This window comes from Muntiacus reevesi, chromosome 7 (genome assembly GCF_963930625.1).
Source record: "Muntiacus reevesi chromosome 7, mMunRee1.1, whole genome shotgun sequence".
In the NCBI taxonomy this organism is placed as follows: Eukaryota; Metazoa; Chordata; class Mammalia; order Artiodactyla; family Cervidae; genus Muntiacus; species Muntiacus reevesi.
The window spans coordinates 43,498,747-43,570,835 of record NC_089255.1 but is presented as its reverse complement, the minus strand read 5'-3'; the positions used below and the strand labels follow the sequence as shown (position 1 = coordinate 43,570,835).

General features: G+C 42.6%; 1 protein-coding gene and 2 pseudogenes across 1 annotated transcript; 1 reads left to right on the top strand and 2 right to left on the bottom strand.

Moving 5' to 3' along the window:
- Window positions 1-22,651: 22,651 nt before the first annotated feature.
- PTGDR (prostaglandin D2 receptor) lies at window positions 22,652-29,992 on the bottom strand. Its single transcript, XM_065940881.1, has 2 exons — window positions 29,131-29,992; window positions 22,652-24,787 (listed from the first exon to the last, which is right to left on the bottom strand). The coding sequence occupies exons 1-2, from the start codon at window positions 29,974-29,976 to the stop codon at window positions 24,548-24,550; spliced, it is 1,086 nt and encodes a 361-aa protein (XP_065796953.1). The 5' UTR covers window positions 29,977-29,992; the 3' UTR covers window positions 22,652-24,547.
- A 32,082-nt stretch (window positions 29,993-62,074) lies between these two features.
- LOC136172458 (NADH dehydrogenase [ubiquinone] 1 beta subcomplex subunit 8, mitochondrial pseudogene) lies at window positions 62,075-62,533 on the top strand (annotated as a pseudogene).
- A 4,519-nt stretch (window positions 62,534-67,052) lies between these two features.
- Window positions 67,053-67,849, bottom strand: LOC136172619 (TLE family member 5 pseudogene; annotated as a pseudogene).
- Between the last annotated feature and the right edge of the window lie 4,240 nt (window positions 67,850-72,089).

Below are 72,089 nucleotides of genomic sequence, written 5' to 3'. Positions count from 1 at the left end.
TGATCCCTCATCCGGGAAGATCCCACATACCTCAGGGCAGTTAAGCCCCTGAGACACAACTACTGACACAGCCAAAAGTAAATAGATAAAATAAAATAAAAATCCCTGGCCAGAATGTGGGAGCACTGAAGGCTGGGGAGGCCTCCTAGTGGAAGCCCATAGAACCTTCTGAGTTTACTTGGAAGCACCAGATAGGTGTGGCCTGCCCTGGGCTAGGGTGGCTAGTCTGGAGGGAAGGGCCAGGCTTCTGTCCGTCACCCAAGGGTTTCTCTAAAGCTGACTCATGGTCACTTGGGTCCCACCTCCAGTTTCCCTGGGGGAATTGTGGAGACACAGACTGTCTCCTGGCAGCAGTGGCTGCAGGAAGAAGGTGATAGCCACTTCACTCTTCTGGTTCAAGGGCATGTACTTCAAGGATGGCAGCTGGGCAGCTGTGCCAGCTGACTGCTCCTTGGTATCTCTGCATCCATCTGGGAGGCCAGGGTTTGGACAGTGACCAACCACCAGCTGTCTGTAGCTTTGACTCCATCAAGGGTCCTGTTTACCACCAGATCCTCATGCTGTGCTTCTTAAATTAGACCAGCTGGGTTAGAACCCTGGCTCCACCACTTACCTTGTGAGGTAGGGAGAGTTATTTATCCTCTCTGTTCTTCACTTCCTCCCCCATAATCAGGTGGTAATAATGTCCATTTCATAGGATGGGTTGGGGGACAATAGGAGATAATCTACATAGTCTTTTTTTTTTTAATTTACTTTATTGAAGTATAGTTGAAGAATATGTTAATTTCTGCTGTGCAGCAAACTGTTGAATCATACCTTTAAATACGTTCTTTTTCATTTTCTTTTCTATTATGGTTTACCACAGGATACTGAATATAGTTCCCTGCACTATACAGTAGGACCTTGCTGTTTATCCATTCTATATATAAGAGTATTTGTCTGCTAACCCCAAACTTCCAATCCATTCCCCTTCCATCCCCCACCCCCTTGGTAACCACGAATCTCATCTCTATGCCTGAGTCTATTTCTGTTTCATAGATAAGGTCATTTGTGTTGTATTTTAGATTCCACATATAAGTGATTTGTATTTATTTTTCTGACTTATAGATACTTCACTTAGTGTGATAATGTTTATGTCCATCCATGTTTCTGCAAATGGCATTATTTCATCTTTTTTAAAATGGCTAAATAGTATTCCACTGTATATATTGATATGTTGTTGTTCAGTTGTTAAGTCATGTCTGACTCTTTTGCAACCCATGAACTGTAGCACACCAGGCTCCTCTGTCCATAGGATTCCTCAGTCTAGAATACTGGAGTGGTTTGCCATTTCCTTCTCCAGGGGATCCACACAGTCTTTACTGTGGGGCTCATTAATTGCTAGCTCTTCTCATTATATTATTTTTCAAAGTCCATTTCAAGTACTTCCTTCTCCAGGAAGCCTTTCTGAACTACACGAATGACTGAAAGATATTTGTCCTCCTCTGATCCCAGAAGAAATAGTAATGACTACTTGCCTTGGGGAAAAGATGCCTGGGACCCCACTATCCCCAAATCTAAAGAAGCTGTAAATGCCTATAAGGCAACAAAGAGGAGACATCAACACCCCCCAGGGTCTCAAGTACAACCCATTCTGTTGAGTTTAACGAGTATGTTTTTGTTTGTACTGTATGTATCTTTGCAAATCTGTGTTGTTTTGTGCACGATAACTTTTACTGGTATCGTGTTTTAGGTCTCATTTAGTCGGTTTACTTTTACTGCTCAGCATTTGGTGTTTCAATCCATGTTGGTGTAAACACACCGGGTCCCTTTCATCTGTAGTTGCATAGTGTTTTGCATTCTCAGTGGTGTCTGATTCTTTGAAACCTAACGGACTGTATGTAGCCGTCCATACATCTCCTCTGTCCATGGGATTTTTCAGGCAAGAATATTGGAGTAGGTTGCCTTTTCCTGCTCCAGGGGATCTCCCCCATCCAGGGATCAAACCCAAGTCTCCTGCATTGGCAGGAGGATTCTTTCCCACTGAGCTACCTGGGAAGCCACCTAGCATGGTAACACATTTTACTCACCCATCTACTTTCCCAATGTGGACACTTGGGTTGCCTCCAGCTCCCAGCAACCACAAAACAACAATCCAGCAATAAACATTATCTAACATGTTCCCTTATGAGCCTGTAACAGAAGGAGCCTGATTTCAGGGTCACGGTTCACTGTGTTTAGTTTCCCTCATTATTGCCAAGATTCTTGATGAGAATGGCTGCCCCAGGCTACCCCCACCAGCCCTGCACCTTGTCAGAACACCCCTCAGTCCCCACCACCATTTGACATTATCCAGTTTTTCTAATTTTTGCCAGCCTAATTGGTGTAAGTGGTATCTCACTGTCATTTTAATTTGTATTTTTTCTGGTCATAAACAAATCTGATCATCTCTTGAAGTGCCTTCAGGCTTGCAGAGGTTTCTGTTCTGAAAATGCCCATTCAAGCGCTTGGGGTGTGAATTTCAACGCCTGGGGGCGCCAGACAGGTTCCCAGGGCCCTGGGGAGGTCGTACATCCAGGCCAAGAAGGCTGGGGGAAAAGCACCGGGGGATCTGCCGAGTCCCGAGTGGCTCCCACCCACCTGGCCGTGGCCTGGTCGAGGGAGCCCGAAGAGGGACCCTCAGCCTGGCCTGGGAATAGGGGGCGAGCGGGAGGCCGCCGCAGCTGCCTCCATATCATACCTAAGGTCTGCGGAGAGGCGAGGGTTCTGGAGGACTGTTGCCTGCACCCGGACGCTCCCGCTCCCGGGAGCCTCGTCCTCACCCTGAACTCAGCTCGCCCTCCCTCCGCTCATCCGGTCCAAGCCCGCGGACCGGGACAAGCGGCTCGCGCCCAGGCACGATGCAGAGGGGCTCCGAAGCGGAGGCGCGGAGCAGGAGCCGGCGTGGGAGGCCCACGGCCGAGAGTCCGCGGGGAGGGGGCCGCGGCAGGGCGGGCAGAGGCCGAGAGGATACCCCTCACCCCCGCGGGGGAGACCAAGGCTGCGATGGTCCTGATTGGCCACCTGCGTCATGGGCTTCTTTGTGGCGCGAGGGGAACGGGCACCACCTGGCGGAGGATATGGGCTGCTCGTCTGGGACTCGGAGGAGTTCCCCACCCTGGAGCGGAGAGCTTGGATGGAGGAGACATTAGCTAGCAGATGGCAACACGGTCCTTTATTGAGTACATCGTGTGCCAGACTGAACCCGGGCAGGCAGGTCCTACCTCCAGGTAGGACCCAACGTTACCTCCATTTTGCAGAAGAGAATGCTGAGGCACAGAGTGATTAAACACGGAGCCCAAGATCACACAGCCTTCCAGTGGTAGACATGATGAAGGCCTCTGCTCCCTCGGCGTGTCCTGCAGGATGGGGAGTGAAGACGGTGTGGTGTGCTGCAGGGGCGCCTCAGCGCCCGCCTCCAGGAATGTGCTTGCTGCTCGGACCTCTAGACTGGGCAGTGGCATCCCTGTGGACTTCAGCCAGCTTGGGGGCTTTGGCTGCACTGCCTGGGTGGGGGGAGAGGACTGCGCCATTGCCCTCACTGGGGGTGGGGATGGGAGTGCAGGCTCTGTCGGTGCCTTTCCAAGGGTACAGAGTTGTGCCTGAGGCAGACATCACTTGTTCAGTCACTCAGTTGTGTCGGACTCTTCCTGACCCCATGAACTGCACACGAGGCTACCTTGTCCTTCACCATCTCCCTGAGTTTGCTCAGAGACAGGGACAAGGAAGCCTGATGTGCTGCAGTCCACCAGCTCATGAAGAGTCGGACACAACTGAACACACACACAAAAGAGAAAGAGCTCATGGAAGCAGTCAAGAATATCTAGTTTTAATTAACTATAATTTTTAATTTAAAAGTAACAATTCCCGATAATCATACCACTTTAATATGATTCCTGTTTCTTTCTTTCTTTTTTTGATTCCTGTTTCTAATTTGAAATATGTCCTTCCAGTTTAGTCTGCTGTTCAATACTACATAGGACTTCCCAGGTGGGGCTGGGGTAAAGAACCCGCCAGCCCACGACATAAGAGACGTGGGTTCGATCCCTGGGTCAGAAAGATCCCCTGGAGGAGGGCATGGCAACTCACTCCAGTGATCTTGCCAGGAGAATTCCCATGGACAGAGGAGGCTGGTGGGCTACTGTCCATGGGGTCACAAAGAGTCAGTATGACTGAAGCAACTGAGTACGCATGCACAACACTACACAGATGATGTTGTATCCTGCCCTCTTCTTATTGTATTTTCCATGTAGTATCATCAGAGCTGCAGTTCAGTTGAGTTTAGTTCAGTTCAGTCGCTCAGTCATGTCTGACTCTTTGCAACCCCATGGACTGTAGCATGCCAGGCCTCCCTGTCCATCACCAACACCCGTGGTTTACTCAAACCCATGTCCATAGAGTCAGTGATGCCATCTAACCATCTCATCCTCTGTTGTTCCCTTCTCCTCCCACCTCCAATCTTTCCCAGCATCAGGGTCTTTTCCAATGAGTCAGTTCTTTGCATCAGGTGGCCAAAGTATTGGAGTTTCAGCTTCAACATCAGTCCTTCCAATGAATATTCAGGACTGATTTCCTTTGGGATGAACTGGTTGGATCTCCTTGCAGTCCAGGGGACTCTCAAGAGTCTTCTCCAACACCACAGTTCAAAAACATCAATTTTTTGGCGCTCAGCTTTCTTTATAGTCCAACTCCCACATCCATACGTGACTACTGGAAAAACCATAGCCTTGACTATATGGACCTTTGTTGGCAAAGTAATGTCTCTGCTTTTTAATATGCAATCTAGGTTGGTCATGACTTTTCTTCCAAGAAATAAGCATCTTTTAATTTCATGGCTGCAGTCACCATCTGCAGTGATTTTGGAGCCCCCCAAAATAAAGTCTGCCACTGTTTCCCCATCTATTTGCCATGAAGTGATGGGACTGGATGCCATGAGCTTAGTTTTCTGAATGTTGAGCTTTAAGCCAACTTTTTCACTCTCCTCTTTCACTTTCATCAAGAGGCTCTTTAGTTCTTCTTCACTTTCTGCCATGAGGGTGGTGTCATCTGCATATCTGAGGTTATTGATATTTCCCCCAGCAATCTTGATTCCAGCTTGTGCTTCATCCAGCCCAGCGTTTCTCATGGGCTACTCTGCATATAAGTTAAATAAGCAGGGTGACAATATACAGCCTAGATGTACTCATTTCCCGAATTGGAACCAGTCTGTTGTTCCATGTCCAGTTCTAACTGTTGCTTCCTGACTTGCATACAGGTTTCTCAAGAGGCAGGTCAGGTGGTCTGGTATTCCCATCTCTTTCAGAATTTTCCACAGTTTATTGTGATCCACACAGTCAAAGACTTTGACATAGTCAATAAAGCAGAAGTAGATGTTTTCCTGGAACTCTCTTGCTTTTTGGATAATCCAGTGGATGTTGGCAGTTTAATCTCTGGTCCCTCTGCCTTTTCTAAATCCAGCTTGAACATCTGGAAATTTATGGTTCACGTACTGTTGAAGACTGGCTTGGAGAATTTTGAGCATTACTTTACTAGTGTGTGAGATGAATGCAATTGTGTGGTAGTTGGAGCATTCTTTGGCATTGTCTTTCTTTGGGATTGGAATGAAAACTGACCTTTTCCAGTCCTGTGGCCACTGCTGAGTTTTACAAATTTGCTGGCATATTGAGTTCAGCACTTTCACAGCATCATCTTTCAGGATTTGAAATAGCTCAACTGGAATTCCATCACCTCCACTAGCTTTGTTCGTAGTGATGCTTCCTAAGGCCCACTTGACTTCACATTCCAGGATGTCTGGCTATAGGTGAGTGATCATACCATCGTAATTATCTGGGTCATGAAGATCTTTTTTGTATAGTTCTTCTGTGTATTCTTGCCACCTCTTCTTTATATCTTCTGCTTCTGTTAGGTCCATACCATTTCTGCCCTTTATTGAGAAAGCTGAGTGCAGAAGAATTGATGCTTTTGAACTATGGTATTGGAGAAGACCCTTGAGAGTCCCTTGGACTGCAAGGCAATCCAACTAGTCCATCCTAAAGGAAATCAGTCATGGGTGTTCATTGGAAGAACTGATGTTGAAGCTGAAACTCCAATACTTTGGCCACCTGATGCAAAGAGCTGACTCATTGGAAAAGACCCTGATGCTGGGAAAGATTGAGGGCAGGAGGAGAAGGGGACGACAGAGGATGAGATGGTTGGATGGCATCACCGATTCGATGGACATGGGTTTGGGTGGACTCTGGGAGTTGGTGATGGACAGGGAGGCTTGGTGTGCTGTGGTTCATGGGGTCGCAAAGAGTTGGACACGACTGAGCGACAGAACTGAACTGAAATTGCATGAAATGTTCCCTTGGTATCTCTAGTTTTCTTGAAGAGATGTTTAGTCTTTCCCATTCTATTGTTTTCCTCTATTTCTTTGCACTGATCACTGAGGAAGGCTTTTTTAATATCTCCTTGCTATTCTTTGGAACTTTGCATTCAAATGGGTATATCTTTCCTTTTCTCCTTTGCTTTTCACTTCTCTTCTTTTCACAGCTATTTGTAAGGCCTCCTCAGACAGCCATTTTGCTTTTTTGCATTTCTTTTTCTTGGGGATGGTCTTGATCCCTGTCTCCTGTACAGTGTCAGGAACCTCCTGTATGGTCAGGAACCATAGTTCATCAGGCACTCTTTCTATCAGATCTAATCCCTTGAATCTGTTTCTCACTTCCACTGTATAATCGTAAGGGGTTTGATTTAGGTCATACCTTAATGGTCTAATGATTTTCCCTACTTTCTTCAATTTAAATCTGAATTTGGACCATGGAATATTACTCAGCCGTTAAAAAGAATTCATTTGAATCAGTTCTAATGAGATGGATGAAACTGGAGCCCATTATACAGAGTGAGGTGAGCCAGAAAGATAAAGAACATTACAGTATACTAACACATATATACGGAATTTAGAAAGATGGTAACGATGGCCCTATATGCAGGGCAGAAGAAGAGACGCAGAAGTACAGAACAGACTTTTGAACTCTGTGGGAGAAGGGGAGGGTGGGATGTTTCAAAAGAATAGCATGTATATTATCTGTGGTGAAACAGACCACCAGCCCAGGTGGGAGGCATGAGTCAAGTGCTCGGGCCTGTTGGGCTGGGAAGATCCAGAGGAATCGGGTGGAGAGGGAGGTGGGATGGGGAATGGGGAATTCGTGTGGGATGGGGAATTCGTGTAACTCTATGGCTGATTCACATCAATGTATGACAAAACCCACTGAAAAATAAAAAAAAAATAAAAAATAAAAAAAAAAAGAAATGTTGGTAACATTAAAAACAGTCATATATATGATGATTAATATAATAATAAAGATTATAATCATTTAAAAAAAATAAATCTGAATTTGGCAATAAGGAGTTCATGTTCTGAGCCACTCAGCTCCCAGTCTTGTTTTCATTGACTGTATATAGAGCTTCTCCATCTTTGGCTGCAAAGAATATAATCAGTCTGATTTCGGTGTTGGCCATCTGGTGATGTCTGTGTGTAGAGTCTTCTCTTGTGTTGTTGGGAGAGGGTGTTGCTATGACCAGTGTGTTCTCTTGGCACAACTCTATTAGCCTGTGCCCTGCTTCAGCCAAATTTGCGTTACTTCAGGTGTTTCTTGACTTCCTACTTTTGCATTCCAGCCCCCTATAATGAAAAGAACATCTTTTTTGGGTGTTAGTGCTAGAAGGTCTTCATAGAACCGTTCAACTTCAGCTTCTTCAGCATTACTGGTCGGGGCATAGACTTGGATTACCGTGATATTGAATGGTTTGCATTGGAAATGAACAGAAATCATTCTGATGTTTTTAAGAGTGCATCCAAGTACTGCATTTCAGATTCTTTTGTTGACTGTGATGGCTACTCCATTTCTTCTAAGGGATTCTTGCACACAGTAGTAGATATAATGGTTATATGAGTTAAACTCACCCATTCCAGTCCATTTTAGTTCACTGATTCCTAAAATGTCGATATTCTCTCTTGCCATCTCCTGTTTGACCACTTTCAATTTGCCTTGATTCATGGACATAACATTCCAGGTTGCTGTGGAATATTGCTCTTTATAGATTTGGACTTTGCTTCTATCACCAGTCCCATCCACAACTGGGTGTTGTTTTTGCTTTGGCTCTGTCTCTTCATTCTTTCTGGAGTTATTTCTCCACTGATCTCCAGTAGCATATTGGGCACCTACCGACCTGGGGAGTTCATCTTTCAGTATCCTATCTTTTTGTCTTTTCATACTGTTCATATCTTTTCATACTTTTCGTATCTGCAGAGTAAATCCTAATTATTCTTCTAACTGCTGGACAGCTAGGTTGTTTCCAGTTATTCAATAACAACTACATTTTACATTTTTATTCATACAGTATTTCCATGTTTGGGGGTCTGTTCTTAGGACTGAATCTCAGCTGTGAAATTACTGTATCAAAGAATATGATCTTTTTTGAAATGACAGTATATGTTTCCATATCTCTTCCTAAGAGGGTTGTACCAATTTACATATTATTGGTAATGTATGAAAATACCCCTTTCAGCACACCCTCCTGGCACTGAATAGCTACTGTTTTAAAAAATATTCTGATAATTTAGTAGATAAAAAAAAAAAATACCATCTCGTTTTGATTTGCATTTCTTTGGCTTTTGGTGAGAGTGAAACTTTTTTCAAGTTTATGAGTTTTATTTCTTCTTTTTGAGCATTCTCTGCTCATGTTCTTTTTAAAATTATTTTTGGCCATACCACATGACTTGCGGGATCTTAATTCCCATACCACATGACTTGTGGGATCTTAATTCCCTGGCTAGGGATTGGACCCAGGCCACTTAAGTATAAGTGCCAAATCTTAGCCACTGGACCACCAATTCCCTCTGTTCATGTTCTTTATATATTTATTTTGAGGGACTTAACACTTTCTTACTAAGTGAGCATTACTACCACAACCACTACCACCACCTCTGTGTAGTGATACTGACACTTAATACTGGCCCTCATTTGTTGAGCAACCATAATATGTCAAATATTGCACTAAGATCTTTACATATATTTTAAATCCTCACCACAATCCCACATGGAGAAGGGAGACGGAGTCTCAGAGAGGCTAAACAATTTACCCAAGTTCACATGGTCTTGGATGGTTACTTTCTGTTACAACCTCAGCCTCGGATAAAGATATGTTGTTGTTGTTCAGTTGCCAAGTCATGTCTGACTCTTCGTGACCCCATGGACCATGCGTGGCACACCAGGCCTTCCTGTGTCTCACCGTTTCTCGGAGGTTGCCCAAGTTCATGTCCATTGCATCGGTGATGCCATCCAAACAGCTCATCCTCTGTCACCCTCTTCTCCTTCTGCCTTCAATCTTTCCCAGCATCAGGATCTTTTCCAAAGAGTCAGCTGCTTGCATCAGGTGGCCAAAGTATTGGAGCTTCAGTGTCAGCATCAGTCCTTGCAATAAGTATTCAGTGTTGATTTCTTTCAAGATTGATTTGTTTGATCTCCTTGCTGTCCAAGGGACTCTCAAGAGTCCTCCAGCACTTCAGTTCAAAAGCAGTAATTCTTTGGTGCCCTGCTTTCTTTATGGTCCAGCTCTCACAACCATACGTGACTACTAGAAAGACCATAGCCTTGACTATATGGACCTTTGTCGTCAAATGATGCCTGCTTTTTAACACACTGTCTAGGTTTTTCATAGCTTTCTTACCAGGAAGCAATTGTCTTCTAATTTCATGGCTGCAGTCACCATCTGCAGTGATTTTAGAACCCAAGAAGAGGAAATCTGTCACTGCTTCCACCTTTTCCCCAGCTATTTTCCATGAAGTGATGGGACCAGATGCTATGATCTTAGTTTTTTTAATATTTAGTTTTAAGATGACTTTCTCACTCTCTTCCTTCACCCTTATCAAGAGGTTCTTTAGTTCCTCTTCACTTTCTTCCATTAGAGTGGTATCATCCACATATCTGAGGTTGTTGATATTTCTCCTGGCAATCTTGATCAAGCTTGTAACTCAACCAGCCTGGCATTTCTCATGATGTGCTCTGTGTATAAGTTAAATAAACAGGGTGACAATAAACAGTCTTGTCATATTTCTTTCTCAATCCTGAGCCAGTCAGTTGTTCCGTACTGATATGTCTTAACTGGCATACAGATTTCTCAGGAGACAGGTAAGATGGTCTGATATTCCCATCTCTTCAAGAGTTTTCCACAGTTTGTTATAATCCACACAGTCAGATTGACTTTAACATAGTCAGTGAAACAGAGGTAGATGTTTTTCTGGAATTCCCTGCTACTCTATGATCCAGCGATTGTTGGCAATTTGATCTCTGGTTCCTCTGCCTTTTCTAAACCCAGCTTGGACATCTGGAAGTTCTCAGTTCACATAATGCTGAAGCCTAGTATGCAGGATTTTGAGCATAACCTCACTAGCATGGGAAATGAGTGCAACTGTCTGGTGGTTTGAATATTCTTTAGTACTGCCCTTATTGGGAATTGGGATGAGGATTGACATTTTCCAGTCCTATGCCCACTGCTGGGTTTTCCAAATATGCTGACATATTGAGTGCAGCACTTTGATAGCATCATCTTTTAGGATTTTTAAATAGCTCTGCTGGAATTCCATCCCTGCCACTAGCTTTATAGACAGCAGTGCTTCCTAAAGCCCACTTGACTTCACACTCCAGAATGTCTGGCTCTGAGTGAGTGACCACACCATCGTGGTTATCTGGGTCATTAAAATCTTTTTTGTACAGTTCTTCTGTGTATTCTTTCCATCTCTTTTTGATCTGCTTATACTAGGTCTTTACCTTTTCTGTCCCTTATTGTGCTCATCTTTGGATGAAATATTCCCTTGATATTTCTAGTTTTCTTTAAGAGATCCTTAGTCTTTCCCCTTCTGTTGTTTTCCTCTTTCTTTGCATTGTTCATTGAAGAAGGCCTACTTATCTCTCCTTGTTATTCTTTGGAACTCTGAATTTAGTTGGCTGTACCTTTCCCTTTTTTCCTTGCATTTCAGTTCTCTTCTTTCTTCAGCTATTTGTAAAGCCTCCTCAGACAACCACTTTGCCTTCTTGCCTTTTTCTTTGGGATGGTTTTGTTTGCTGCCTGCTGTGCAGTATCATGGACCTCTGTCCATAGTTCTTCAGGCACTCTGTTTACTAGATATACTCCCTTGAATCTATTCATCGCTCCTGTATAATCACAGGGGATTTGATTTAGGTCAAACCTGGCTGGCCTAGTGGTTTCCCCCACTTTCTTTAGTTTAAACCTGAATTTTGCTATGAGAAGCTGATGATCTGAGCCACAGTCAGCTCCAGGTCTTGTTTTTGCTGACTGTATACAGCTTCTCCATCTTTGTCTACAAAGAATATAATCAATCTGATTTTGGTATTGACTATTTGGTGATGTCCATGTGCAAAGTCGTCTCTTGTTGTTGAAAAAGGGTGTTTGCTATGACTGGTATGTTCTCTTGGCAGAATTCTGTTAGCCTTTGCCCTACGTCATTTTGTATTCCAAGGCCAAACTTGCCTCTTACTCCAGGTATCTCTTGTCTTCCTACTTTTGCATTCCAATCCCCTATGATGAATAGGAGATTTTTTTTGGTGTTATTTCTAGGAGGTCTTCTAGGTCATCATAGAACTGATCAACTTCAGCTTTTTTGGTATCAGTGGTTCGGACATAGACTTGAATTACTGTGATGTTGAAAGATTTGCCTTGGAAATGAACTGAGATCATTCTGTCATTTTTGAGGTTGTACCTAAGTACTGCATTTTGCACTCTTTTGTTGATTATGAGTGCTTCTCCATTTCTTCTATGGGATTCTTGCCCACAGGAGTAGATATAATGGTCACCTGAATCAAATTCACCCATTCCTGTCCATTTTAGTTCACTGATTCCTAAGATGTCGATGTTTCCTCTTGCCATCTCCTGTTTGACCATGTCCAGTTTACCTTGATTCGTGAACCTAACAGCCCAGGTTCCTATGCAATACTGTTCTTTACAGCATTGAATTTTACTTTCATCACCAGAGACATCCATGAGTGTCATTTCTGCTTTGGCCCAGCTGCTTCATTCTTTCTGGAGCTATTAGTAGGTGTTCGTTCTTTGCTCTTCCCCAGTGGCATACTGGACACCTCCTGACCTGGGGGGCTCCTCTTTCAGCATCATGTCTTTTGACTTTTTTAATGCAGTTCATGGGGTTCTCACGGAAAGTATACTGGGGTGGTTTGCCACTCACTCTTCCAGTGGATCACATTTTGTCAGAACTCTCCACTATGACCTGTATATCTTGGGTGGCTCTGCACAGCATGGCTCATAGATTTATTGAGTTATGCAAGCCTCTTTGCCTTAACAAGGCATTGATCCATGAAGGGGATGCAGAGATACTGTAGCTTTATTGATATAACAAAGATATTAACCCTTTGAGATTTTTTCCCAGGCTTGTCTGCCCTTATACTTTAGCTATTTTTTTTTTTTTTGACATAGAGAAGCAGCATATAAACTGTAACTGTAAATACTTTTCAAAGCAAAACATGTCTTGGCTTTAATTAGATGTCACATAATGGCCATTGAAGATAATAAAAAGACAAGACATGCTTGATTTTCTCTACAGACAAATTAGGCCCTAGATTAATGTGTTTCAAATCATCAAACAATTACTCCTATATCCTATATTTACTAATCTTTCTCTTCCTCATTGATGTGAGTTGCATTCTTTGTCATGTATATAGTAAGATCTATATTTGGACTTGTCTTTATAAATCTGGCCTTTTCTTTGTACATTCATTACATTATTTTAATTACCATATTTTTATATGATTAAAACAGAATAGGGCTGACCTCTCACAACTAATTTTTGTTCAGTACTTTCTTCCCTTTTTATTCTCCAAGTAAACTTCAGGATCATTTTGTCAATAAGGGCAAAAATTACTCTTCTTTAAAAGAAGTAATTCAGAGGAGTAGACATTTTGATTGGTATTGTATTAAACTTGTAAATTAGTTATTTTCATATGCAGTCTTCCTAACTAGGAATATAACTAAGAATAAATAACTGGTTACTTTTCCAAGTCTTACTTTACATTTTTATTATAATATGCATTTTTTCCTTTATAACATCACAACATAATATCTTGTTAACACTATTCCCAAGCAATATGTATGTTTTATTTCTTATTATAAACAGGACCCTTTTTTGTTTGGTTTTTGTATAGCTTCTAGTACTTAAAAATGTTATTGATTTTATATATTTTATATTAAACTGTATTTATAAACTTTTATTCATTTTAATAGTTTATCAGATGATTCCTTTATATTTCCTAGATATACAATTTCAGTTTAGAATGATGTTTTTCTTTCTTCTTAGAAAATTCTGTGTGTATAAAAGAGCTAACAAAGCAAGCCTGAGAGTGCTATCATTAGCCAGACCTGCTTGCATAGTTGGCCCTTGGCTGGCTTCTGGGAACTTGAACTTTGGGAGGGTTTCCATCATTCTCTAAGTGATAAGGGTGGTTTAATATTTTTAGACTGTGCAAAAATATGGCTTTCCACTTTCCTTCTAAAATTTGAAATTTTGTCATGTGCCAGGCAGACACTGCTTATATGACCAACTCCAACAAAAACTTTGGGCACTGCGTCCCTAATGAGCATCCCTGTGGACAACGCATCACAGGTGTCATCACAACTCATTGCTGGAGGAATTAAGCACATCTGTGTGACTCCACTAGCAAGGACTCTACGAAGTTTGTGCCTGGTTTTTTCTGCACTTCACCCCACGTGCTTCTTCCCATTGCTGACTGTACTTTGTAGCCTCCTATTATAATATACCATAGCCACAAGTACAACTATGTGTGAATCTTGTGAGTTCTTCTAGAGAATCCTTGAAATTGGTATAATTTGTATCTCTTCTGTGTGGTGCTTTTTGTCAAGTCTAGGTATCGATATAAATGAATCTGCTCTGGGTGACTTCGATGGAGAAAGGTTTGGATCCCCTGTATGCCTGTGTGCTAAGCCGCTTCAGTCATGTCTGACTCTGCAACCCTATGGACTGTAGCCCTCCAGGCTCCTCTGTGCAATGGGATTCTCCAGGCAAGAATACTGAAGTGGGTTGCCATGCCCTCTTCTAGGGGATCTTCCTGACCTAGGGATCGAACCCACGTTTCTTACATCTCCGGCATTGGCAGGTGGGTTCTTTACCACTAGCGCCACCTGGAAGCCCCTTTAGGCCCCCTACTGATCTGGTTTCCTGCCGGCTCCTCTCCTGTGCCCGCCTTTCCTGGGGCTCTGGAAAGTGGACTATGAAAATTACTGGTGCCTAGTATCTTCCTACAACTGCAAATTTTTATCAGTGTCATATCTCTGTGATCTTTAATTTTGTTTTGTGTTATTTTCCCAGTTATTTTAATTTGTCTTTCTTACCTCTCCTTCTTCCCCAAAGAATCAGCTTTTGGTTCACTTATATTTTTTCTCCTTCTTTCATTTGTTTGTCTTTATCATTTAAAATCCTACTTTGCTTAGAAACTGTGTTCTTTTTTTTAATTAAATTGTAAATAATGTTATCTTTTTTTTCATATTAAAAATACTTGGGCCGACAGAGGATGAGATGGTTGGATGGCATCACTGACTCAATGGACATGAGTTTGAGCAAACTCTGGGAGATGATGAAAGACAGGGAAGCCTGGCGTGCTGCAGTCCATGGGGTTGCAGAGTTGGACACGAGTGAGTGACTGAACAACAACAATGGCTTCCCTCTAAAATACAGGATCCTATACTTTTTTTTTTTACATTCATCAGTTTTAATTATTTACTAAAAGAGTTTTAGTTATTTCATTAAAGAGATTCCCTCCCTGTTCCCATGGTTGTTCAATAGTCTGAAAACTTAAAAGAAGTCATACTTTGAGTAATGTAGCAGGCTACACTATTTAGACTAATCCCCCGGATAAAAACAACTAAAAAATGTTGCGCAAAGATTTTAAAAACCTGAAAAGCATAATAAAGACAAGATGGTAGGGATTTATGAGGCCAAAATCTGAATGAAAATGGGGATCTGGAGGGAAAGTAGAACACTGAGGTTGCTTTTGCCTTTGATGACACCTGCCAACTAAGGAAACTTGGCTGTTATTTTTTTAAGTCTTCTGAGGACCCATGAATTTAGAAATTAAAGACTTAGTTGTGCAAAGATGGAGAGCCTAAGAGGAAACCTTCCCCTACAAGGCCAGGATCCTAAAGGGTTATTATTTCCTCAGGTTAAGAGTGAACCAGAAGTAAACCTGCTCACACCCGAATTCTCATTCCAAAGAGACACATGAAAAATGAAATCCTTTGATACTGAACAGTGCAGAGGGAGTAAAGAAAAGAAAAACCCTACCCCAGGGAAGTTAAAACCACATGCTGGCAGAGACTGTGAGTATGTAACCTGATTCACCTTTCCTGGTTGGTCCAAAAAAGTCATGCTGTGAACTGATCTAAAGAAGTTATGGGTTGACTCTAGGTGCCCGGTCCAAATACAGATCCTCTCTGGAGGAAGGCACCATCATCCTAGGCCTCAGAGAATCTCAGAAATATGAGCAGTTAGCATACGAACAAGCTCATCAGGAAATAAGACACCAGAAGCCAGATTTAGCAGAAATACACCTACAGTGGCTTCAGGTATCCTTCATTATCTACATTCTTATTTTGAATTCCAGAAAAACCAAATAGATTGAATTTACTAGAATTCCCACTCTGTACAAAAGTTAGCCACATACTGCCCAGATTCAAGAACCTAATAGATTTGGATGATGAGATGGTAAAAATCAATATGCAAATGACAGACAATATTCTGTAAATGGGGAAAAGACTTTAACAGATCTTCACAGACAGGGATATCTAAATGCCAATAAACACATGAAAAAGTGCATACAGGAATATGCAAATTAATACCACAGTATTATACCACTATACAGTCCCAGAATAGCTAAATCGAAATAGAAAGATGATATGTAAGGTATTGATGAATATGTGGATTGACTAGAAATTTCATACAGTTCTGTGAAAGTAGAACCTAATAAAGTCCATTTTGAAAGACTGCTTGCAGTATGGACCAAAGACAAAACCTATGACCTAGCAATTGCATTCATAGTTGTTTCCTTAACAGAAATGTATGCTTATGCTCCCAAAAGATGTGAACAAGAATGTCTATTACTATCTGTAATGGCCCCAATTAGAATATCTTGAATGTATATCTTCAATGGAGTGGATTAATCTATTGTGATAAATTCATACTGTGGAAGACTACACCCTATGACAATGAAAATGAATAAAATATAGCTATCTGAACAACATGGATGCATTTCATAAGCATAAAGCTGAATGAAAAAAAAGCCAAGTACACACTGTGTGACTTTTCCCTATGTAAATAAAGTTCAAAAGCAAACAAAATAAATATAAAATATTAAAAGTCAAAAAAGTGGCTATCCTTTGTAAGTGAAGTTGGTAGGTAAAAGGGGATTTTTAGAGACATGGGATTCTGGTGATATTCTGTGTCTTAATTTGGGTGCTGGTTAGTTATCATGCTTAATTTGTCTACTTATAATTTCTAGACTTTTCTGTACATATAAGTTAATAAAACCCCCAAATTTTAAAAGAGACATTGAAGAAGACATAAGTAAATTGGGAGATACACCAAATTGATAAATGTATCAATAGATCAGGTGAAATCCCAGTAAAAATCCCAGCAGGTTTTTTGTTTGTTTTTGGTGTAACTTGGCAAACTTATTTTAAAGTTTCTGCAGAAACACAAAGCATTAAGATTAGTAAGTTCCTTGAAATTCTTGAAAAAGAATTAAAAGAAAAAGATGGATTTAGTGTACCAGGTACTGTAAAACTACAATAACTAAGACAACAAGCTAATCGAATAGTATAGAGAGACTGAAAACAGAATACATATTTAGAAACCTGATATATGACAAGATAATATTTAATATCAGTGAGGAAAGGATGGATTTTTTGATAAAAGTTCAGTTGGAGACAACTGGTTATTTATACGGTAAAAATACAGAATCGAATATCTATATCACACCATACACAAAATAAATTATAGGTGGGATAAAACCTAGGAGTGAAGGCAAAACTATAAAGCCTTTATAAAATAATGTGGAAAAATATTTCATAATTCCAGGTGAGGAAAAAAATTTCTCAAGCAGGACATGAAAAGCTTAACCATAAAAGAAAAGCTTAATAAATTAGATTCCAATAAATAAAACTTCTATTCATTAAAAGTCACCGTAAAGAGACTTTCTGAAAAAGATTACAGAATGGGAAAATATTTTTGTAACACACGTAACTAAGAGAGTAACAACATATAGTGAAGTGAAAGTTGCTCAGTCATATCCGACTCTTTGTGACCCCATGGACTATACAGCCCATGGAATTCTCCAGGCCAGAATACTGGAGTGGGTAGCCTTTCCTTCTCCAGGGGATCTTCCCAACCCAGGGATCAAACCCACAAGACTCCTACATAATAGGTGCTATTCTAACAAGGCTAACAACATATAGGAAATCTACAAATCAGTAAGAAAAGAGACAAAGACAGACATTACATGACAAACCTAGGCAAAAGACTTGAACAAAAATTTTATAAAAAGAGAATTTCCAAACTGCCAATAAATATATAGAAAGGTATACAGCAGCATTAATAACAAAACACATTAAAACCTCAATGAGATACCATTACAAAGTTATGAGAATGGCTAAAATAAAAAGTCCAAAATTACAAGTGGAGCAATGTGAGCTACCAAATAGTGCTGGTAGTAGTGTAAATTGGAAAACAATTTTTATAATAAAAAAGAAGATGTACATACCCTACAATCCTATAATTCCACTCCTAGGCATATGCTTTAGATATAACCTTTTGCATGTCTGACATTATACAGTACATGATAAAATAGTCAAAGTAGCATCATTTGTAATAAACCCCAATGTTCATTGGCAGCATATGATATATTCATACAATAGAACATTATTCAGCATAGATATCATATGAACTGCAGCTATACAGTGAGGTGAATCGCAAACATAATATGTAGTGGAAGCTGCCCAATTTCCCTTTCCAGGACAGGGCACCCACCCCTCAGCTCCTGTATTTGCTGACAATGGTTCACAGGTGGCCCCTGCTCTGGAAAATTGCCCTCTTTTAAAAAGAAAATTATTTATTTATGGCTGTGCTGGGTCTTTGTTGCTACGGGGTCTTTTCTCTACTCGTGGTGAGTGGGCTACTTTCTACTTGCGGCTTCCTACTGCAGTGACTTCTCTTGTTGCAGAACACCGGCTCTAGGGCATGTGGACTCGGTAGTTGCAACTCCCTGACTCTAGAGCAAAGGCTTAATAGGTGTGGTGCACGGGCTTAGTTGCCCTGCGGCATGTGGGATCTTCTCAGATTAGGGGCTGAACCCCCATCTCCTGCATTGGCAGGCGAATTCTCTACCACTGAGCCACCAGGGAAGCTCCTGGAAAATTGCACTTGACCTGAAGGCCACCCCCAGTGCACCTTTGCCAAAGACTGCTTATGACCTGTGGGTCCAGCACTGTGGTGTTTTTGCTCCGGGTGTAGGCTGCAGCTGAGACTTCATCTTTGCTTAGTGCTTGTAGCTGCCCTGTCCCAGCTTCCTTCACTGCCTTTCTCCTGAGAAGACGAACTCCACAGATCACACACACCTGAAGCCCTGTCTTGTGTCTGCGTGGGAGAAATCTGATCTGAGACACAGTACTAAGCTAGGGAGAAAGATATAAAAGAGTACATATTTTATGATGCACACCCAGGTGGTAAAGTAACGAAAAGTGAAGACATGGTCATCCTAATGTCAGGATAATGTTCACCTCTGGTTCTGTTTCTTGACCTGCATGGCATTTACTTGAATGTTCACTTTATTATTTAAACAATATATGCACGTTTTATGCACCATTTTAGTATGTAATCAATTTCCTAATGAAAGCTTCCCTTTAGACATAATCTCTGGTAATGTTATTCTGTAAATGAATGCCCTTTGCTTAGTTTTATTTCACAACGAAACAACTGTTAGGCTTAGACCCAATAGGCATCTGCACGAGGATGAAGAAGCAGCTCCTCTGGAGGAGCATCTTTCTGTCATGGGCCAAAGGCTCCTCACTGCCATTAATACTATGAGCATGTGAAGTAATGAGTTGTGATGACTGCCTGAACAGAAGTATTATAACAGAAGTATTATAGATAACATGCTTTGGGGAGTTAGGTGCCAGTGATTACAACTGAAAAGATCTGAGAATCAGAGGTCAGAGAAACATTATGAATGGAGTCTTTTTTGCATATTTTTTGGTCATTTGGCCAGTATTTTCTTCTTCTTTTTTTTTTTGGTGGAGCAGTGGTTCTTGAACTTGAACATGCATGAGAATCACCTTAAAGCAGACTGCTGGGCCCAGCCCCAGAGATTCTGATTCTACTGTTGTTGGGGTGGGGCTGGGGAATGCATGTTTCTAACAAGTTTCAGGTGATGCTGAGGCTGCTGGGCCAGTATCAGGCTTTGAGAAGTGCCGGCCTAGAACACAGAAATCTTCAGTTAAATGAGCAAGAAGGCTGTGTGGCTAGTGAGTGTCTAGGACCAGCATACTGCTTTTATTCGTGGGATCCCTTCTCTCCCCAAAAGCTTCAGGAGTACCTGGCCCAGTCAGCCTTTGATGGACTTTTGGAGCTAAGTTAATGGTCTTAATCACTGGCCCTTTATTAACATGGCTGGGTGGTTGTTATCATTGTTCAGTCGTGTCCAACTCTTTGCGAGCTGGGTAATATATAAGTAAAATCCACAATTGACCCAGAAGCTTCATTAGCATCGTAACAGCGATCTTCTATCCAGGTATACTGGCAATGTCAGGAAAAAAAGAAACAGACTTTTTTCAGAATTCTTTCCTCTCCTAACTTGTTCCTGAGTATATTGAAAGAAGAATAAAGGCACAGCTGAGTCATGAGTTGGAATCCTCCCTATCAGTTTTACCTATTAAAAAGCTGCACAACTCACCTTTCCCTGGTGTGGCCTGAATTCAGTTCCTCCTCTCCTCTAACCCTCTCTGGTGGCCTGGTGCTCCTGGGCTTGCATATTTGGCATTTTTGTGCTTCCTCCCAGGAGAAAGATTATCAAAGGGGGCCCTTTCTTCTGAGCTGGTGCACTCCACATACAGGCAAGCAACCAAGCAAGTGAGTCCTTGTCTGCATGCTCAGTTGTGTCTGACTCTTTGCAACCCCTTCACTGTAGCCTGCCAGGCTCCTCTGTCCATGAAATTTTCCAGGCAAGAATACTGGAGTGGGTTTCCTTATTCAGAGGATCTTCCTGACCCAGGGATTGAACCAGTGTCTCTTGCATCTCCTGCACTGCAGGCAGATTCTTTACCACTGTGCCATCTGGGAAGCCCAAGCAGGTCCTACTCACTTCCTTAACCAGCATGATGGTCTAGTGCATGGACTGTACAACCTCATCAGGCCCCCATCTGCCCATCTTCAGTCCATGCCACCAGCATGACCTCCCTCAAACTCCATTCTAGCTGCATCCTGGCTTTAAAGTCTGCAGTGAGAATATGTGCCCCACAAGAGCTCCAGCCCTTCTCCCTGGACTCAACAACCTTGACAGTGTGAAAACTGCATCTCTTTTCAGCTTCTTTTCCTGCCACCTCTGCTCATAATTCCCAAGTTACTGCCAAATGGAGTTACTAAGCCTGGACACGCCATACTCCTTTATTCCTGCATAGCTTTGCACATATTGGTCCTTTAACTTGAAAGCTTGTCCTGTATGCCTTTCCCCCTTGTTTTCTCAGCCCATTTCTATTCATTATTTTAAAAAAGAACTTCACATGAAAGAAAAATTTACTTATTATCTTAAAATTTGGAAAATATGAAGAATTATGGGGGAAAATGTCCATAAAAAAGATAACTGTGGCCCACACTTTGATTCTCTGGTTTATTTTTCCAAGGTCTTATACACACACACATACACACACACATATACTTTAATTATGGATCATACCTTAAAATAGTTTGTATCAGGCTTGTTCCACCTCATATGACACTGTAAGCTTTCTTCTCAATTTTTATAAATTATTTGAAAACATCTTGTTATATGGCTGCATTATTTTCATATATATGTGTATGTGTGTATATATATGTATATAATACATGAAGAGTTTCTCTAACCCTTGTTTCAGTCATTTAGATGGTTTCCTTTTCATTTATTTGCTATTTTAAACAATGCTACAAGGAAGAGTTTTGCACATACATAATTGTGACAACCCCTCTGATTATTTTCTGGAAGAGAATGCTAGAGTGGAGTCACTGGAATGGTAGAAAAAAAACACTTTTAGGCTCGTGATATGCACCGTCAGGTTGCTATTGAGAAAATGTGAGCAGGGCTTCCCTGGTGGCTCAGTGGCAAAGAATCTGCCTGCAGTGCTGACCTGGGAAGATCCGACACCCTGTGAAGCAGCTGAGCTGGTGCACCACAGCTGCTGAGCCTGTGCTCGAGAGCTCAGGAACCGCAACTACTGGGCCCACGTGCAACAGCTACTGAAGCCCAAGTGCCCCAGAGCTCATGCTGCATAAGAGAAGCCACTTCAATGAGAAGCTCGTGCGCTGCAAGTAGAAAGTAGCCCCCACTCGCCACAACTAAAGAAAAGCCGGAACAGCAATGAAGACTCAGCACAGCCCTTGCTAGGTAGATACATAAATAAATAATTTTTAAAAAAAGAAAGAAAAGGTGGACAAATTTATAAACTCACCAGGGGAGCACCAGTGTTCTTTTTATTTAATAAGAGCCTTTCTGTTATTGACAGTCATAATTATTTTTGTGTGTGGTCCTTGATAATTTGATTTTAATTTAGCATTTCTTTGGTTAGACAGGAATTCTTTTTTTACATTTATTAACCATACATATTTCCTCTTATGTGGACTATTTTAGTCCTTTCTTTAGTTTTCAACTGGAGTCAAAATTCCTACTCATCTTCAATACTTGACTTCAGTATCTTCTCACTGTGCAGTTCTGACAACCCTACAGAACTAACCCGAGTTAGGGTTAGTGACAACCCTACCCTATGTAACCCCGAGTTCAGATTTCCTCTTCTAATGGGACTCTGCATGCACATTTATTACTGGGATTTCCATACTCTGTTGTAACCTGTTTACATGCTTGTCTCTCCCACTGGACAATGAGCAACTTATGGGCCAGAACTAAGTCTTATGTATTTTTTTCCTTAGCATCTAATTGCCTGGCACAAGGTATGTGTCAATTAAAACTTATTTAATAATATAATGAATAAATCAATGAAGATCATTGAAAAGTTGACTTTTGACTTAACAAGGACTTCATACAGATGGTGTATCTACATTGTGTTAGACAGAAAGGACCACTAATTCCTTGGATAAACCTATGCAAAATTGTTTAAAGTAACGTATTTGCTAATAGGACAGTCTATAAAAATCCATTCTATTAAACTGCTAGAGAATGAAAGGCTGCTGGTAAACTTTTACTCAAAACAATGAAACAAACCAAAACATGAAGTTCTTTTCTTTCATTTGAAGAAAAGTAATTTTCTTTGCAAAATATTATAAAATTATGTTTATTGATTCATCTGGGAACTTTTCAAATGATCTTGACAATGATCATAACACTTTCCAAAAGAAGAGCATAAAAAACAAACTTCCTCTGACAATAAAACACACAGGCAGTTACACATTAAGTACACAAGCAAGAGTTAAAGTTGAAAACGAGTGTATTTTGCATCACATCACGCTTTCAGATTATAATTTGTGTATCCCTGTATTTGACCATTTCACAGTTTTGGTACACACAAAAAATACACATATACTTCCAGGTTAATACCACCTCTGAGATAAACCAGAGGTAAAAATGGGGCTGCTGCTAAACTGGAAATAAGGCAAATACTCTGGTCTTTGGAAGCGATGACTAAATGGGGGTCTCAGGCTATTCAAACGTAGCTGGTTCTCCAGCTCAGAGTCTGTTGGGTACAAAGGGACCCACAGATGCCAAAAGCCCTCTGAATCCCCCGTGTATTCTTCTACCCAAGGTGAAAGTTCTTCCCTGCAAGCTGGGTCTACAGTCTCTTGTTTGATTTAACAGCTGCAGCTGTATTTTCCCCACTTTTCCCTTTTGGTCATAGTGTTGCTAACATTTGTAAACATGATGTACAATTAAATGTACAGTTAAAGTGCTTGGTTGTGCTCCATCTGAGCCATATCCTGCTCCAGCTTGAAACTGTATTTCTCAGGAACCTCCATAAGATCTTACCATCTCCCCCAAGGGCAGAATATGGCTTTAACAGGTAGGTGTTAAGGTCATCGCCACCATGCTCAGCTGAGGCTGACTGAGTTCCGGTGAGCTTGTTGCTGTGCTGAATGCCCAGCTCTGTTATAGCCATGTGTAGTAAACCTGCTTTCTGGGAAATTATACATCCCAGTCTTTCAAAGAACAATAAATTCCTCCCCACCAAAGAATCCATCAATATGATAAACCTACAAAATGGAGGTTCCAAAAAACTCAAACATTTTGTAACCCACTCCCAAATTTTTATGCTTACTGACACCCTCCAGATAAGAAATTGGACTTAAAGGATAAATGGAATTTTTTTCTTCTTTGGATTGTAGACCACAGTCACACCTTGCCTCGCATTTACTTATTTATAGCTTTGGCTCTTCACACAAGGCAGTGAGCCTTCTCTCAGGGATTGGCCGGAGAAGGATGCTCCAAATGCCTGATCTAGTTACATTTTGCACTTCCCTTTTAGGAGGGGCATCTCTAATTCAGACTGTAGTTGCATCAGGTGGCAAAGAAAATGTTTAAATAGGAGCAATTGTGACACATAATAAACAAATCAAGTTTCACTAGAAATAAGAATAAGAAAATTTAAGAACAACCTATTACATAATTGTAAACAGTGGTGTTTCTTCTGGATTTAAATAAGGACCCAGAGGCCCAAGATCTCCTTAAAAAATTAGGGACAACAAGTACGAACATTAAAACAATCACTATAATTGCTTTAAGACTTTAAACATTGTTTGGGTTAGTTGATAAATTGCATCCGACTCTTGCGACTCTCTTGTAGCCCATCAGGCTCCTCTGTCCGTGGGATTTCCCAGGCAAGAACAGTGGAGTGGGTTGCTATTTCTTTCTCCAGCGGATCTTTCCAATGCAGGGATTGAACCCAGTTCCCAACCCAGAGAATGAATCTGGGTCTCCTGCTTTGCAGGCAGATTCTTTAGCAACTGAGCTACCAGTTTACAATATATGGAAGTGTAGTTGCTATTATAACTCAAAATGAAAAACTCCACTGAACTGATTCATGAATACAAAGGGACAACACATTATTAAGAATGAACAAAACAGTTTTGAAAATACATTTAGATATTTTGTTATGGAACATACCTTTTAAGGACATAAATTATAAGATTTTTTTGTGGCTCATGGTTCTTTGCAGAAGATGTGATATATTCTTGAGTTTATGAGAGAGGGTAACATAGTTATAGACTGGATTCCATGTTAGTTTGGCAAGAATTGCTGTGCCAATTTCTATATATAAGAGGCCTTATGAAAATCTTGTGAAAAAACATTCGAAACACCGATGTTCTGAAAATGATGAAAATCCAAGGGTCCACAATTGAGATCACAGAGAGAAAGCGCAAGGCTCGGAGGTCTTCAATTTCTTCAGCGGTTCCATTTTGCTCAGGAACAGCTTTAAATGCTCCATAGTAAGCACGATACTGTTTTAAAGAAAAACATTAGATTAGGATAGCAAAAGGTCTATGGCCATGATAAATTCCTTTACTTCACTTATGAAACATTATTTTTCCATAAGACTATGGCAGCTTGCCTTGTGATATTCATTTTGGCCACTGTCATGAATGGGTGCAAGTGAGGAGCCGGGATGGTGCAGGTCCTCCTGGAAGCCCCAGGCTAATCCCTGGAGCCAGCCTGCCGGCAGTCAGAGCTTAGGGCTAGCATTACCTGGCGGTGCAGAGGAAGAGCTGAAGTGGGACAGATCCAGTCCACTGAATTGTTTACAAACAGGGTCACCAGACTCCCAAACATACTAAATTTCTTCCCTTCTTTCTTCTGCCTCCTTCCTGTTCTTGATTCTTAGCACAGAAATAAGTCACACATGAAATGTCGCATGTGTGGAGGCACCAATGAACAGAAACTTCCCTTTCTCTGAACTTTTTTTATTGAAGTGTAACTGATTTACAATGTTTCAGGTGTATAGCATATACATATATATACACAAACATATATGCATATATATACACATATACATCTATGTATGTACGTGTATATATATATACACACATGTGTGTGTATGTGTGTGTGTATATATATATCCTTTTTCAGATTCTTTTCCATTATAGGTTGCTATAAGATATTGAATATAGCTTTCGCTACTATACTATAGGCCCTTTATCTATTTTATATATAGTAGTATGTATCTGTTAATCCCAAATCCCTTATTTATCCCTCCCCCCAATTTCTCCTTTGATAACCATAGTTTGTTTTCTATGTCTGTGAATCCATTTGAAACAGAAACTTTTAATCAATGTGCAAAGACAGGAAATATTCCAGCGGAGGGGCTTCCTAGGTGGCACTAGTGGTAAAGAACCCTCCTGCCAATATGGCAGGTGTAAGAGACGTGGGTTTGATCCCTGGATGAGGAAGATGCCCTGGAGGAGGGCATGGCAACCCACTCCAGTATTCTTGCCTGGAGAATACTGGACAAAGGAGCCTGGCAGGCTGCAGTCCATAGGGTCACACAGCATCAGACAAGACTGAAGCGACTTGCATGCATGCATTCCAGTGGAAAGACAGGGGACAACTCATGTAAATTAGTTATTCTAGCACAGATGCTTATCTTTCTGTGGTTGGCATCCTCTTTTCAGACTAGGAAGAAACCTGCAACGTTCCAGGCACTGTAATTCAGGGACGGAAAGATAAGCCTACATACCTGTGCCCAGCCACTCCTATTGTCTTGCTCTTCCCTGAGGTCTCTGGTCTCTGGGTAGCCCTGCAAACTGCTTCATCCCTTTCCTGCCATTCAGTCAACACTGCTGTTTTGACCAGCACTGCTTTTTCTCAATACCCTTACTTCCCCCAAGCCCACTGAGATTTTTAAATTCATAATGGGACAAAATGGACGCTAATGGACCAGAAAATCTGCAAACTCAACATTAATGGGAGGGGTTACAAATAAGTGCACAGACCAAACCCACTCAAGGCAGTCAGGGATATGAGAAGATGTGTGTTCCCATAATTGTTTCCTTACCTTTTTATTCTCTTTTCGGTAGATCGTTTCAGCAGGCTCAGATACTCCCATCTAGTGCACTTAGGAAGACAGAGGTTATCTGGAAGCCCTCCCCCATTATAACTGTTCAATAACACAAAGAGTAATAATAATGGCTAATGCCCATACAGAGTTTCATATTCCTAGGCACCATTCTAAGCATTTTACTTTAAAAAGTTTATTTCATACTCACAAAAATCCTGTTAAATATGTTCATTATCTCCATTTTACAGATATGGAAATTGATCATGTGCCCAACTTCTACTTTTTTTCCAGGCCAACCCAAAGTATTACCCCCATTTAGAAGCCTCTTTGAAGTGATGGTTAAGCTCATCAGCTTTAGAGTCTGACTATCCAGGTTAGATAGAATCCTCTCACTGGCTATGACATTTCAGGAAAGTTACTCTGTTTCTTCATCTATACAATGGGGACAATTGAACCTATTTTCCCGCATCGTTACAAAATTCGAATGAGATAGTATGAGTAAAACCTTGAGAACAGGTCCTTGCATATAATAATAATTAATTAGCTAGTATTACTATTTTATCAATTAGGAGTTAATCCTTTCCTTTTCTAAACTCTTTTCTAGCCCTACTCACTCCCTCTCACCCCCAGGATTATAGCTCTGGGGGCAGATGTGAGGTTTTTCTCATTTTAATTCCCTGCAAGGAATTACAGTGCCTGGAATGTTGTAGGTTCCAGATCTGAGATGAATGAATAAATGGATGGCAACAGGCTACACACTTGAGTTGATTGAAAAAGAAAACACTTCATATGACTTAAATCTTTATATTTGCTCCTTTCTCCTCAAAGTGGAGTCCAGAAAGATATAATTCTTACCATTTGAGAATGCTTGATTAGTTGGCATCTGGGTAACTGAATGATGTTTAAATTATGAAGACAAATCATTTCATTTCTATGCAGTATACATCAATATCAATTTTCCTGCATATTAAGTTATTTTAATTGATACTTTCAAGTCAATTGATTTGTATTAGAAATGTAATATTTATTCTATGAATGGCCTTTTAATTTTATTTATTTTGGGGGTTTACTGAAATTATGACAAATTTATTCACTTCTGAGAGTGATCAAAATACATACTCTATTCAAGATATCTGTTTGAACACAATCTAAACTTTCAAAAAATCTCTGATGATCAGTAGTATTCTTTAGAAGATACTTTATAAAACTGCTCCTATAAGAGAGGTTTGACTAAGAAACACACTCAGAATAAACAACGGGCTTGTTTAGAGAATGCAGTCCATTACAGGGAAAATCCGATGGGAAGAGCGCCCTCTGCGGAAACTAGGGATCCACGAAAAAATGTTGCTGTTGCCAGCTCTCCGGATAGCTAGCTCTAATTTGTTAACTCCTGCTTCAGAGTGTGGCTCTTCAAATGTGATCTCCACATCAGCAGGTGAGGTGGAGGATGCTGAATTCTTCAAAAATGTCTGAATCAGCAACTCTGGAGGATAGGGCCAGCTATGTTTTTAAAAGCGGTGCTGATGAGTCTGAGTGCGATAAAGTTTGAAAACCATTGCTAAATATCTCCGCCTATATCTTTATCTCTTTGTTTATATAACTATATATTTATTTATTTTGGGGAGTTCCGATCCTAATCCTGACAACTATTGGCAACTATTGGCCCAATACTAAGACCTTCATTTAAGGGAAAAATCACATTATATGTCACTTTCATCCACTCTTGAAAGTAATGTCCAAAACTGCTACACTGCCATAAGAAACTTAACTTTCCTATTCACATAAGTCTCGGGGCTCCAAAAACATGGACTTGACAATGAATTTATTTAAACGTTGTTCATGTTGAACAAGTACACTGTGGAGTCAGGAGAGAAAGAGGAGCAATACTTCTAGCCTCAGCCACTTCTAGAAGTCTTGGCAGGGCTCACAGGAGGAAATAACCTTCAAAACGACGAAGTAACTCAATCTGCACCACCACCTGCATCAGTAAATTGAAACCCAAAGATAATGGCTCTCATGTCACCTCGCTTGCCAAGACAGAAGAAACAACACCGGTGGAGACAGGTTATCAGAGTGACACAAGTTGAAACCTTCCTCCACACCTGCTAGTCCAAACAGCCTTTCCGCCTCTGCAGACACCATCCCCTGCAGCGGCAGTACGGGAAAGGGCGCCCTCGACTCCTCAAAGTTTACACACCAGTGAAAAAAAACAAGACTAAACTAAACCTACGCTTTTAGTCACTCGCGTCTGCAAATTACTTTGGCAGGATTACACCTTCCCTTATTCCCTTGTCATGCCAACACAGGGGGCGGCGGGTGGGGTGGAAAGAACGCCCTGATGTCATTTGCGCATTTCTGATGCCACTAAAATCATGGGCAGGTGTAACGAAATAAAACCTCGCTTAGCCATCGGAAAGTGGAAAAGGACTCTTACTGCCGAGGAGAAACCACGTTCCGCTTCTCAAAGTTCTGAGGTGCAAAAATGGTCCTGAGGCCTTCTCAGAGGAAAGCAGACAGCACTTGGGAGGTTCTGCCGGGCTAAGGGGACACAGTCCGGCTCCTGCTTTCCCTAAATTTCTGTGGCTTTACCTCTTTTCGCTCAACAAATTAGATTCTATCTCCTGAGGACTGCGGAGGGAACGGAACCTGATCCGCGGAAGGCGGGAACAAACCCTCGCGTCTCTGGGCGCAGCTTCTCTTGCACCGCGCCCAACATGCCCCACTCGTCCCTCCCCTCTCCTGCGGCCCACCGCGCGCCAGTCTCCTGCAGCTTTAGCGCGGCCAACTCACAATTAAAGGCAGGGAGCACATGGTGAAGAGCACGGTCATGAGGGCTAGCAGCAGGAGGTGATCCAGCTCCTCCAGGTGCAGCGGGGTCGCCTCCCTCTCGCCGGCGCCCGGCTCGGCGCGTTCCCTGGGGCCAGGGCGCAGGAGTCGCCGCAGCCGCCGGTGCATGGCGTAGAGGTTGCGCATGGCGCTCAGGTTGCAGAGCACGATGGCGAGGACCAGCAGCAGCATGAGGCTGGCGTAGAGCACCGAGTAGCTCAGCACGGACAGCGAGCGCTCCTCGTGGACCATCTGGAAGAAGCACCAGGTGCCAGGGCAGTACTGCACGAACTTCCCGAAGCCCACGAAGGGCAGCGCGCAGAAAGCGAGGCAGAAGGCGCCCACCACCGGCGCCACCATTGCGCCCCGGCGCGGGGTGAGGTGCCGTCGATAGAAGAAGGGGTGCCCCAGGGAAAGCCAGCACTCCAGGGCCATGGCCAGCAGCTGGAGCGTCGAGGCGAGCCCGAAGAAGGACATGAAGAAGGCGAAGGCTTGGCACAGAGAGCTGTCGGATCCGGGCAGCAGCCCCCGCAGGCTCCGGTTCTGCGCGTAGGCGGACAGCACGAAGGGGCTCACGAGGCACTTGCCCAGGAGGTCTGTGATCGTCAGGCCGAACACCAGCACGTAGAAGACGGAGGGCGGCGGGCGCGGCGAGCGCGGCGGGCACGACCCCAGACCGGAGCGCGCCAGCAGTCCCAGGGCCAGCAGGTTGCCCACGAGGCCGGTGCTGAAGAGCACCCAGCCCATCGTCGCCGAATTGCCCTTCTCCACCGACGTGGTGTTGTGGCAGCGGTAAAACAGCGGCCTCATGACCGGCGGCGCGGCGAGCCGGAGCGGAGGCTGCGGGAGGACCGAGGCCACGGGGGTCCGGGTGCAGAAAAGCCTCCCGGCCGCTCCGCGCGCGTCTCGGCCGGAGAGGTCGCGCCGCCGAGGAAGCTCCGCGGGCGGCGGGGTGTTTCCCACGGCAAGCGCCTCCTATCCAAACTCTCTGGTCACACCCCGCCCCTCGGGGCGGGACGCGCGGCGGCGTGCGCAGCCGACACTGGCTTTGCAGGACGCGCTGGGTCCTGATAGACCCTCAAGCCCAGCGTCGGGGGACAAAAAGAAGTAGGTAGACTCTCAGGGTCCAAGGCCAGTCCTTCTTGCGGGGCAAGAGAACGTACTGAAATGGAGGGGAAATTAAGCGGCAGCCACGAGGGTGGAGAGGGGTGAGAGGAAGTGGTGGTGGAAGGACTCTGAAGTCGAGCGCCACGGGGGCGCTCAGAAAGCCCGACACTAGTTTTCATCTTAGTGCTTTGAGGAGGGGAAAAGGTAACCAACCTTCACGTTAACACCTGTACCCTGAAACAGGGTCTTCTAGATCCTGAGATAGGAACAATGAGCTTCATCCCCTAGGTGAGGAAACACACCTTGGAAGGTCGAGTTACCTCTTAGGGTGACAGAGCTAGTAGGTAGAGCTGTACCTGAAACCCGAATCTGCTATTGAAAGAGTCTGTCTGTCTTGCTTCCATGGTTCTCCTCTCAAGATTTTAGGGAAGTGGCTCCAGGGAAAACCAATAGGAGATGTTGGGTGGCATGAATCACTGTGGTTATGTAGACACGGTGAGAAGAGGATGGTTAAGAACGCTGATGATATCAGACCTGGGTTTAAGTCCTGGTTCTACTGCTCACTGCCCGTGTGACCCTGAGAGACTTGCTTAAGCTCGTGAGAAGTAACAATCTAAAAGCTTGTTTGCCTCTTGGGAAACATAGGGATAATGTGTGTAAAGTGCAGACACATAGGAAGTGTTGAGTATAGTACATTTATCAGAATTCTCCTGTGTTTTAGGGAGGCTGTTTTAGTAGCTAATGTTTAGCTGCAATCTTGAGCATGGATTTTGAAACTAGAAAATAGGAGACTTAGTTAGAAGCTTTTTCACTCTGGTTTGTGACTACTAGAAAACATTTCTTCTCTTCTGGCCTTTGACCTGGTTGCATCGGAGAGGCAAAGGAGTTAAATTGTGGTAAGTGTGGTAATATCTTTAATTAACACTTGATACCCTGTGAGGGTGGAGGAGGAAATGGCAACCCACTCCAGTATTCTTGCCTGGAAAATCCCATGAACGAAAGAGCCTGGAGGGCTACAGTCCGTGGGGTTACAAAGAGTCCAACATGACTGAGCAACTAACACACACTGTGTGAGAGAAACTGGCTTGAGTGTATAAATTTGAGTGGGATGACCAGGGCCCTATTACATAAACAAGTAAATTATGCCTTGGCTTGAAGAAACTAATTTTTAGGCTCAGTGCCTATTCTGATGGACAGACTCAGAGAGAAAGACTATTGGACTTAAGATGTAAAAGCCTTAAGGGTAGCAGGAAAGGCTGCTTTCAGACTGAAAGCCTGGCCAGTAATTCAGGTCATGGGGTGGAGATGAAGAGTCCAAGCTTTGGAGTTAGATAGTTCTGAACTCCATCATTAGCCGTGTAACCTGGGAGTAATTTTACTCAGTCTCTCTTGAGTCTCATAAATAGGACATGGGACTTATGCTGACCTTTTAGGGTTATTGTGAAGCTGGGAAAGCATAGGGCATTTGTCATAGAGTAATAAAAATACTAAGCGCTAAGATTTATAGGCCCTTGTTGATATATGCAGAACCCTCTGTAATCCTTTCACATTTTTCACTCAATTAATAGGTCTTCCAGGGCTTAGTTACTTTCTCTCTCTCCTTCCTACCCCCTCTCATGCCCACTTCCAGCCCCTAAAGAATAATGATGGATTTAGAAGAGCTCCATTTGCATTGATAAAGTGGAAGAAGTAGCAGTCTCAATAGCCAAAGGGCATAAGAATCTGATGAATCTGAGGTCTGCTCTCTAGACAGAAACACACACACAGGCGCAATTTACACCCATTTCAGTGTTTTCAGTTTTGTAAAGTTTCACTGTGCTGCCCAGAGGAAGCCCAGTGGACTCTAGCTTAAGAATCTTCCTCTAATGATATTGTATAGGGATGTTCTCTGAGGTGTATCTATTCTTTTTTTTTTCTTTTTGCAGTCTTATTTTTCTCTTCCAGCTGCCTTGACCTCTACAGCTCTTCTGATAATGTAAACACCCTTTTAGAAACAACTCTAAAGTGGGACTAAAGGAGCACTGTGGATCCTTGACATGATCTCTGTATGTCATGCTTCAGAGGTTGATGGCTTTGACGGATATAATTCAGGAAACCACATGCTTCCTCCTGACCAATGTAGCTGGCCTTTACCATGGGGTTTCCGGCCTGTTCTGCCTGTTCCCTCTGGTTCATCCTGCCCCGTTTTCAGGCTGTCTCCTGTCCCTCCTCCTAAGGAATCTTACAGCTTCACTCTTCAGCCCAGAGAAGAATCATCTGTTCATTCAAGTATTTTTTTGAACCTTTACTTTGTGCCAGGCACGGGGGCGGGGGGGGGGGGTGAGTTGTGTGGGCTTTGAGGAACATACAGCAAAGAGAGAAGGCCAGTGACTGTCATATGATTTTTACATGGTTACATTGATACATTTTTGTATCAGTTTTCAGATTAACTAGGCTAAGTCATCTCCCCCCACCCCCACAAGCAAAAGGGAAGCTTCTAATGAAAATATCTTGGGTCCAGTTACATAGAAAGGTATCTTCATTATCTGCAGAGCTTTACCACGCTGCTTATTTGGGTTATAAGACAAATCTACTGGAAAAGTATATATGGTATAATGTAAGCAGACACATCTAAATATATAATGTATGATGATTTTGTAAATATAAAGACTGCATATGCTCGTGGACAAGAACTAGAAGTTGACATAGGCACATAAAACATGAACTTAAACTTGAGAAGTGATGGTAGAAAGTTTCCTTTTAGATTTGTGATATTTTTAATATGGTATCTGTAATAATTATCTGAAAAGATTTTAAACAGAAAACAAGTATATGCTCATGACTAGACTTTAGGAAGGGAAGAGTAGGGAAAAGAGTAATATTTCCTGGATCCCTCCTGACTGTCCTTACCCATCCCTCACTCCCACTGAACTGTAAAGTGATATTTTGGGCCGGGAGATTGTGAAGAGCAGAGAATAGAGAGGAGGAAAGCTAAAGAGTAAAGAATAAACTTAACTAATGCTTTCAGAGCATCTGCTGTGTGCTAGTGGCCATGCTGGACACTCTGCCCATGCAGGGGTGAGGGGGTGGCATGTATGTCAGTGTGGTAGTGATGGAGGGAGGGGAGGGTCTTTGCAGTCATACTGTGTGAATTCACATCTCAGCTTTACCCCCTTGCACAGCATTGTACTCTTGAGCAACCGTCTAACTTTTCTAAACCTGTTTCCTTGTCTGTGAAAATGGACTGAGGACGAGTCATTGTACTGAATTCAGTGAACACACATGGTAGTTTTGTGGCTTAAATAAAAATACTCTTCATGGAGCTTTCATTCTTAGCCACGGCTGTACATTATTTATTCTTTTTTAATTGAAGTATAGTTGATTGACAGTATTTCAGGTATACTGCAAAGTGATTCAGTTAAATGGTTTATAAACCTGTAACCCATTTTGATATCTTTTGCTGCCAAAATGAGTGATTAAATCCTCCAGAGATTCTGAGGAGTGGGTGTGTGTGTCTTGGCTGACCTCAGTAGACCTTCTGTGTCCACGTGTAAATCAGGATTAATGTCTCTGTATGTTTGGGTCTTGGAGAAAACATATTTTGAGTTATGGCTTGGCTGTAGTTTCAACCCTAAAGATCAGAATGAAGTTTTGAAAATGCTTTTGTGTGATGATGAGCTGGGAATAAACAAATGGTGGAATATACATTTGTTAACCCAGTTATAGGTTAGACAGTCCCCTGATTACTGAGATTTTCTAGCAGTTTGCTCATGGTTCTAAGGAATATTGTTGACAGGTGTGGCTGGTTTGCTCCCTGTGATACAGATGCTGAGATGGAGGCCAGCACATAGGATATTCATTAGGGAGTGCTTGGGGGATTAACACCTGTGAAAGAGAAGGAACAGAAGCAGGACTGGGTCGAGGGAGGAGTCAGGCTGTGATCCAGTTTCAGTAAAAGGCCTGAACCAACCTGACTGGAAGCTCAGAAGCTGAAAGGGATCCTCAGAGTTGCCCTGAGCTGGGGAGCGAGGGCCTTATTGCGTTGGGTAGGGTGGGCCAGACACTGGGGACCCAGGGAAGGACACATGGCTTTGGGTGCAGCAACTCTTTTGAGACCTGGAGGGGGCTTCCCTGGTAGCTCAGAAGGTAAAGAATTTGTCTGCATTGCAGAAGACCTGGGTTCGGTCCTTGGGTCAGGAAGATGCCCTGGAAAAGGGAATGACTACCTGCTCCAGTATTCTTGTCTGGAGAATTCCATGGACAGAGGAGCCTGGTGGGCTATAGTCCATGGTGTTGGAAAGAGTTGGACATGACTGAGTGACTAACACTTAACTAATACCTGGAGGGAGCTGCCAGCCAAGGGCTGTGCACCGGTAGCTGGAGGAGTAAGCCCTTTAGTCTGGAGGGAGATCTGGGTGGTGTGTCAAAGCGTCTGCTACCTGGATGGCACTGGTGGGGATCTCAGCTGAGACCTGGAGGCAGTGGGCTCTTAGGCTTCACCCACACTTAGCTCAGGTTTAATGAAGCCTCCCTTAATTTCTTTGTGGTGTCCCAGGCAGATTAAGCCAATGCATAGGTTACAGCATTCCAATACCACTTTTTTTATTTATAGTATTTTTTTGTGTGTGTGTGATCTACCTTTCCTCAGCATAGTCTTGGATTTTTATTTCTTCAGATTCTTCCCAGAAGTCACCCTCATCCCCAAACCTAAGAAACCCATTCTCTTGGCCTCCCTGAAAGTCCCATTGTATTTACTGTATTACATTGTGTTGTGTGTTTGCACACTGGGTTGTGAGTCTCTGATGAGCAACCATGTCTTATTCCACTTTCTCCCACAGGTCCCAGCACACACTGCTAGGCATACAATAAATATTTACTAAATGAGCAAATAACCAAAATAACTTTTATTTATTTTTTTTGTCCTGAAAGACTATCCTGAATCTGGAACAATTTTCATCTTTCCTTCTAAGAAGCTAAGATATTCTTCTGTATTCAGCTGCCAGGCAGAAAACCCAGGGTCAAATAAATTTAAGTTGTATGCACACGCAAGGCTGGGTCTCAGAATTGTTTTGTATATCTGTATGCAGCTCTGGAGGAAGACCTAAAGGAAATCATGGAGACTGGATTTTTTTTTCTTTTAAATTGGAGATAGTTGCTTTGCAGTGCTGTGTTAGTTTCCACTGTACAGCAAAGTGAATCAGCTGTATGGATACATGTGTCCCCTCTTTTTTAGATTTCCTTCCCATTTAGATCACCGCAGAGCATTGAGTGGAGTTCCCTGTGCTCACAGTAGGTTCTCATTAGTTATTTTTAATTTGTGGCTGTGCTGGGTGTTTGTTGCTGTGTGGGCCCCTTTTCTCATTGCAGCACTGGCTTTCTCTAGTTGCAGGGAGCTGGGGCTACTCTTCACTTGTGGTGTGTGAGCTTCTCATTGTGGTGGCTTTTCTTGCCGCAAAGCACGGGCTCTAGAGTGCATGTGGGCCCAGTCGTTGTGGCTCACGGGCTTAGTTGCTCTGTGGCATGTGGAATCTTCCTGGGCCAGGGATCAAATCTGTGTCCCCTGCATGGGCAGGCAGATTTTTAACCACTGAACCATCCAGGGGAGCCTGGTTAGTTATTTCTTTTACATGTAGTAGTATATATATATGTCAATTCCAATCTCCCAAGAGACTGGCTTTTGAAATCAATTGTTTTTCTGTGTCTGTGCTAATTTATATGAAAGATTGTTGTTGTTCAGTTAATCAGTTGTGTCCAGCTTTTTGTGACCCCATGGACTGCAGCATGCCAGGCTTCCCTGTCCTTCACCATCTCCTGGAGCTTGCTCAAACTCATATCCATCGAGTCGGTGATGCCATCCAACCATCTCATCCTCTGTAATCCCCTTCTCCTCCTGCCTTCAGTCTTTCCCAGCATCAGGATCTTTTCCAGTGAGTCAGCTGTTCACATCAGAGTGTTGGAGTTTCAGCTTCAGCATCAGTCCTTCCAAAGAATATTCAGTATTGATTTCTTTTAGGGTTTACTGGTTTGATCTCCTTGCAGTCCAAGGGACTCTCAAGAGTCTCCTCCAACAGTTCAAAAGCATCAATTCTTTGGTGCTCAGTCTTCTTTACAGTCCAGCTCTCACATCCATACATGATTTCTGAAAAAACCATAGCTTTGACTATATGAACCTTTGTTGGCAAATGTCTGCTTTTTAATACACTGTCTAGGTTTGTCATAGCTTTCCTTCCAAGGAGCTTTCCTTCCAAGGAGCTTTCCTTCCTTTTAGTTCCATGACTGCAGTCACCATCTGCAGTGATTTAGGAGCCCAAGAAAGTAAAGTCTGTCACTATTTCCATTGTTTCTCCATCTATTTGCCATGAAGTGATGGGACTGGATGTCATGATCTTAGTTGTTTTTTTTTTTTTTTTTTATCTTAGTGTTTTGAACGTTGAGTTTTAAGTCAGCTTTTTCACTCTCCTCTTTTACCTTCATCAAGAGACTCTTTAGTTCCTCTTTGCTTTCTGCCATAAGGGTGGTGTCATCTGCATATCTGAGGTTATTGATATTTCTCCTGGCAGTCTTGATTCCAGCTTGTGCTTCATCCAGCCTGGCATTTCACATGATGTACTCTACATATAAGTTAAAGAAGCAGGGTGATAATATACAGCCTTGATGTACTCCTTTCCCAATTTGGAACCAGTCCATTGTTCCATGTCCTGTTCTAACTGTTGCTTCTTGACCTGCACACAGTTTTCTCAGGAGGCAGGTAAACAAGTGGGTAAATCTAAATAAATATATCCTATACAAAACATCAATCATAAAGCCTTGTGTAGTTAAATATGTATAGAATTAAATGAATGATGACAATAGCACAGGAGGCATGGGCATAAATGGAGTTAAAATATTTTAAGGTTTTAGCATTATCTAGGAAGTGGTAAAAGTGTTAATATATATACTATAGAATAATAAGTCAACAATGCATGTCATACTGTCTAGAGGAACAGTTATATAATAGTAAAAAAGTATATAATTAATAAAGAAGAAAATGTACCAACATAAAATATTCATCTATTTCAAAAGAAGGGAAAAAGAAAAAACATAAAATATGAAAAACTAATAGTGAGATGGTAGATACAAACTCAATTGTATCATCAATAATATTAAGTGTAAGTCAATTAAAGTCATTGCAGACTTTTAATTTTGAAAAAATTAAGCTGCTTCTCACTGGTTAGAAGCACATAGAACATAGGAGGTACAGTGAAACTAAGAAAGTTAGCAATTCATGCATCATTTAAAATGAAGTAAAATTATTTTTGCAAACTACAGACATCTCTTCTGCCTCTTGTTTTTTCAAATGAGATCTCCAATGTTTTGAAACATCAACTGGCAGTGAGGAGATAGAGTGAATGAAAGGAAAACTAAACCAAAAGGAAAGGACTTACATACAGCTCTTAAAAAAACTGACTTCTGTTGCCTTTGTAAAAGGCTGGTGCTTAAATATTGAATAAAAACCAGGTAACTCATTTTCAAGATATTAAAAAAGAAAGATGTTGGCACATTCATGCCAATTAAGTTAACATTAGTATGGCTTTTGAATGTAGGTTCTGGGACTAATGGCTAGGTAGAGGCCATTTGGGAGCAATTTTTATTGCAAGTCTTTCAAACTTGGACTCCTGTTCATATGCCCAAAGATTAATAAGTTTGTAATAACTTTTAATGTCACACTTTTATTTAAATAATTTAAAATATTTGTGTAAGTCTGTTCTGGCTAGTCAATATGACCTAGTACTGTTCCCATGTTTCTGTTCATAATCACATGGTGCCAAGGCCTTACGATGTCCTAGCACAGTGTAAAAAGAAATGTTTCACACTTACTCTAATAAGCAAAAACTGTGAAAGAATCACTTTACCACGTGGCACATAATGATATAGGCCCATAGAACCCAACAGAAACTTCAAGCCAACAGTCAATTCCATATTCATATCTTCAATGGATGTTTTTGGTAGATCTACCCACTTTTCAAATTCCATCAGCATCAAATGTAGTAGTACAAACCCAGTGAAGTCTTCTCTTAAATTTGTATTTTGGGGTACACACAAATGAGCCATCAAAATCATAGATCTGGGGCTTAAAATGTGTTCACTGTAAAAAGGAAAACTAACAAAACATGAATGATGATAGTGATTCATCACCTTGAAGACCAAGTTATAGAGAGCTATAGCTGGGCTCCCTTCACTATGGTCCAAATGAGAGCTTGGCAACAGCCGTAAGAGCGTCCCAAACAAGTAACCACAAGGATTCATGCCTTGGGTATCTTGACAAAAGGGAATCCTTTATGCTCTAGGGAAGATCGACATCAACTAACAGGAGCATGCCCAGACTCTCTGGGTCCTTAGGAGATGAAGAAGGGTGGAACCTTGCTGACCCTGAGAGAACAAGAAAACCAAGAAACAAAAATGTTTCCTTCTGGGAGTTGCCTGCTATAAAGCAACAAGAAACGGTTTAAGGTATGTAGGTAAACTGGGTCTCTATGACCAGCTCCAAGAGCTGAGCTCTAAACCTAAGGAGCCAAGCTTTAGTAGAGAAGAACAACTGAAATAGGCTCCTACACACCAGAGGCACAGAAGGGGAATGGTGATCATTTGAAACAGCAACAATAGCAAAAATATCAGCACTTCGTGAGATTTGAGTCTAACTCAAAATTTTTTTCCTGAAACTAAAAACATGAGTGTCAAACACAACTTAGTAGATGAAATGAAGAAGTTGCTTTCTTTTAAGACAGAGATGCTTTCTTTGGCTGTCTGGTTGTTTATTCAAAAGTTCAGCTCCTTTTGTGTATTTTGGTTGGAATGGTTCATAGCCTCTTTCTGGACCCCATCATGGCCTGAGAGATTTGGGTTTTGGACCTTAACAATTCTCTGTGTCCACCCAGGTGTATTTTTCAAACTCCTTACACTGTTCCTAGGATTTAGAAAACTTGACATGCCCCTGAAAACTTCCCTGCAGCCTTGCATCGGCACACTGCTCCTCAGGCAGCTCAGCTGTCTCCCCACTGTGGGGTCAGGAATTCAGGCACCAGACCCTTGGAGGGCTTTGCTTGCGGTTCTTTTATTTTTCCAGGGCTACATTCCCAAGGCCTCCTCCCGTGCTCTGCAGGTACTTCGCCTCCCTTTTCTCTTCACAACTTTTCCATTAGTATTAATAGTACTTAATATTAATAACTTGCAATCTATATATATGTGACCCAAAATTTTAGGATTCTAGAATTTATGTTCGTGGTTTTTATTCCAGTTCTTTGTGAAGTTCTCTATCCTATCATGTATTTTTACTGAACATTTTAATCACAGCTATTTTAAAGTCCATGGCAGATCATTCTAATATCTGAGTTGTCTGCAAGTGTATTTCTATTGTCTGCTTTTTCTTTTGGTCCTGCCTGATCATTTTTTAAATGAATGCTGAACATTGTGTAAAAATTCTGTAGAAGCTTTGATGAAGTTATCTTTCTCCAGGGAGGGTTCACTTATCTTTTAGAGGGTAACTAGAGTGAAGGCAAATGACCTTAATCCATCAGGGACTCAGGCTTCTCTGGCGGCTCAGTGGTAAAAAATCTGCCTGCTAACTCAGGAGACGCAGGTTTGATCCCTGGAGGAGGAAATGGACATGGACAGAAGAACCTGGAGGGTTATAGTCCATGGGATAACCAAAGAGTCAGACACAACTAAACAACAATCAGAGACTAAGCTGACTTGAGGTTGAGTGCAAGTCTTTGTAAAGCACCCTAGGTTGAGGGAGTGAATGGGGGCTGAAATCTGGGTTGTAACTCTGCTCCCTAAGCCTTGATTCCCATTGTGATCTGCATATGCCCAGAGGAATGTATGTTCTATTCAATTCATACAAAAGTATGCATATGGGCCATGTGGTTGCCCATTTTCAGCTCTTCTCATTGCTGTCACATTCAAGGAAAATGGGAATGGAAACAAATTTTTCAGTGAGGTCTTCCAGTGAGGTCTTCTGTGGCAACCTCCGTTACAGCTATGGTCTTCCAATACTTGTTCTGAAATTCCAAGAAACTTATAAGACTAACTGAAAAGAAAAGCACCAGTCCATTAAAAAAGAACATGAGTAGCATCATGATATATACATCTACACTTTAATAATAATTTTGTAAAACATTGTCCTGAGGTGTTTGCTGCTGCTAAGTCACTTCAGTTGTGTCCGACTCTATGCGACCCCATAGATGGCAGACCACCAGGCTCCCCCGTCCCTGGGATTCTCTAGGCAAGAACCCTGGAGTGGGTTGCCATTTCCTTCTGCAATGCATGAAAGTGAAAAGTGAAAGTGAAGTTGCTCAGCCGTGTCCGACCCTTCACGACCCCATGGACTGCAGTCCACCAGGCTCCTCTGTCCGTGGGATTTTCCAGGCAAGAGTACTGGAGTGGGTTGCCATTGCCTTCTCCGCCTGAGGTGTTTAGATGTTTAATTAATTCCAAGCAGTATTGAGTGACAAATGTCAAGACAAAGGGGCCAGGATACAGAATAGATGCTCTCTGAAGAGTGACAGGCAAATTTTCTCCAAAATCCGATAGGTATTTCAGTGCACAATTATAAGCCTTCTTGTTTCAAGATGATGGGAGCAAAGAGAGTAGTAGTTGTTGTTGTTCAGTTGCTAAATCATGTCTGACTTTGAAACCCCATGAACTGCAGCATGCCAGGCTTCCCTGCCCTTCACTATCTCCTGGAGTTTGCTCAGATTCATGTCCATTGAGTTGGTGATGCTATCTCATCTTCTGCCACCCCCTTTTCCTTTTGTCTTTAGTCTTTTCCAGCATCAGGGTCTTTCCCAATGAGTCAGCTCTTAGCATCACATGGTCAGAGTATTGGCACTTCAACTTCAGCATCAGTCCTTCCAATGAATATTCAGGGTTAGTTTCCTTTAGGATTGACTGGTTTGATCTCCTTGCAGTCCAAGGGACTCTCAAGAGTCTTCTCCAGCACCAGAGTTTGAAAGCATCAATTCTTCGGTGCTCAGCCTTCTTTATGGTCCAACTCTCACATCCATACATGACTACTAGAAAAACCATAGCTTTAACTATACAGACCTTTGTTGGCAAAATGATGTCTCTGCTTTTTAACACACTGTCTAGGTTTGTCATAGCTTTCCTTCCAAGGAGCATCTTTTAAATTCATGGCTTCAGTCACCATCCACATTGATTTTTGAGCCCAAGAAAATAAAATCTGCCACTATTTGCACTTTTTCCCTATCTATTTGCCATGAAGTGATGGGACTAGAATCCATGATCTTAGTTTTTTGAATGTTGAGTTTTAAGCCAGCTTTTTCACTCTCCTCTTTCTCCTCATTAAGAGGCGCCTTAGTTCCTCTTTGCTTTCTACCATTAGAGTGGTATCATTGGCATATCTGAGGGTGTTGATATTTCTCCCAGAAATCTTGATTCCAGCTTGTGCTTCATCCACTCTGGCATTTCACATGATGTACTCTGCATAGAAGTTAAATAAGCTAGGTGACAAGAGTAGAAGACCCAGTAAATAGCTAGAATCTCTGCCAAAGCTAGAAACCAGGCTGCCTCATCAAATAGGGTCCCTTCAGACTGAGCCACAATAGATATACACTTGTTCAAAATACTTCTTCACTTAGTTAAATCACTTTATTTATGGACATTGGGCCCTAAACAACAAAAATATTTAGAAGTAACTCTTGCAGTTTGTTTTGACTAAAGGAAGTACCACTTCATTGAATTCCAAACAACTTTGCAGTTGGGCTTCTCTGATGGCTCAGTGGGTAAGAATCAGTCTGCAATGTGGGAGACACAGGAGACTTAAGTTTGATCCCTGGGTCAGGAAGATCCCCTGGAGAAGGAAATGGCAACCCACTTCAGTATTCTTGCCTGAAAAATCCTATGGACAGAGGAGCCTGGTGGGCTACAGTCCAGAATTTCACAGAGTTAGACATGACTAAGCACAGCACAACTTTGCAATGACATTATATTTTCCATGAATTAGTAAATTAAGGTAAATGATGTGAAACATAAAGAGAAAGATGCTGTAGCCTCTATTGTAAGATGGCATATTAAAAAGCAGAGATACTACTTTGCCAACAAAGGTCCATGCTATGGTTTTTCCAGTAGTCATGTATGGATATGAGAGTTGTACTATAAAGAAAGCTGAGTGCCAAAGAATTGATGCTTTTGAACTGTGATGTTGGAGAAAACTCTTGAGAGTCCCTTGGACTGCAAGATCAAACCAGTCAATCCTAAAGGAAATGAATCCTGAATATTCATTGGAAGGAATGATGCTGAAGCTGAAACTCCAATACTTTGGCCACCTGATGTGAAGAACTGACTCCTTGGAAAAGACCCTGATGCTGGGAAAGATTGAAGGCAGGAGGAGAAGGGGATAACAGAAGATGAGATGGTTGGATGGCATCACCGACTCGATGGATATGAGTTTGAGCAAGGTCTGGGAGTTGGCAATGGACAGGGAAGCCTGGTGTGCTACAGTCCATGGGGTTGCTGAGTTGGACATGACTGAGCAACTGAACTGAACTGATAGATAGCTTCTAGCACATTTATGATAGTTCACACCATTTAGATTCATTTATGAATTTCCAATTAGAGATACCTAAATATGAAAGAAAGAAATCTGAGGAAAAAGTATCTTTCATGATCTTTCCTTCTTCCTTAATGTATGTGTCTGTATCCTGTCCGGAGAGCTTGCCCTATGCCCTGTTTCATTGTATCTGGATATTCCCCTATGACTAAAGGCACTGTAAGTGGGAAAGTATGCGCTGTTTAACATTAGGGCCCTTCTGTTCTTTCCTGTCACCCAACTGTGACCTGTGGGTCTGGCATGTGAAATGGGAAAGCAAAAGCTCTAGGGGCAGCCAGCATGGCCCTCCAGTTGTTCTATCTAAAGAATGCTGCATGGTGCGGTTGTGCTCAGTGAAGTCCAAGTCTTCGTGACCCTTGGGACCATAGCCCACCAGGCTCCTCTGTCCATGGAATTTTCCAGGCAAGAATCCTGGGGTGGGGTGCCATTTCCTCCTCCAGGGGATCTTCTCAACCCAGGGATTGAACCTGCATCTCCTGCATTGGCAGGCGGATTCTTTACCACTGAGCCACATGGGAAGCCCAATCTAAAGTATAGTATATGGTAAAAGCTACACCCTTCATCCATTAGGGTCCCAGATTTTAGAAATTTAGAGACCTTTCCCCTCAGAACTATAAGTTCTAACATGAATTTCAAAATCCTCAGTACAAACTGAAAATCCAAGTCTTACTTTCTTTGTTTCTTGGCTGTCTTGTTACAAGCCTTCGCCTAGGGGCTTCACAGGTGGCGCTAGTGGTAAAGAAGCTGCCCACTGATGTAAGAGATGTGGATTCGGTACTTGGGTGGGGAAGATCCCCTGGAGGAGGAAATGGCAACCCACTCCAGTAGTCTTGCCTGGAGAATCCCCTGGACAGAGGAGCCTGGCCGGTTACAGCCCAGGGTCAAACAGAGGCAGAAGTGACTTAGCACACAAGCAAGGCAAAGATAGAAAATGCTTTCTGTTTTTTCTGGGGGATGGGCCAAATGTACAAGACTTCAGAACTATGATGCCAAATGAGGTGTCATAACAATGAAAAATATTTTTTCACAGCTAATACCTTTCATAATCTGAGCAGGCCTACTTTTTGAAAAGCCTTATCATTTATTCCTTGCCTTCCTCTACCCCCTTTCCCAGCCCCCTGCCTGCCTGCTCACTCACCATTTATCCTGTGGTTCAGATGTTCAAGACAACTTTTCATTTCCTAAGCATGCCGTGCACTATCATACCTCTGTTCTTTGCTCATGCTGACACTACCTAGAATGTGCTTTCTTCCTCTTACTTGCTCTGCTGCCGAAAGCTTACTGTTCTTTAAGGTTCAGCTAGTGACTTCCTTGGACTTCCCTGGTGGCTCAGTGGCAAAGAACTTGCCTGCCAATGCAGGAGACGTGGGTTCAGTCCCTGGATTGAGAAGATCCCCTGGATGAGGAAATGGCAACCCACTCCAGTATTTCTTGCCTGGGAAATCCCACGGACCGAGGGGCTTGGTGGGCTACAGTCCATGGGGTCACAAAGAGTTGGACACAACTTAGTGACTAAGCAATAACAACAACAACAATCACAACAATGACTTCCTTGGAGAAGCCTTCTGGCCTGTGCCTTATCCTGGTTTCTTCCTCTATGCTTTACCAACAGATAGCTCCTACTATTATAAAAAGGCATGTATCATATCATTTATGGCCAACCCAACATCTGTGGGGTGAGTCTCCCCTGTAAAGATGAGCCCCTGGAGAGATGGAACATTGTTCTGGGCGTCTTTAAACTTCTAGTGCTTAGCACATGGAAAGCATTTTATAAGTGGAAAGTATTCAAATAAATGAAAGAATGAATAGGAAAAAAGCAGAAAAGTCTGAAGGAGGAACAAATTTAGATGAAGGGATGGTAATAATGGATTTGATTTTAGATATATTAAATTTGAGGATACCAATGGGACATCCCCATCATCTAAATTATCCCTAGTGTCCCTCCTGATTCACAGTGGCTGCTTCATGTGTCTTCAGGTTATGCTAATTGGACCCATTCAAGGTTGTAACTGTATCAGTTAGGTTCTGGTGAGAAAGAGATACCATCCTTAAGTGGGAGAATTGAAGAGAGTTAATGGACTGATTACAAATACACTGGGGGAAAGTACCTGGGGTATTGAAGCACATACTAATAGTATATTTCTTCATCTTGAAAAGGCAGGGAGTGGTTACTGGAATTTATAAAAGTGGAGCTGGGGTTGTGGTTGTAGCTGGAGCTGTAGGAGAAGCTGCTGGAGAGAAGCTGTGGTCTTTTGTGGAGGGAGCCAGCTGCTGCCAGCCTGCAGTCACATGGAGGGAGCTGAAGGAATAAATATCCTGCCTTCTCTTTCCTACGTAAGGGCTTCCAAGGTAGCTCAGACGGTAAAGAATCTCCCTGCAGTGTGAGACACCTGGGTTTAATCCCTGGGTCAGGAAGATCCCCTGGAGAAGGCAATGGCGACCCAATCCAGTATTCTTGCCTGGAGAATTCTATGGACAGAGGAGCCTAGAGGAGTCCATCGGGTTGCAGAGAGTTCGACATGACTGAGTGACTAACACACACACATACTCTTTCCTGCTGCCGCTGCTTCTGCTAAGTTGCTTCAGTTGTCTCCAACTCTATGTGACCCCATAGACGGCAGCCCACCAGGCTCCCCCGTCCCTAGGATTCTCCAGGCAAGAACACTGGAGTGGGTTGCCATTTCCTTCTCCTACTCTTTCCTACTTGCCCCCAAACTCCAGCCATTCCTTTCCATTGGCCTAACTCCACTGGAAATCAGTGGAAAGGGATCCTGTTTACTATCCATGGAGTAACCTCTAGATAGTAGATAGGACCCTTTCTAGGGGCTGGAACAGGTAGAAAGGTGTGGAGAGTGGATTTGGAGGGCAACATAAGATCATCTGGTACAGAGGCTCTCTAAATCAAGCCAGCACCACAATTTGCAGTTTTCAGCAGGGCTACCCTCTTGAGCATATGCCATTAGAGATTCCAGGGCTCATGCTTGATAAACGAGATGACTACAAACAGGGATCTTGAAGGGAGTAATTGTAATTGAGTATGGTGTTCATTGAAAGGACTAATGCTGAAGCTGAAACTCCAGTACTTTGGCCACCTCATGGGAAGAGTTGACTCTTTGGAAAAGACCCTGATGCTGGGAGGGATTGGGGGCAGGAGGAGAAGGGGACGGCAGAGGATGAGATGGCTGGATGGCATCACTGACTTGATGGGCATGAGTTTGAGTAAACTCCGGGAGTTGGTGATGGACAGGGAGGCCTGGCATGTTGCGATTCATGGGGTCACAAAGAGTTGGACACGACTGACCGACTGAACTGAACTGATGGTAGCTAGAAGTCAGAGCTGGCTAGCGAAGCAGTACCAAGCCTAAGTCTATGGAGTGAGACCAATAGAATGAGTGAAGGAGTTAGAACAAGAGCAGGAAGAAGCAGGATGTAGACGGCTGGAGTGGTGGGGCTGTGTGGTTTGGAAAAGGAGAACAAAGAAGGTGAATTGTTACAGGTGAGCTCTTACCTGAGCAAGCAGCACGGCAGAGTAAAGAGAGATGGCAGCCTCTTCAGTTAACTATTCCAGGCCAGCCCCCACATAACTTTTGTTGTCTTTGCATTGATTGTTTCCAATTGTGACCACAGTTCTTAAGCTCTGCCTCCAGCCCAGCCTACCTCTCTCAGCACTGGAGCTGCCTCCTACTTCACTAGGGTGATTGAAGTCATCAGAAATAGGTTTGTTCAACCTCTACTTGCTGCCTCACTTCCTGTCATCACTTCCTCTTGTCCCAGAGAAAGTTTTCTTTCCTCCTCTATGTGGCTCTCTGAGCCTTCTCCTGTATCCTTGATCTCTTCATCTCCCCCATTCTCCAAAAGGAAGTTGACACTTGAGTTGTCTCTTTCTCTCTAACACTTTCCACTAGATTTCCTTCACACAAATTAGCCTGAAAAAACAAAAATCACAGACTGATCACCCTTTTCCAGCTACTGTCCTCTCACTCCTTATCTTGGGTACAAAAACCCTAGAAAAATTAGCTCATGGTCACTGCCTCCCAATTCTACCATCTACTCCCTCTTTACTTCTCTGTATTTTGACTCCTTTGACATGGATCAGCTGAACATGAAGTCTCCAGCGGCCAACTAATCAGGCCCTCAAAATTTTTTTCTCCATCTGGAGTTATGAATTGTTTGAGAGATTTTAATCATCAACAACCCTTGCCTTCTTGAAACTCCTTCCTTCACCTCCTTGACCCAGTGTTCTCCTGGACCTCTGCCTTCTTCTTCCAACGTTCCTGTGCCTTCTCCAGCAGTGTTGGGCAGGGTGGAGCTCTGGAATTAGACTTCCTGGGTTCACATCCTAGCTCATCCACTTCCTATTTGTGCAGTGTTGGACAAGATCTTGTTGAACCTTTGGACAAGATCTTGTTGAACCGTTGTTTCCTTGTCTGATAAACAGAAGTGGGATTGGTAACTGCACTTTTGGATGGTGTGAGAATTCAATGGCATGATAAACATAAAGCACTTTGCAGGCTGCCTGGCTTATAATAAGTGCTGCATTAGCTGTCAGCATTTTTATCTCTCCCCTCTTATCTCTGATATATTTTCTTCCATCAGGTGTACCTATACATCATTTCTTGAGCTTTCTTTGTGCTTGCCTGCTTTTTGCTCACATCATTGTCCCTCCTTGGAAGGTTCCCCTCTCAACTTCATTTATTGAAATCCATCTACTTCTTTAAGACCCACTTAAATGCCACCTTCTCTCTGAAGCTCTCCCGGGTCCCTGAAAGCAAAGCTTATCTCTCCTCCAGTGAAAGCTTATAATCTTTTGTTCATTCTTCTGGCATATTTTGCCTTGTATTGTAATTATTTAATTATGTAATTTACCTTATTTATTTTCAATTCTTTGATTGCAGAGGGATAACTAACTGGTGGGTGTTGAGTAGTAGGTGGTCATGAATACATTAATATGGGGCCATGTATCCTAATCCAGTGAGGAAAGCATTACATTAGATTCAGTGGAAATATCTTTATAAGTAATATAGATGATCTCATGGGAATACTGAACAGAGTTCACTTCAGTTCAGTTGCTCAGTCATGTCCGACTCTTTGCAACCCCATGAATCACAGCATCTCCCTGTCCTCAACCAGGCCTCAGCCAGGCCTCCCTGTCCATCACCAACTCCTGGAGTTTATTCAAGCTCATGTTCATTGAGTCGATGATGCCATCCAGCCATCTCATCCTCTGTCGTCCCCTTCTCCTCCTGCCCCTGATCCCTCCCAGCATCAGGGTCTTTTCACTTAGGTGGTTCTAAAATAAGATGACATGGGAAAAGCAAAAGAATGAGCACATGAATTCTTCATTCGTTTTTAATAAACACAAAACACTGGGGAAATATGTAGAAAACTGGAGGCTAAACCTCAGAAAAGCTATTTGATTTTAACACACATAAAAATGAAGTGCTGAGTCAAAGTTGTTTAGAAATTAATCAAGTAAAAAAGAAAAGTTTATATACTCCATGCCTGTTCTCAGAAACTCAGAAAATAACTGAGAGAGTTTAAATTTGGCTGAATATGAGAGAAGGAAAGAGAGATAATAGAACATATCTTGCACACTGTGGGTCTTTGTTAAATATGAGTGAACAAATGAATTAAGAAATGCAGCCATCAAAGTAAAATCTTGCTGCTTTAAAATCACCATATTCAACAAGAGTAAATTGGATTTGATTGATTTGCCTGTGTGGCTTTGACAGTGAGCCCTTTTCACTCTGTAAATGTTTGTCACTGATATGCATTTTCTCATTAATGTTCCCTCTTGTCTTGGATCCTTTCAAGACACTGCTGTGATGGACCTAGAGATGATCATACTAACTAAGTCAGACAAAGACAAATATCATATGGTATCACTTATATGTGGAATCTAAAAGAAATGATACAAGTGAACATATTTACAAAACAGATTCAGACATAGAAAACAAACTGATGGTTATTGAAGGGGAAAGAATGGTAGGGGGAGTGGGGATTAACACACACAATTACATATAAAATAGATAAACAATAGGGACCTACGGTATATCACAGGGAGCCGTATTCAACATCCTTTAATAACCTACATGGAAAAGAATCTGAAAAAGGATATACACATATTTGTAAACAGCTGAATCACTTTGCTGCATGCCTGAAACTCACACAACCTTGTCAGTCAGCTATGCTTCAACTAAAGAAATACTGCCATAGTTTTCTTTCTACTTCTCTGGTTACACATTCTCAGTATCTCTTCTTTAGCATTCCATTCTTCGAGTGTGTCTCTTCATTTTCCTCTCTATATCCTTTCTATGTGATCCATCCATTCATGCCCATGGTTTCAAGTCTCTTTCATATACTGATAACTCTCAAATATGCATTTCCAGGCTCCAGATGCACATATCCAACCAACTACTTGAGGTCTTCACATTTCACTCATCAATACTGAGCTGAACTCATTGACTTTTGCCAGCCAGCCTGAGACTGAGGCACATGAGTCTCTTAGCTAGTGGTGAGCCTTCATGTCACCCTTTCAATATTGACTGATTGATTGTATAATTTATAACATATTAGTTTCAGGGGAACAGCCTAATGATTCATATATATTGCAAAATGACCACCACAATAAATCTAGTTAACCTCCTCAAGCTTTATTTAGAATAGAGGCTGAAAGCTTTTGAAAGGAAGGATAAAAAAAAAATTGCTAGTGTTTCAGAGCTCCAGCTTCTATTTCCCTGGCCAAATCTGCTTGGTCCCAAATTTGGATATCCCATTAAGAAAAGCAAAGGCCATGTGGCTAATCAGAACCTGCCTCCTTAGGAATGAGTCCAATGAGTTGCCATCTTTATTAGAATGTTCCATCACAGGGAGAGGAGTCTCAAGTGGCTTATCTGAATATTCTATACAACTACATGTAGTGATCTCTTCCATAGAGGTTCTGACCATAGTTTCCTCCTACTCCTTGTATTTCTGGTGATATTTAGGGATACAGATAACTTATCCTGGAAGATTCCACATAGTATGGCTCTGCCCTAACTCAAGGCTCACTTTCTTATATAATTAGTAATCTAAGTAAATGGTACCACATTACATATTTCCTCAAGCTGGAACACAAGATATCATCTTTATTTCTTCTTTCTCTTACTCAACCACCACATCAGATCTGTTTCTTATTTTCTAAAATTGGCCCACTTTCTTATTTCAAATAGTTTACCCATTGAGTCTCTTGAATTCTTGCACAAGAGTGATACCATCTGTGCGTAATGATAGTTCTATTTCTTTCCTTCCAATCAGCATGCCTTTTCATCTTTCCGTTGGACTGCCAGTAAAATGTTAAATGGAAATAGTGATAGCAAGCATCTTGGTCTTATTTCCTTTTTGAAAAGAAATATTTCTAATGATTCATCATTAATTTGTTCTAGATTTTTGGTGGATACTCTTATTAAATTAAGAAAATTCCTATGTATTTCTAGCCTGCTAAGGGATTCTCTTAAAAGGCTATACATCTTTTATCAAATATTTTTTCTATATATTTGAGATGATCATATTTTTGGACTCACACAAATCAGAAAGAATCAAGCTTCTCTATTCACTTGGAGGCTGGTGTAGATTTTTATTTTCTCCTACTGTTCTTGTCTAGGTTTAGCATCAAGCATTTACTTGCCTTATAACAAGAGATGGGTGAGTTGACCCCCCTTTTTTTGACTCATTGGAACAGTTGTAAAAGCCTGGGATTGTGTGTTTCTCAACGTTTTGCTTGAACTCATTTATAGGACTGAGTTAATGTTTATTTCTATAAACATTTATAGACTAGGCCTAATGTTTAGGTCTAATGTTTAGACTAGACCTAATGTTTCTTTCTTTCTTTTTTTTTTTTTTTGGAAGATAGATTTTAGTTTCTTGAATAGCTCTAGGCCTATTCAGGCTTCTTCTTGAGTCTGCTTTGGCTAGTTTTTATAGGAATTGTTACCAAATCCAAGCTTTCACATTTACAAACATAAAAAAATTTTAATGTCTTTCTGTCTCTGAATGTGATATAATTTACTTCTTTAACTGCTCAGTAATTCTTCAAAAGTGTATAGATCATAAAAGACAATGTAAAGACTCAGGAAATGTCACAGATTGGAGGAGACTGAGGAAAAATAGCAGCTAAATGTAATTTGGTACCTGGATAAGATCCTGGAACAGAAAAAGACCACTAGTGGATAAATATGTGAGATTTGAATAAGGTTTGCAGTTTAGTTAATAGTATTGTACCAATGTTAATTGGTACAATTAGTTTTGATAATTGTACTATGCTTATGTAACATGAGGAGAAGTTTAGTGGAAGGGCTCTTCTATTTTTTCCAACTTTTCTGTAAGTCTAAAATTAGTTTAAAGTAAAAAGTTAAACAAAGAGCTAATTCTGGTAGTGTGTAGAAAATAGACTGGCAGTGGGGGCAGGCTGGATGCAGGGAAAACAATTAGCAGTTCAGGAAAGGTGGTTTGGAAGAGTAAAGATGAGAAGTGGTTGATTAAATTTTAAAACTACCATGTCTGTACCTCTGTCTTATTTTTGATTCCTAATATTTATTTTACTGTCTCCCTTTTTAACTTAATAAATCTTACTGAAGTTATATTGACTTTTTAGTAGTCTTTTCAAGAAACTAAAGTTTGAAAAAATTCTTAAAATTTTTTTCTTTCTTTGTTATTACATTCATTTTTATTATTTCCTTAATAAACATTTATTGTACTCTTAGTATATACCAGGCATTTTCTGAGTACTATAAATCAGTGAACAAAAATGACTAAGATTCCTGCCATCAAATCCATGACGTCTTAGAGTCAAAGGTGCCCAGCAGCAGCATCTAGTGAGAAGGCAATGGTACATCTGGGACCAAGACCAGAAAGAACCAGAGGGTATGAATAAACTGTGTGAGCAGATAGTCCAGAGCCCCATGCCACCCCAACAGATGCACAGGTGCTCCTCCCTCAGCTCATACTTGTGGCCATATGGAGAGATCCTTGTGACCATGCAATGGTGGGCATAATCCCAGGTTTGTTTACAAATGAGTTGGCTGGGAATATCATGTAAGCTGAAAATTATAGCCACATTTGTCAGTGACCTTGAAAGACTTCAGAGGGTGCAGATCTTCCCAATGGATGGAATGTGAGAGGTGCACCTGGTCATCTACTTTGTGCTGAAGTGGCCTGAGGTGAGGATGCACATAGATTCCTGGGCAGTGGCCAATGGTTTGGCTGTCTGGACAAGAAATGTACTGGAAAGTCAGACACAAGGAAATCTGGTGTAGAGATGAGTGGATGGACTGGTGGGAGTGGGCATGAAGTGTAATGACCTTTGTGTTCCTTGTAATGCCCACTAGAAAGGATCCCTCATGGGAGAGACTCTGAACAATCAAGTAGACAGACTGACTCAGCCAGTTGTCAACCAGCCAGTTGTAGGCAGCCTTCATCATCAGCCACCCCAGAGCTGGTCTTATGGGCATATAACTGGAGTGGCCACAGTGATCGAGATGAGGGCTACTGACCTGATTTAGCAACTGTGGCCTCTGAAAGTCTGATTTGTTAGCAATAGAGACCAGTGCTGAGCACCTGGATATGGTACTATTTCCTGAAAAGATTAATCAGTCACCTGGTGGCAAGTCAGTTACATTAGACTCCCTTCGTCCTGGATCAGTGATTAGTTTTCACACGGATAGATGCTTATTATGGGCATGCTTTTTGCCTTTCCTGCCCATAGAACAAGCCTTAGCCAGCACCCTTATTTGGGGGTTTATAGAATGTCAATCCACAGGCATAGGATCCCATACAGCACAGGGTATTCATATCACAGTAAAGAACAGGTGGGAGTGAACTCATGCCCATGGGAACCATTGGTTGCATCACAAGCCATATGCCCCAGAAGAAGCAGGTCTCAGAGAGCTCTGAAACAGTCTTCCAAAGACACAGCTGAAGCCCCAGCCCAGCTCAGACATAATACTCTGAGAGACTGGATGCAACATGTGTCAGAGACTTCTGTATGGCACTGGGTCCCCAAGTGAAATAATATATGGATTGGAGACCCGAGGAGGAGAAGCATGAGTGATCCCTGCCTACCCACCTTCCGCCCCCCGCCCCGCCTGCCCACTTTCCATCACTCCTGATGATCCACTGGGAGGTATTGTCCTTCCTGACCCTGCAACTCTCGAATTGGCAGGATTAGAGATCCTGGTTCTTTGAAGAGGCTCATCTTTACCAGGGGAGTGTCCAGGGTCAAGTAGGCAAGAAGAGGTGCCTCTGTCTCACCAGGAAGCAGAGCTGCTGTTATACAAGGGGGCGGGAGGAACACACATGGAGCTAGATGATCCACTCGGGAGCCTCTGGGTGATCTCTGGCTGCTTGTAACTGTGAATGGACACGTGCCCAAGCTGAGAAGACGTCTCAGAAATGAAGGTTTGGGTCACACCACCAGGGAAGCCACCTAGACCTGCTAAGGTGATAGCTGAGGGTGAGGGAAATTTAGACTAATTGTGGAGGAGGGAGTTATGCCCTGGTAGCTACTCCATCAGTTCCCCCTCCTCTAAGCTTTCCCTTAAGACCGGAGGCCGTGGGAACTATGGCCCATACTTACCTTGAAAAATAGATCTATGCAGGTTAAGGGGTGGACTGTAGCTGTCATGGGAATGGACCACTCAGATCTTTTGCTGAGGGGAGTATAGCTGCCTGACAACCCCTCTGTACCCACCACTATGTTCACACAGAAGCCTTATGTCCTCTGGGTTCTTCCAGCCATGATGGAGCACAGCTGGGTACTAGTGCTGGCCCTTTCTTGAAGGTCATAGGATAACTCTAATGGGAAACTTTGGCTCAAGGACTTCCCATTAACCTAGTCAAACTTTTTGGGAACTGAGCTGCAGTTTGAGACTCTTCCTACCCAAGCCTCCTTCCTTCCTCTTCTCTTTTCACAGGTATCATCATGATCGGAAACCTCTCTCAGCCCACTCCTGCTTCCTTTATGCTTCACAACAACATATGAATCTCTTGCACATATAATCCCATTTTAGCATCTGCTTCTTGGAGGACCGTGAGTAACACTAGATTTTTAAGGCCTTGAGACTGGGGGAGGTGCTCAAGGTTGTGAGTGCAGATAGAAATGAGAAGGGAACTGAGCTCTAGGGAGTCTCCAGCATTGACTGAAGGAGAAGAGAAAATTAACAGCAGAGACCAAGAAGGGGTGGCTAGCAAAGTAGCCGAGAGAATGTGGTGTCCTTGAAACAAGGTAAAGACAGTGTATCTGAGAAAAGGAATAATTGCCTATGTCAGGGATGCTGCCTGGTTGTGTAAACTAAGGATCATGGGTTTAGCAAGATGAAACTCACAGTGACTTTGACAAGAGCAATTTTAGTGAAGGGTGTGGATGATGCCTGATTGGTGTGTGTTTAAGAGATAATACGAAAACCATTTCAAGCTTTCGTACCCGGGATTTTTTAAGAGTGCTAACTAGAGCAATTTTATTGAGGAGATGTGTTGCAAAGAGAAACTGGGAAATGGGTCAGTAGCTGGCTGGGGAACTGAGGTCAATGAAAGGATTTTAAAGATGCTCGAGATAACGGCATATTAGTATGCTGATAGTGGGCTGACCCAGTAAGGATAAAAAAAATTATTGACATAAGCAGAAAGTGAAGCACTGTTGAAGTGGAGTGCTGGTGACTCTGTGAGAAAGGATGAAATCACTGAAGGGGGAATCTCTTTAAAGAGGATTCACTCCAACTCCCTGCTCCTCCCAGGCCCATGCCTCTCCTGAGGTCAGTTACCCTTGAGTCCCTGAAATAAACCAGAATTTCCCATCCTTTCTCAGTGAATTTGAGAGAATTTCTCACGACTCGAATTTTCAGTTTCCTTTTTGTGTTTGGTATCTAGAGATTTCACATAGCCTTTCGTGATTTTTGACTATACTTCTAAGCTTATTTTAAAACTTTAACCCATTTTGTGTTTTTGTATCTGGAGTTTTTTTTTGGCTATCCCAGTTTACTATCTTAGTGGAAGTGGGAGTCTCTTGCAGGGATTTTTTTCTCAAGTGCAGATCTTATTAGGGTACTTCTTTGATGGTTTACAGTTATAGGAATAAGATCCAGGCTTCTCATGATGACATGTAAAACCTGTTTCTTTCTTGTCTGGCTCCTAGCTGTCCATCTCTTGCAGTTTCAGGAGACATGAATTGGTCCTAAGACTCACCATGCTTTGTAGTGCCCCCTTGTCTTTGCATATGTTGCTCTTTTCCCTATAAAGGCATCCCTTCTCCATAAGTCTGAAGCTTGCTCACCGTGTAAGACCCATTTTGGGAGCTGATGCCTAAGACCAATCTTTGCAACTCACCTCATCCCCAAGACTAGTTTAAATGCCTATCTCATGTGCTCCCACACTCATAACTCTGGGAAAGCTTTTTGCCCTGAGTATCACTGTCTATTTATGTGTTGGTTTCCTCTGTCTGGTTGGATCCTACCTGCCTCTAGCATTTCCAGTGCTTCTGCATCCTAAGCATACTGTACTTTGGTAAATGTTGGGTGCTCTTCCCTGGTGGCTTAGGTGGTAAAGAATCCATCTGCAATGCAGGAGATGCACGTTCGATCCCTGAGTCAGGGAGATTCCCTGGAGAAGGGAATGATTACCCACTCCAGTATTCTTGCCTGGAGAATTCCATGGACAGAGGAGCCTGGCAGGCTATAGTCCATGGGATTGCAAAGAGTCGGACATGACTGGCTAACACACGTAAGTTTTCCGTATGAGTCACAGAAGTCTCAAAATTTCTTTTGGATAGGGAAACATATCTCAATAATATTTTTTATAAAATATATTTTATTGACTATTAAAGCCTTTATACAGCATTGGCACAGCTCAGATAAATAAAGACTGTTAGAACTTCAAATCTAGAAAGAATCTAGATATTCTTATTGTTCTTTGCAACCCCACAGATTGTGACACACCAGCCTTCCCTGTCCTTCGCTATCTCCCAGAGTTTGCTCAAACTCTTGTCTATTGAGTTGATGATGCCATCCAATCATCTCATCCTCCATCACCCCCTTCTCCTCCTGCCCTCACTCTTTCCCAGCATCAGGGTCTTTTCCAATGAGTTGGCTCTACTCATCAGGTGGCCAAAGTATTGAAGCTTCAGCTTTAGCATCAGTCCTTCTAGATCGACTAGTTTGATTTCCTTGTTGTCCAAGGAACTCTCAAGAGTTTCTCCAGCAACACAGTTCGAAAGCATCGATTCTTTGGTGCTCAACCTTCCTGTGGTCCAACTCTCACATCCATACATGTGCTTGTGCTTGGTTGCTCAGTCGTGTCCGACCTTTTGCAACTCCATGGACTATAACCTGCCAGACTGCTCTGTCCATGGGGATTCTCCAGGTAAGAATACTGGAGTCGTTTGCCATGCCCTCCTCCAGGGGATCTTCCCAGTCCAGGGATCGAACCCAGGTCTCCTGCATTGTAGGCGGATTCTTTACTGAGCCACCAGGGAAGGCCAAGAATACCATAGCTTTGACAATATAGACCTTTGTTGGTAAAGTGATGTCTCTGCTTTTTAGTATACTGTCTAGATTTGTCATAGTTTTTCTTTCAAGGAGCAAGTGTCAAAAAAAAAAAAAAAAAAAGGAGCAAGTGTCTTTTAATATCATGGGTGCAGTCACCATCTGCAGTGATTTTGGAGCCCAAGAAAATAGTCTGTCACTGTTTCCATTGTTTCCCCATCTATCTACCATGAAGTTATGGGACCAGATGCCATGATCTTACTTTTTTGAATGTTGAGTTTTAAGTCAGCTTTTCCACTCTCCTTTCACCTTCATTAAGAGGCTCCTTAGTTCCTCTTCGCTTTCTGCCATAAGGCGGTGTCATCTGCATATCTGAGGTTATCGATATTTCTCCCAGCAGTCTTGATTCCAGCTTGTGCTCCATCCAGCCTGGCATGATGTACTCTGCATAGAAGTTAAATAAGCAGGGTGACAATATACAGCTTTGACATACTCCTTTCCCAATTTGGAACCAGTTCATTGTTTCATGTCTGGTTCCAGCTGTTGCTTCTTGACCTGCATACAGGTTTCTCAGGAGGCAGGTAAGTTGGTCTGGTATTCCCATCACTTTAAGAGTTTTCCATAGTTTGTTGTGATCCACACAGTCAAAGGTTTTAGTGTAGTCAGTGAAACAGAAGTAGACTTTTTTCTGAAATTCCTTTGTTTTTTCTATGATCCAATGAATGTTGGCAATTGGATTGAAATTCTTAGAGATTACTTAACTCATCTCCTTTAATCCCTGCATAAAAAATATATCTTTCTTTGTACCAGTCTCTGTGTCTATCCACAGTGTATGAGAATGCCTCTTTCTGATCACACATTCTCCCTAGCCTAGGTATTTTCGGTGTCTTGTATCTTTGATATTAAATTGGATTTATTTGTATATGTTTATGGCTCAGATGGTAAAGCCTGAAGTGTGGGAGACCTGGGTTTGATCCCTGGGTTGGGAAGATCCTCTAGAGAAGGAGATGGCAACCCACGCTAGTACTCTTGCCTGGAAAATTCCATGGACTGAGGAACCTGGTGGGCTACTGTCTGTGGGGTCGCAAAGAACGGACACGACTGAGCAACAACTTCACATTGGCAATTTATCTTTCTTCATTTCCGAAATGTCTGTTTATATCCTTCTGTCAGTTTTAATAGGGATGTTGATATTTTTCATATTTATTTGTAAGTGCATTTTATAACTAAAGATATTAACCCTTTGTTTCTCATAATATGCTACAAGAGTTTTTCTAGATTTGTTTAACTTTCTTTAGAGTGTCTTCTTCTGTACCAGTGGTCAAATGTGTCAGCTTTCCTTTTTGGTTTCCAAACTTGATGCCATTCTAGGGATTACCTTCTTCACTCAGATTATAGCAGAACAGATTATAAAACTGTTCTAGCCCTAAGAAAACCATAATTGAAAAAGACACATGTACCTCAGTGTTATTAACTGTGGCACTATTTAGAATAGCCAGGGCTTCCCTGGTAACTCAGCTGGTAAAGAATCTGCCTGTAATGCATGAGACCTCAGTTTGATTCCTGGGTTGGGAAGATCCCCTGGAGAAGGGAACAGCTACCCACTCCAGTTTTCTTGCTTGGAGAATTCCATGGACAGAGGAGCCTGGCAGGCTACAGTCCATGGAGTTGCAGAGTCAGGCACGACTGAGCAACTTTCACTTTCTTTCACTTCAGAGTAGCCAGGACATGGACGCAGCCTAGATGTCTGTCAACAGATGAATGGATAAAGAAGTTGTGGTGCAGATGAAAAGGAACAAATGTGAGTCAGTTTTAGTGAGGTGGATGAACCCAGAGCCTGTTAATACACAGTGAAGTAAATTGGAAAGAGAAAAGCAGATATCGTATATTAACACATATATATGGAATCTAGAAAAACGGTAGTGATGAACCTATGGGCAGGGCAGGAATAGAGACTCAGACATAGAGAACAGACTTGTGGACACAGGGAGAGAAGCACTGAAATATATACATTACCATATGTAAAATAGATAGCTAGTGGGAAGTATGGTGTATCACAAGGAGCTTACCTTGTGTTCTGTGACAACCTAGAGGGGTGGAATGTGGTAGGAGGTGGGAGGGAGGCTCAAGAGGGAGGGAATATACATATACCTACAGCTGATTCATGTTGATGTATGGCAGAAACCAACACAACTTTGTAGGGCAATTATCCTCCAATTAAAAATAAATAAATTAAAAAACTGTTCTATATTTAACATAGTGTGCTGAGTGGTTCAGTTGTGTCTAACTCTTTGCGACCCCATGGACTGTAGCCTGCAAGGTTCCTCTGTCCATGGGATTTCCGAGGCAAGAATACTGGAGTGGTTGGCATACCCTACTCCAGGGAATCTTCCTGACTCAGGGATCAAACTCGCGTCTCTTGTGTCTCCTGTATTGGCAGGCAGATTTTTTACCATTGTGTCACCTGGGAAGCGCCGTATAACAGTACATTTTATTATTATTTTTTGCATTTCAGATTTTAGTCCACCTAACTTTTTTTTTTCACCCAACCTTTTTTTAATGTGAGGAAATAATCTCACGTTATTTGCCCTTACATTTTTTATTGAATTGCTCCAATGCTGTTTCTACAGTTTTATATGTTACCTATTCAAAGTGAAGGCACTGGTGCTTTTCATTAAGAGCACAGAGTGGAGGGAAGAGAGGTCTGGATCTCCTTGCTGTGCGCTAGCTCTGCCTATTCTCTGAGGTTGTGAGGTTTAATGGAAATGGTTTATATGATGTACTGGCACAGAAGAGGAATGTACTGTCATTGGGCACCTTTATAACTTAGTAGTAGTAGCATTAATTGATTTTTTTCTTCTCTGGACTCTATTTTATTCTGTTGATCTGTTCATCTATACCTGTCCCGGGATGGTACTGCTTTAATTTCCTGCAGTTTGATCGAATATTTTATTATCTATTAGGCAAAATCCCTTGTGTGGGTTTTAACTTCTTGTAAATAATATGAAACCTCTTTTTTATTGCACATATAACAGTACATTTCTTTGCTCCTTTTTCTTGTCCTTAGTTATTATAAAAGCATCTCAATATTTTTTAAGGTTTAGCATTTTAGTGTTCAGAATGTAATTCTAATTCAGAAGTTTAGGAAAAGATGGCAGACAATGGATGTCATAAGAAAAAAGCTGAATACTTTAGGGTTATTTGGATTGACTTGATGTATCATGAAGAAGAAATTAATTTTTTGTGTTCCATTGCTTCTGAGAACCAAATGAGGAAATAGGTTTAAATGGCAACATGGATTTTGGTTAAACAAAAACAAAAAATTTTTCTTAAAAAAAAAAAGGTAGGTCTGATTAGGGAGTGAGGCATACTTCCAAAGAAAATGTTAAACAATATTCTGAGGTTTTCTGATTCTCTCTTATATCTTTGTACACACTTGGCCTGTGGAAGGGAAAGGAGCATCTCTCTGTTTATTGTTTAAGAGGCTTTCTAACTTTAGGATTCCATGAATGTTAACCTTTAATGCAAGCTAACCTGCATTTTGGGGACTTCCCATGCATGTCAGGAACCAAAGTGCTGTCATCCTCAACAGAGAGGAGTCTAGTTTAATAGTAGTTTTCTACAATAATATATAGGTCTTAAAAGCACTTGTTTTTCTTTATTTTAATCAGTTTCTCTTGACTTGTCATTAGTATTTCGAGCATATGAATGAGTCATTATCTCTCTCTTTTTTCATTTATTTTTATTAGTTGGGGACTAAGTACTTTACAATATTGTAGTGGTTTTTGCCATACATTGACATGAATCAGCTATGGATTTACATGTGTTCCCCATCCTGACCCTCCCTCCCACCTCCCTCTCCATCCCATCCCTCTGGGTCATCCCAGTGCACCAGCCCCGAGCACTTGTCTCATGCATCCAACCTGGACTGGCGATCTGTTTCACACTTGATAATATACATGTTTCGGTGCTGTTCTCTCAGATCATCCCACCCTTGCCTTCTCCCATAGAGTCCAAAAGTCTGTTCTATACATCTGCGTCTCTTTTTCTGTCCTGCATATAGGGTTATCGTTACCGTCTTTCTTAAAACATGCCTCTTCCTTTGTTTACTTTTTGCACATATGCCGTGAGACAGGGAGCAGCAGGAAATGGCCTGTTACTGGCCACTATCAAATAGTGATCTGCAATTTCTTCTGCTGCATGGTTTATTTTTTTTTAATTCACACATCCACTCAGTTTATTAATGCTTTTCCACACCTAATGCATGTTTCTGATGCTGCTTAACATTTGAGAAAATTCTCAAAATATCACAAGTGAGCTGGAAACAGAGAAATAATGGAGACAGAGCACTACAGTTTCCAGCAAGGTCTTAACTTTCTTGTAACTTCGTTGCTTTGGATTAACATCAATCAACCAAATGTTTCTGGGGTTACTCTCACAGTGGGTATTGTGAGACTCAAAAGAAATATTTATTTATTTTATTATTCATTCAATAGTTAGCAAATATTTATTGAGAGCCCCCTGATAGATGCTGGAATCTACTGGAAAGAAACTACACCCAAAGTTTTCAGTCTAGCCAGGTTTGCAGACCTAAGTGTTATGAGTGCTATAAAAAAAGAAGAGGGGTCACATTTATTTATTCAACATGCATCTCTTGACCCTCCTTCTTGCTTTGTGCAAAGCATAAATGTTACATAAATTGGGAAGTGGATCACAGAGGCTTCCTATAAGGAGTTGAGTGCCAGCTAAAAATATAGGGACTTTCAGAAGTCTTAGGTAAATGAGTCGCCCTTGTAGTGCATGAGCCAGATAATCACTGAGGCACTGGCAGAAATTTCCCTCCTGTCTTGCTACTGCCTGCCACCCTGAGAGCCACACAGCACATGGACTGCCATTTCCAGGGAGGCAGCAGGGCAGCTGTGAAAGCCACCTCAAGCTGGCAGGCAGAGAGGTCAGCAGAAGGACCTGAAGTGTCAGTGGAGGGGGAAGGAGACAGAGAGAGAGAGATCTTCCCAGCCAGGGGAGGTTCTGAACAGGCCCAGGTGAGGAACAAGTATAGGTCTCTACAGCCATGTTCTTCCCCTGTGCTCTGAAAATGGGCTTTCACATCCTTTCCAACTTAGGTCTAAATCCTAAATCACATCATGAATCATGCCTTCCCTCCCCTCACCCAACCATTCATTCAACCAGCCATCAAATTGTTCAGCCAAAACTTCACATTTCTCATTGACTGGCCTTTCTCAGAGCTCTTCCTCCATTTTTTTCCCCCCTTCTGGGTGATTTTCAACCTTGGATACATATTGGAATTATCTGGGGAGTACTTGAAAATACTGATGCTTGACTTCCATCCCAGAGATTCTGACTTAAGTGGTCTGAAATATGGCCTGGGTATCATGATTTTTAAAAGCTCTCCAAGTAATTCTAATGTACTTACAAGGTTTAGATTCATTAGTCTTAAAAATAGTGTGATCAATGTTCCATCTAATTCATTAAAGGAAAGAGAGCACTGCTAATCATATTCATCTGTTTGTCAGGAGAAAACCCACAAACTTGAATTAGAACCATAGGATTTTAAGTAGATATTTGGTCTAGGATTGTTGTCTATAGTTTCCAGGGAAGAAGATGAAGATGGCAGTGGCCAGGGGATGGTCCTGTGAGACTGAGGGCTATAGAGGGCAGGGTGAAATATGGTGTCTTTGGGAGCATGGACAACTCCTACATCAGTAAGGACATGCTCCCAGGGCCCCATCCCAAGACCCTAGAAGAACAAGCTGCTACAGCCAAGAAGTACAACATGCAGATGGAAGATGAGGAACCCTGGCTGGGTGATGGCATGGGATATGGTGACTACTCGAAGTTCCCTGACAGATCACAGCAGGAGAGGGATCCCTGGTGTGACTGGGACCACCCAAACCTGATGTTGAACTGGGGTGAACCGAGGCTCTGGGACCTGGGTGTGTATAGCAGGAAACATGTGGATGCGTACTCCACGCCTGTTTCTTGGAATCTCACACGTAAGCAGCTCCGCAGCTTCACGGCCTTCATGACATTCATGTTTTGGGTGTGGGGAGAATGCCACTCACCTGCCCATGTGTGGAACCAAAGCTGCATCCTTATACTGATCAGCAACTGGAAGCGGTCTGCAATCCTACCACAGAGATAGAGCTGGTGATTCATCGTGAGATCTGGGGAGGCTTTGTTCCCCTTAAGTGACTCTCTCATCCCTGGAGATTGAACCTTAATGAAATTCCTAATGAAACTTAGTGCTGTGGAAATAAAAAAGAAACAGAAAGAAAAAAGAGGTTCTACTTCAGTGTGGAGTTGTAGAAGCAAGGCCAGAAGGAGGCAGTATGTAAATACTGTGGTGGTGTCATGGGCTATTTGTGTCCCCTTAGCATTTATACGTTGAAATCCCAATGTAATGGGAAAAGGAGGTGGGGCCTTTGGGAGGTAACCAGGTCGTGAGGGTATAAACCTCATTCATGGGACTAGTGCCCTTGTGACCCACTCCAGTATTCTGACGTAGAGAATCCTGTGGACAGAGGAGCCTGGTGGGCTGCTGTCCATAGGGTCACACAGAGTCAGACATGACTGTAACAACTTACCATGCATGCATGCATGCATTGGAGTAGGAAATGGCAACCTACTCCAGTATTCTTGCCTGGAGAATCCCAGGGACAGAAGAGCCTGGTGGGCTGCGGTCTATGGGGTTGCACTGAGTCGGACAAGACTGAAGTGACTTAGCAGCAGCAACAGCAGTGCCCTAGTGAAAGAGACCACAGAGAGCTCTCTCTCTCTCTTTCTGCCCTGTGAAGATACAATGAGAAGATGGCAGTCTGCAACCTGGAAGAGGACCTTCTGTATCTCCTTATTGTTTAAGCCACCTGGTCTATAACACTTCTGTTTTAGCAGTTCAAGCTAAGACACGTTACGACATTTAATCAAAGAAGTTAGCATAATGGAAGGTGAAGAATTGTAAGCAAGCATTATCATGTTGGATTTATCAGGAGAATGCCTGCCCAGGCTTTTCTGAGAAATTTTATATAATTTAATCAGTTCATTTGGGCATGTGGACAATGGATAGCTTAATGCACAGAACAGTGACAGATAGTTCTAAGAGGAGTTGATTGCCTTCTTCAGATATCCAAAGGGTTGTGTCATAGAATGAAAATTAGATTCTTTGGAGCCAGAAGAAAGACTGAGGATCAAAAAGGCAGCGCTTTGTGGAAACATATTTTCATTCAATATAAGGGGAACACTGTTGTCTTTTCAAAATGCTGCCAAGTAGTGAAGTGGGCAGCCTCAACGGGTAGAGAGATTCTTGACTCAGGAAATATTAAATCAAAGACTGACAAATTTTTTATTGGTTTATTCTTTTTGTGAGAGATGGGTATATGTGAGAGAGATGGTAGGAAGAGTCATGGTATCCACAAGTCATTGTGATGTAAATGCTCATGTTTAAACATGTACGTATGTGTGAAACACACATATAGAACTTAGACTTTTCTTTATTAAAAAAAAAATAAACCTTGACGTGAGAAAAGAAGATGCAGCCAAGGTTGAGGCCTGGATCCCATGGAAATCAAGGCCTGAGTAAGAGTCTTTCTTCTCATCTCCATTCCTTACACTGCCCAGTGCCATTTAGGAAAAGTGGCCTAGGATAGGGTAAGCAATCTGCCATGTACATGCAGAGGAGGGGCTTGGGTCAGCCATCAAAAGACTGAGGCAGAGTGCTGTGTGGACTTGATACTCTCTGACCTTTCTGTTCTCCTGCTTCGCATGAACCCTGTTCTTTGACCCTCAGGTCTCTAAACAATCATAGTGCCTTTCTGTTGTGTACACCTGACCCCTGCCTTCAAGGTGTCTGCTGCAGAATGCCATCCTAATGCTCTCATGTCCGTTGTTCTGTCCTCTCCTCTCCAACCTCCTTTCTACCAGATTCCCTCCCAAACTTTCCAGTCTGTTTAATCTCCAAATATAACGATCTGAGAAATTTATGTTAGTGTTTTGAATTGGCTCACCTATCCTTGGGAATCAAGAAAGTAAGTGGAGGTGCTCTGGGATATGGGTGGTGGATTTGGAGGGTAGAGGTTGGTGTGTGGACCTGCAGAGAACTTTTTTCTTGTCCTCAGTTCTAGGGCCAGGCGACCTGGAAGCCTATTTGCAAGATTACCAAATTTTGATTTAATTTATGGGTCCTCAGATGAAAAGTGCTACCCTTCTTAGCTAGGTATTTCTTTCTTTTATAAAACTGGGCAAGTTATAGACATTGTTCCTGTAATAATTTCTGTGCACAATAACTACAAAAAAATTTCTCATATAAAGTTCAGCTTTAGCGTGGAAGAGAAAGTAAGTATGGCACATTTCCAAAGTAGCAGAAGGAATATTTGCAAGAATAACATCATCTCTTTCTTGTAATGAATACTCACCCGTGCAATACCCAGGGGCCTTAGGGTTCCTCTAAGAATTTTATTGCAGTAGTTTGCTGTAAAAGAATAAAACTGGGAGCTTCTTTTCCTTGAGAAAAAAATAGCAAGATTTTCTTCTGTCTGGGAAGACTTTTTTTTTGGTCCGGGAAGATTTAAAAAAATTTTTTCCTGGTTTTTACTTTTATTGCATTTATTTATTTAGAGTACCCTCATCTTTATTCCTACTCTTGCCTGGAAAATCCCATGGATGGAGGAGCCTGGTGGGCTGCAGTCCATGGGTTCACTAACAGTCGACTGAGGACTTCACTTTCACTTTTCACTTTCAGGCATTGGAGAAGGAAATGGCAACCCACTCCAGTGTTCTTGCCTGGAGAATCCCAGGGACGGCGGAGCCTGGTGGACTGCTGTTTATGGGGTCGCACAGAGTCGGACATGACTGAGGCGATTTAGCAGCAGCAGCATCTTTATTCCTAGGTGGTGCAGTGGTAAATAATCTGCCTGCCAGTGCAGGAGAATCAAGAGACTTGAGTTTGATCCCTGGGTTGGGAAGATCCCCTAGAGGAGGGCATAGTGACCCACTCCAGTATTCTTGCCTGGAGAATCCCATGGACAGAGGAGCCTAGCGGGCTACAGTCCATAGGGTTATGAAGAGTTGGACATGACTTAGCGGCTGAACAACAACTTTATTTGCGAAGGGGAGAAAGGGAATTCCGGGTCAACACCTGCCCCATCCTGCTCCATGATCTAAACATACTGTCCCCAACCCCTCTTTCTTTCTTGGGTGAGGGGAGAGAACCAGGTGGGCGTGGGCATCAGGAAGTAGTGGAGGATGAGTGTGGAGGAGGGGGAGTCATGGGGACTCCAGTGCAGCAGGGCCAGCTAACATTGTGGTTGCATGGAGTGACAGGTGGGAGGTGGGGTGTTCCAGGAGGAGCTCACAGGAGGATGTCCATTACACGTGTGTGAGTCCAGGAGTTGCAGTGGGTGTTGACCTGCTAGACATTTTGCTCCCTTCTAACCTGGCCTCCCATTTGCACTTCTAGGCTGCAGCTTGCCTTATCTGTGGCCTGAGGAGGTATTCACCCTTTCAGGCTGCACAGGGAGAGGAGGGAGGGCAGGAGTCAAGGGTAGGAGCAAAGTTAGGGGTGGCACATTGGTAGGGTGAGGGGCCCAACAGGTGCTACCATAAATACTAGCAGAGTTTAGTCAGTCCTGAGCGTGGAACAACAGACTGGTTCCAAATAGGAAAAGGAGTACGTCAAGGCTGTATATTGTCACCTTGCTTATTTAACTTATATGCAGAGTAGCTCATGAGAAACACTGAGCCAGAGGAAGCACAAGCTGGAATCAAGATTACTGGGAGAAATATCAATAACCTCAGATACGCAGATGACACCACCCTTATGGCAGAAAGTGAAGAAGAACTAAAGAGCCTCTTGATGAAAGTGAAAGAGGAGAGTGAAAAAGTTGGCTTAAAGCTCAACATTCAGAAAACTAAGATCATGGCATCTGGTCCCATCACTTCATGGCAAATAGATGGGGAAACAGTGGAAACAGTGGCTGACTTTATTTTTTGGGGCTCCCAAATCACTGCAGATGGTGATTGCAGCCATGAAATTAAAAGACGCTTACTCCTTGGAAGGAAAGTTATGACCAACCTAGAGCATGTTAAAAAGCAGAGACATTGCTTTGTCAACAAAGGTCCATCTATGGTTTTTCTAGTGGTCATATATGGATGTGAGAGTTGGACTATAAAGAAAGCTAAGTGCCGAAAAATTGATGCTTTTGAACTGTGGTGTTGGAGAAGACTCTTGAGAGTCCCTTGGACAGCAAGGAGATTCAACCAGTCCATCCTAAAGGAGATCAGTCCTGGGTGTTCATTGGAAGGACTGATGTTGAAGCTGAAACTCCAATACTTTGGCCACCTGATGCGAAGAGCTGACTCATTTAAAAAGACCTTGATGCTGTGGAAGATTGAGGGCAGGAGGAGAAGGGGACGACAGAGGATGAGATGGTTGGATGGCATCATCGACTTGATGAACATGAGTTTGGGTGGACTCCAGGAGTTGGTGATGGACAGGGAGGCCTGGCGTGCTGTGGTTCATGGGGTCGCAAAGAGTCGGACACGACTGAGCGACTGAACTGAACTGAACTGAGCATACCCTGTCTTACGATGAACCTGGCTCTTTCTCTGTGTCTGTCTCCCTTTTGTCCCCTTCCCCTCCCCATCTCAGCTGCCCACTCTCTGGCTTCTCACCTGCCATCATCCTTCTGGTGGGTACCGCCATCATGCCTATTATTGTTTTCCTTGGAGAGGTGAGCCAGGGAACACAGACAGTGAGAAGAGGCCGTGCCTATGCTAAGTCCCAGCAGTGAAGGGGCTGTAGCTTCCCCAGGCGGTTGGGCCAGGGCAGGGCAAGAGCCTGCAGCTGGGAAGCTTGGTGGGCTTGGAGTTTCTGTCAGATGATGGAGTTCAGCTCAGGAACTGTAACCTGCTTATTAGCCCACTGGATGGTTCCTAAGAACTGCTGCTACTGCTCTAGGGAAAGGTAGGGCTGGTTCTGGCACTTATCCCATTCAGCCCCTTGAAGATTTCAGCTTGCTTGTGCATCTTGATGTTAAAGTTGCAGGATATTTCGTGTGCTTAATCTCTCAGTCATGTTCGACTCTTTTGTGACCCCATGGACTGTAGCCCTTCAGGCTCCTCTGTCCATGGGATTCTCCAGGCAAGAATAATGGAGTGGGCAGTCATTCCCTTCTTCTGGGGATCTTCCCGACCCAGGGACTGAACCCACATCTCCTACATTGGCAGGAGAATTCTTCACCACTGAGCCACCTGGAAGGCCCTAGGATATTTCGTAGTACATCACATAATGATGCTGCGTCTCTGGTTTCTTGCTGGCCACCTTGTCACATTCAAGTTTCAAACTGTGATACTGAGCCTGCAGCAGCTGAATATCATCTTTGATGAGGTCACAGGGGTCTGAGGTGGTGAATTTGAGTTGCTGGAGTGTGTATGACCAGCCAGAATGCCTGCTTTGTGCTGACATCTTGTGAAGTCACGGCGGGGTGTGCCCAGGCTCCATCTGCTCAGGGCAACCTCGCCTTTGTCTCCGCAGCACGAACCCGCAGCTCCCAGGGCCATCGCTGCAGCCTCCTGTGCCTAGCCTCACCTGCTTCCTGCTCTGTCTTTTTACATGCCTTATCTAAATTTTGTAAATCAGACTTCCCCTCCCCTAAGAGCAGAATTGTGGGTAAGAATAGCAAACATCTGAGAAAGTGAGCTGCAACAGATTTTATTTCCCCCTGCCCTATTAAAGGACTAGCAGTCTAACATATATTAAAATTTCTTTCTCAATACTCTCAACCTCACCTCTAGAAATTTCATTTATAAAATTTTGCTTGGTTGATAGCTGGAAGAATAATATCCTCCCCCCCACCCCCAACTAGCACTCTCTCCTGATCTGGCCTCACTTTTGCCTTCACAGGCATTTTCCACAAATTTGAAAGGGGACTTACAGTGAGACGACAATGTCCCCAAATCACATTCTTTGAGGAGCATGGCTCCCAGAAACAGTTACCACCTGAAGCTGCGTGTTTTTCTTGTGTTGTGTTCCTGGTTGGCCAGGCCACAGAGACTGGGCAGGAAAATGACCCACGGGTTCACTCCTGATTATGTAGGATAGAGCAGAGCTGTCAACATTCACATGTTTATGAATCACTGGGGATCTTGTTAAAACATAGATTCTAATTCAGTAAGCTTCTGGGATAGGGCCCAAGAGCCTGCATTTCGATGTGTTTGTGGGGGAGAAGTGAGCTCCACGTCCTACTCGGGTCATCTTGGGCTTCTCCCACTAGAGCCTGCAGTTCTAACATGCGCTCAGTGAGGCTGGTGCCATAGCACACCTCTCCTTGACCTCCTCTTCTCTACCTTCTCATCAGAGAATTTTAGAACTGGAGGGAATCTTGAACATCTTGTGTAGTCAACCCTAAAATACTGGCCTATGGAGTGGCCTCATCTGAACCACTGGGAGAGCTTTAAAATCTTAGACTCCCAGAGATTCTGATTCAGTCCCAGGCATCTGTGTTCTTTCAAAGCTTCCTAGATCAACTGGAGGAGAAAAAAGGCTTTGAACTTTTGAACTGTATCCTTTTATAAATAAGGAAACAGGTTGTGGGTGATTACATGACTTGTCCAACAAGACCCAGTTAGTGACAGCATCGGGACCAGAACTTAGAGACCTTTTTAGCCCACCACTCTGTTATTTGCTTTTTGGCTGCCCAAGGCAGTTGCTCGTGCTAAGAAAGGAAAGCAACTTTCCACTTCCGAGTAAACGATTCTTAAGTGTGAAATAAAAGCCAGGTTCAGTGTGGTTTACTGGGGTGCCATTTCACCCAGAACATTTTCCTCTGCTGGAAGCAAGCCCAAAGAGATCTAATGGGCATTTGTTTCCATCCTACTCTGGAAGGAAGTTGCATGGACAAGTGCACTGTAGAAATGGAAATGGTTCACATCGTATTCCCCTGGGAGATAATTTCATACATTAAAAGGTTTTTTTTCTTAGGTGTTTTTGACACCCAATGAAAATATCACTGTTTTCAGTGGTCTCAATGTAATCAGCCATCTTAAAATGGACACATTGTAATCCTTTCTTCTTAGAACTTAAAGTTTTCTTGTTTATTTGCATCTCAGGTGCCATAGCTCCTGGACTGGGTTGCCTTTATCTGGTGTCTTTAATTTTTGGTGGCACACTGAAACTTGGCAGGAAGTCAGCTTCTCCCTCCTTACTGAGCTGTGCCAATTCAGAGAGTGGAACTATGATCTGGGTTTTTTCCTTCTCTCTGGGTAATTCCTGCTTTACTATTTTTGGTTCTTTCTTTTTGAGAAGAAAATATCTGTGTTAACATTAAAGGAAAGTATATACTAGTCTCATTCCACATAAACAGGCCTGTTGCCCAGTTGAGGGAGTTTCTACCTGTTAACAAGAGTTTTCTCTGCAGTATCTGCATTTCCAAACTGGATCATCTCCTCTGCATTTACAGTGAGCTATCTCGGCTGGAGAACTTCTCCTTCCATTCTGAAACCACATGGGCTGGTCTGGCCATTAGAGACTCCAGCCTCTGGTCACCCACTGAAGGGCATCTTGTGAGCCATCCTTGGGTTTCTCTGCTAGAGACAAATCTGTTCTTGCCCTGTGAATGCTGCCTCGAGAGAAAGAATAAACACAGAGCCTTTTTCAAGTGACTTTTCTTTCGAGAGTAGCTTTTAAGCAAGTGACCTAAAATTAATTCTTGTTTAAGGACAGTGCAGACATTTTCAGCGCACTGACTTTCAGCAGGTGCCTTCATTATACTGTGGGCTTAGCTTGGACTAAGAATAGATGGTTGAGTGCCAGGCTCAGCTCCCCTCTGCATGGTCAGGAGTCCTAGAGAGCTTCAAGCTTCCCAGTCTTATAATGGGAATAATGTCACCTGGACTGTTTACAATGGGAGGAGATAAGTAAAAGCACTTAGCAAGATATACACCTTGAAACAAATATAAGGCAGTACTATTATCACCAAGAAATAATGTTCTACGTGTTATGTGGAATCATTGGCCTTCTTCCCTGTTAGACTTTTATAAGCTGTATAAAATATGATGTTACAGCTATGTGGGGGTTTGGAAAATTCTCCACTGGGACCTCCTCCTTGGAAACAGGGTTTAGCCCTTGCTAGTCGCCACAGCATCAGGCCCTATTTTCTAGGAACTGCTCCCAGCCAAGGCTACATGTGGCAGGGATTTTAAGACATGGAAACACAGCTCCTCTGAAGGGTGATTTTGACTGAGGAGTCTCCATCAGTCTTGCTACAACTTTCCTGGGAAGTGCATGGTGTTTTATACCTCCCTCCCTTCTCTCTCCTTTGAAGAAGTCTGAACTTATTGTGGTTTGATTGTCCTCCCTGCCTCTTCTTCCCCACCCATCCCCCTCATTTTTCTCCACTGGTGTTGTCTGTTTTAATCCCTTAAAACAAATTTCTTGCCTCCCTTAACCTCAATTTATTGGGTGCTTCTTTGAGACTTGGACTAATGCAGACTGTGAACTCAACTTTCTATGACTGTTCCAGAGCATTCAGAGCTACTAGTGACAATTTCGGGAAGCTTCCTTGGACTAGGTCAGTTCTCTGGTTCTACTCATCTCTTGGGCACAAGACTGGTTCTCATACAAGTTTCCTGCTTTGGCCCCAGCACTCTCTGGACACTAACTGCCTATGGCACTGGTAGGGACAGACCGGGACTTATTCATTAACCTCTCCACAGCCTACCCTTCAGCCTGCCACTTCTCTAGTCCCTCATCCACAAAAGCCCTTATTTTGCCTTTTTTCATACACAGTAGTCCCTAATTTCCTCTATTAGAATGAATGAACTTGTAATGGAGTTTAAAAAAATCAGTGACTAAAAAGAACAATGGTTTATTTCTCTATTACCCTGTGTATCTGCCATGGCTTGATAGGAGGGCTCTGCTTGTCACAGTCACTTAGAGGACACAGGCTAGTGCTGAAAGAGACTTCCTCTCAAGATGTACCACGCTGATGATGGAGGCAGAGAGTAGCAAACTGTGGTATGAATACTTGCAATTAAATGCTTTGTCCTGGAAGTGATGTAACTGATCTGTTTGCATTTCACTGGTCAAAGCAAGCCACGTGGCCCTGCCTAACTTCCTGGGGCCAAGGACGTAAAGGGGAGCAAATGAAATGCTTAACCCCACAGTTCTTCAGAAAAGATAGGTCTGAATGAGCCCCAGTTTTTCATTCATGAACTCAACTGATGTCGCTGGAACCTTGGGAGAGTTAAATTCTCTGAACTGACAAAACTTTAAAGGAATGAAAGAAGTCCAGTCAGAAGCTGGCTGAGGAGAAGGGAAACACCGTCTTGATCAGTCCTTGGGGACCTGCACTCTACTGTCAGAGATGGATGTGGAACGATTCTTTCTCTGGCCTTGGCTAAATGAGTCTTTTTACATAGCCTGTCTGACTCTTGCTTTTCCCTGTGGATGTGGAGAGGTTTCTAAGGGCCTAGGATTTAAAATGCCAAATACAGTGTGGATTAAATTTCAGTTATGTTGGGTGAGTTGAGTAAAGGGTATTGCACATGGTACCTTAAGCAAATCAATTCAATAGAAAAATTAAGTCAGATGATTTTTTTTCATATGGGTGCGACATCATGGTCAAGTGAACCACAATGTCCATTTTCCCAGTGGCAATTTTTAGAAAATGAAAGATATAGAATATATGTATCAAGTTAGGTAGAGT

What these genes read in the sequence shown, in the direction of transcription:
- PTGDR (XM_065940881.1), bottom strand. Translation starts at nt 29,976, where the DNA reads ATGAGGCCGCTGTTTTACCGCTGCCACAACACCACGTCGGTGGAGAAG. An exon ending in TGTGCTCCCTGCCTTTAATT is followed by an intron (nt 24,788 to 29,130) that starts GTGAGTTGGCCG and finishes TCTTTAAAACAG; the next exon opens with TATCGTGCTTACTATGGAGC.